General features: G+C 43.0%; 2 protein-coding genes across 2 annotated transcripts in view; one reads left to right on the top strand and one right to left on the bottom strand.

Annotated features, from left to right (window-relative positions):
* Window positions 1–10,491: 10,491 nt before the first annotated feature.
* Window positions 10,492–60,685, top strand: drd4b (dopamine receptor D4b). The gene is made up of 4 exons (XM_061765009.1): window positions 10,492–10,899; window positions 11,440–11,552; window positions 33,629–34,221; window positions 57,152–60,685. Exons 1-4 carry the CDS (start codon window positions 10,651–10,653, stop codon window positions 57,367–57,369), a joined length of 1,173 nt encoding a protein of 390 aa, XP_061620993.1. The 5' UTR covers window positions 10,492–10,650; the 3' UTR covers window positions 57,370–60,685.
* A 6,301-nt stretch (window positions 60,686–66,986) lies between these two features.
* The window catches only part of sirt3 (sirtuin 3), a 41,518-nt gene continuing 40,302 nt past the window's right edge, over window positions 66,987–68,202 (bottom strand). The window contains exon 11 of the transcript XR_009787042.1: window positions 66,987–68,202. This exon is cut by the window's right edge and continues 711 nt beyond it. The gene's annotated coding sequence lies outside the window, so the exon portion shown is untranslated.

Genomic DNA, 68,202 nt, shown 5'->3' on the forward strand with positions numbered 1-68,202 from the left:
TAGTCATGTATTTCACTAAAACAAATAGAGTATCACCTGACCCCGACATACTTGTTAATGGAGAAAAAATGCAAATTGTCAGCCAATACAAATATTTTGGGTTAACAATAGATTCACAGCTTTCCTTTAAAGCCCATATTGACAAATTGTGTAAAAATATCAAATTATTTTCGTGCAATTCGAAATGAAATGTCAACTGAAGCTGCAAAAATTTACTTGCATTCAATGATTCTTAGTCACTTTAACTATTGCATAACCAGTTTGTCCCAGGCTGGTCAGAATGCAAAAAAACCATTGGAGGTTTTGTACAAACAAGTAATTAAAGTGATGGATAAAAAACCAAGGCACTATCATCACTGTGCAATTTAAAAAAAATACAGTCTTTTAAACTGGGACAGTCTTCACATATTTGCAGATTTAAATTTGATTTATAAAGTACCGCATGATTTGGCTCCTGCTCCTCTGGCTGAGTTCATCAGCCAAAGAAACAGCTCTGAGCATGTCACTCGAGGCTCTGTCAGAGGTGACTGTCTCATTCCTCTGCGCAGGAGCACTTTCAGTAAGTCAGCCTGGTCAGTGAGGAGCGCTGGTGAGTGGAACTCAATACCTGAGGAGGTTAAACTGCTTACAACATACAAGGACTTCACAAAAAAACTGAAAATGTGGCTAGTTAACACCTATAGCTGGCAACACTAAAAGACAAGTATGTTATGATGTTTTTTTTTTGTTATGATCAAATAATTTGTGGTTTTATTCTCTCTTAATAGTATAGTAAGTCTTTGATTATGTATCCTGTATTATATTGTCTTGTAGATGTATTTTACTGCTTTTTTACATCATGGCCAGGGGACTACAGATGAAAGCTAGCCTTCTGGCTAATTCTGGCTTTTTTAACCATGTGTTTTATGAAATTGCATTGTCCCCTTTCAAATAAACTGATTTAAAAAAAAAAAATAATAATAATAATTTTAAAAAAGTATGAGACTTCCTGCAGGCCTCCTAATCCACTGCTGTCAACACATTGAGGGACAGACTGACCTCTAAAAACTGTGATCAAATTGCAAGAATGCTCTTAATAAAGAAGCTTCTGTCTGGGTGATAAAGTCCCATTCTTTGTTCACCGATTCTGTGTTTCATTTGAAGTAGTTTGAACTTGAATTAAAGTTGTTAAAAAAATTGTGTGACGTGAAGCATGGTCATGGGACAATTTCGGACTGCTACCCCAATGTCAATTGAGAAGCCATGGACAAGGGAATGATTTGATTAAAAAAGCTGCAAAGCCTAAGCTGTCAACTGCTGTTGTTGTCACATCTGTCCGAATTATATCTGAAATTAAATGGAAAAAAAGGTGTAAATTAATTGTTGCCCCGAAAACCCTAGCTCCTAAAGCCACCTGTTTAGGCTTTCTGAAAATGTGCACCCCTGCTTGATTAACCCCATGTTCGATCAGGCCATATTTTTTGATTAACACATTCAAACCGTAACCTTTTCCTGCACAAATATGTTTTTTTTTAATAGCAAACTCCCCTTGACTTTTCTTTTTAGCAAACTCCCCTTAAACTCCCCTGCATTTTTAATAGCAAACTCCCCTTAACTTTTTTTTTTAATAGCAAACTCCCCTTGACTTATCCCATTACATTTAAATGTGCCTGAAATGAACCGTCAGAAGAAATCAATTAAGGACAATTTTTTTATTCCAATTTTTGGACAATTCATTGGGAGAATTCTACCAATTAGTGCTTGTTGTCAACATATGCTCCACAAAACACACACAGCACGCACAATACTCAAATAACTCCTGACGTCGTGACTCTTGCAATTCTCTCTTCACCTGTCTCAACAATATTACTACTTAGACCATCTCCAGAGAGCAGAATGCTGCCACTAGGCTTTTGTTTAGATCCTGTTCCGCCTCAGCCACATCACTCTGATTCTGGCTCCGTGGTAATTTCAGGATTCCATACATAATTTTAACAGTAACTTTCAGAGCCCTCAATTTTCAGGTTCACCCAAACTGTAATTGAAAGAGAGGTGCATTTTTCCCATTATCCTCATTGTAATGAAAAATGTTATGTGAATGCTCATGTGTGAACGCTGAAGGTATTCACACATACTGCATGTTATTCTATACCCAAAAACTATTATTCTCCCCACTTTTTTTTTTGGGCACTTAACGACTTCCATATTTCTCAACCAATTCTAACCATGCCAACTTCAAAATATTTGAAAAATTGCCACCCATGGATTTATTTTTCTCGTTCCTAAATTTCACACATATGACAACGCAGATAAGTGAATGTTCCAAAAATTTAAGTCTAAATTATAAAGATGAAACGGTTCAAAAGTCGATGATGTGTTGAGACATTCCACATCTTTGCGATTCCAAATTCATTGTGTTCAGCTCATAATCACCTTAGAAACTATTTTCATCATTCCAAGAATTGTGACATTCCTCAAATACCACAGTTTTCACATTAAAATTCCCAATTAGACATTTAGACCCCCTGCTCCTTCAACATTTCCTGACTGATTCAAACCATTCCAGGCACAAAATATGTTCCACATTCCAAAAATTACCACTGTTCCCTAATTCCACATTTTCCAAATTGAAATTCCCCCAGTAAGACGTATTTACATTATCCCCTCCTCCTTTAACATTTTTGGACTGATTCAACCCATTCCAACTACAAATGAATATTTATATGAACAAACGTTCCTACGTGATCAAAATTCCAATTTCATGCTATATCATTCAAAATTTGATTGCGCAGGATTTGAGTCACCATTCAGCTTTTCAACATTCATACGCAATTTCTACAGAAATTGCATTGTCTTGCATTTGCATTACATTCCTTTTACTCAATCACAAGGTTCGTCGCAATATTTGTATATCTTCCAATACAATGTTTTCTTAACTGTCAGTGTTCCGTTGGAGAGATTTTTGCAGAACTTGTGTGTAACAAATGTTTATGCACTCTACCAGGCGTGTCAGAAAGGTTCCAGGACTGATATCACATCGGATATATTTCAAATGCCAAGTGCCCGAGCACAGTGATGTTCTGCATGGCCGGTAACTGTTAGGTGCTCTCTGCTCTTCCCACAACCTACGCCTCTCCTCGCTCAATGAACGAAAGCAAACACCGGAGGATCTCACTATCTGTCAAACGCCAGACTGCCTATGCGGAACAGCCTGCTGGAGCACCTCAGGGTTGCAGAGGACGTTCGTGTTTTTAAGAATCGGCTCAAGACCCACCTTTGTAATTTAGCCTTTAACTATATTGAATTCACCTTTTGACTTACATTTAACTTTATTTCCTTTTTAGCTTTTATTTTCAGTGTTTTAGTATTATTTATTGGATTTGATCTCTATTTTTATGCTGTCTTTTACAGTCTTAGATCTTCATTTTAGTTTGAGAATTTACTTGTGGTGGTGGGCAGAGCGGTGCAAGGGTGGCGCCGTGGTGTTTGATAAGCGCATTCAAAATAATCTAGTCAAACCAAGGTTTATGAACTCTGCTTATGTATTGCACATACATACACAACAATATCATTTCCAGTTGGCTATTTACAAAGTTGTATTCTGGGAAGTTTGAAGTAAATCTGACGATTCGCTTGCTCTTGGTGTGGAGATGAGATGAGATGGCCCGAGCGAACGCCGCCATTAAAAAAATCTGAAAGTGGCCTGTTTCAACATCACATTTTGAACTAATAAGACTAACATACGGGCATTTTTCTACCAAAGAGTCAAGGTTTCTGTCACAAATTTGCTAATGAATTACATTGATTCCTGGACAAGTGAATTTGTGCTGATTTGCTACATAAAAAGTGGCATAAAATCCTTAATCGTTATCCGATTCTTACAAACTAGGGCTCATTTTGTTTGTGTTTCAATATTTTGCATTATTATTATTATTTTTATTATTGTAGTATTTTGATATACAGTTGGTTCGAAATTTTTAGTGACATAGCTCTTTTCTTGCATGCTATTGATATTATACTGTATATTTATATTTCCTATATCCACTATTGCTGCTAAAAAGATACAAATTTCGTCAGTGTGGGACTAATAAAGGTTATCGTATCTTACTGTATGTTACAAATATTGATTAACAATATACAGTCATGCTCAAAAACATTGGCACAGGGGTGTCAATGTTTGTCTGTATGAGCGTGCGTTTTTTTTTTTTTTTTCATCTTCTCGGGGGCTGTTAATACACTGTACTTGGGCGGCCCAAAACACTGGTATATTCATGATTATCTTTCAGTGTTTACTTAACGGGAGCCCACTGCACTCTGAGCTGTAATGGACTGTGGCCATGGTCCTGCCTCATGGGGTCCTCTGTCGCCATAGGCTCCTCATAGGCCACACTGGGGCTCCATGCCGGTGTCCTGTGCCCACGGTCTGTTGTCTCCTCTTGGTGCAGATGGTTCCCTGGGATGGTGTTTCCTCACTTGGATTCGCTGTGCACAGCCATAGGCCATTACATTATTATTATTTTTATTTTTTTATCTGCATGTGTGTGTGTGCATATGTGTCTATGTGGATAAGTATGGGGAGTGGATTGATTTTAACTACGTAAAGCACTTTGAGTTTCATGTTATTGTATGAAAAGTGCTCTATCAATAAAGTTTGATTGATTGATTGCCTTATCAGATTATAAAGATTATCATTAGGTCTGAGGTGTGTTCAGAGTAGATTTGTCCCGATTGTAGGGCGCAAAATGGGTTGGGGCGGACAAGTTTCAATATTAACCGTGTTCAATATTTCCATCCATTTTCAACACCGCTTATCCTGGTTAGGGTTGCGGGACGCTGGAGCCTATCCCAGCTGACTTCGGGCGAAAGGCGGACTACACCCTGAACTGGTCGCCAGTCGGTCGCAGGGCACATATAGACACGGACAACCATTCGCACTCACATTCACACCGTCACTGAGTGGGAACTGAACCCACGCTGCCTGCACCAAAGTCAGGTGAGTGTACCACTACACCATCAGTGACCTGTTCAATATTTACGACCAAAAATCTTTTGTGTATGGGGAAAGCTGATGTCTCCCTGAGTCATGACGTCACAAATTGTGACATTGAACAGAATGCAGCCAATCAAGAAACGCCTTGACTCAGGCAAAAGGAAACGGCCGTAAAGCAAAACAAACGTCTTACCCAATGTCGGTTTCCAAAGCAAGTCTTTTTGATGATATCTTGAATACCTAAAGCATAATTAGGTCTGGCATGACTGAGCACACCAGGATTTACTCACTGCAAAATTCACAAATTAACAGCAATTATAAGTTCATGGTATTACCTCATTTGTGATTTTATTTCATAATCTAAATGTGATCCAAGAAGATTGTGTGGGTAGACATGCCAGTGAAAGTAAAATGCTGCCATGTTTTTACTTATTTCCTCTTGATGACATGTCTTCTCTCCCCACTGGAGCATCAGACATGCTGACTTTGATGAAAAGTTGCGGGGAACTTTTAATTATGTCTCATTAAGGACTGTTTTGTGAATGTGAACCTTAATTAAAGTGAAGTAGGTTTTTGTTATCTTTGGTGTGAGAGACTTTTATTTGCGCCACCAGATGGTGTTCAGATATGAAGGATTTATTAGTTTTCCAGATGGTAATTTGGTGATGAATAAATGACTGACAAGACATATTTCCACCTCCATCATGTGCAGTGAGCCAGAAGAACTACTAACAGAAGAGAAATATTAATGCTCAACAAATGTGATAGTATGCACTGTATTTTTGATACTATGTATCCTGTTTAGGGTCACAGGGAACTGCAGCCCAGTAGCAATTGGACCTGAACAATAGAAATGACAAAAAAAAAACAACAACACAGTTTTAGTATGTAGTGTTGGTATTTCAAATTACATGACTGATGGCATTTAAAATAACGTTTTGAAACGAATTAAGAGTGACCGGCACGATGTCTGCAGAATAAAAAACCCAAAATAGAATTGGTAGTAATTTTAGGCTTGTTTTATGATGACTTATTTGATTTTTGTCCGCACACATTTAAATCGAAACCTGCATGAGCCTGCTGACGTCAGGGGCGGAAGGCGAGCACATTTCCTCTTTGAACTAGTATGTGTTGTGCACCAATATTGTTGTCTATACGGAAAGCCTCCATGTTTTTTTCAGACAATATGTGAAAATAGTGAGGTTAGAAATATTTAAGTAGGCTTCTTTTGTAAAAAATAAAATTGATCGCTGGAATGCTTTGTTGCAGAAGTATGAGTATGCATGAGGTATGTGCTGTAGATTTATTTCCACCTATATAAATGGGTTTAGTCAGCTCATTGCTTTATTCATCCATCCATCCATTTTCTACCGCTTATCCGAGGTCGCGGGGGCAGTAGCTTTAGCAGGGACATCCAGACTTCCCTCTCCCCAGCCACTTCATCCAGCTCTTCCGGGTGGATCTCGAGGCGTTCCCAGGCCAGCCGAAGGACGTAGTCTCTCCAGTGTGTCCTGGGTCATCCCCGGTGGGACGTGCCCGGAACACCTCACCAGGGAGGCGTCCGGGAGGCATCCGAATCAGATGCCCCAGCCACCTCATCTGACTCCTCTCGATGTGGAGGAGCAGCGACTCTACTCTGAGATCCTCCCGGATGACCGAGCTTCTCACCCTATCTCTAAGGGAGAGCCCGGACACCCTACGGAGGAAACTCATTTCGGCCGCTTGTATCTTGTTCTTTTGGTCACAATCCACAGGTGAGGGTAGGAACGTAAATCGACCGGTAAATTGAGAGCTTCACCTTTCGATTAGTGGAAAGGATATCTTGGGGTCTTTTTCACGAGTGAGGGAAGAATGGTGCATTCTCCATGCATCCATCCATCCATTTTCTGAGCCGCTTCTCCTCACTTGGGTCGCGGGCGTGCTGGAGCTACCATCGGGCAGGAGGCGGGGTACACCCTGAACTGGTTGCCAGCCAATCGCAGGGCACATGCAATCAAACAACCATTCGCACTCACATTCACACCTACCGGAGAAAACCCACGCAGGCATGGGGAGAACATGCAAACTCCATACAGGCGGTGCCGGGGATTGAACCCCGCATGTCAGAACTGTGAGGCTGACGCTCTAACCAGTCGTCCACCGTGCCGCTGGTGCATTCTCATTCATGAGAATTATTTAAAAGTGAAGGGCATGTTTTTTCTCTATAGCATGGTAGGAAATGAGCACTTAGAAACTCAACATATTTTGCACAGGTTAATTTGACAGTTTAGGGCACCCTAAAGGAATCACTCCATATTAATCCCTCCCAAAGCGTCACTCCGTCACCTACTTGTCTTGTTGGGACCATCCTGAACACCATTATTCTGGGCCATGCAGAATATTGCGGCATTTATCAGTCATCAAACATTTGAGTCTTCATGTATTTCGGAGCTCACTACAAATGTTTCTCCTGAGGTGACTAATAAATACAACTTCATGCATGGATGCAATCCTTTAGAGGATCCTGGATCAAGATTTTCTTGGGCCTCTAAGAGACACCAGCAATTTCAAATACCCGCTTGTTGATCAGTGGCCTTTTAAGGGGTGCTCTCTTAATAAAATGCATTAGTCTGACAGAGACTTTCCTTAATACGCCTTCATATGAATGGCCCTATTTGCTCTCTGAATCACCATTTACGGGCAACAGAGTGTCCCGATCGGAGGTTTATCATCTACGGGGTGGAGTGGGGAGTGCCACATCTCCCGGACAAAAAACAAACAGACAAAAATAAATGAACTTTTTTTCAGCCTATCTGTGTGGTCTGATACCAAATGAACAAAGACTTGATGATTGACTTGGCCAGTCTAAGACCTTTCACTTTTCCCCCCTGATGAAGTCCCTTGTTGTGTTGGCAATGTGTTTTGGGTCATTGTCTTGTTGCATGAAGAAGCGTCTCCCGATTAGTTAGGATGCATTTTTCTTTAAATTGCCAGACAAAATGGTTTGCCAACCTCCACAGGGCAGGGGTGTGTCATGGTCTGTGTTTTGGTTTGGGTTGTGTTTAGTTTTGTTCCATGTTTTCCTGTGTTCCATGTTTGTCGTGTGCTCATTAGGTTGACCAATCAGCTCTCTCCAGCCACTCGTGTCTTGTCCAGGTGTTCCTCGTTGTCTCGTCAATTTGTTTGTATTTAGTTCCCTGGTTTCTTTCATTTCTTGTCGGTTCATTGTCGTTGTCACATGTCTTTGCCATGTCATAGTCGTCAGTTGTCTTTATCATTGTGGTATGTCATTGTCAGGTGTCATTTTTCCTATCTATTTCAAGTCTTACTCACAGGTCATAGTTTGTTTCCAGTTTTAGATATTCAAGTCTTTCTTTGTTACTTTGGTTTGATTATCTGTTGTGGGACTTCGTTCAGTTTTGCTTTTCCCTTTTTGAAGATTAAATATTATTATTTTGAGACTCCCGCACTCCTGCCTTGCCTCCCTGCTTTCCTGCCTTTGGGTCCAGCATGTTCTTGCCTTGCGTTACTCTCCTTCGCCCTAACCACGTACGTGACAGGGTGAAGGTATCCCAATCCACTGTTTGAAGAAAGAAAGATAGTGGCCATACCACAAGATGCAAACCATTCATCAGCAAAAAGAATCAGAAGGCCAGGTTGGATTTTGAAAAGAAGTACAGAGATTAGCCACAAAGGTTTTGGAACAAAGTTTTCTGGACTGATGAGACCAAGATTAACCTCTACCAAAGTGATGGAAAAGCCAAAGTATGGAGAAAGAAAGGATCTGCTTCCAAAACACACAAGGTGTTCATCGTCTGTGATCCATGGTGGAGGTCATGTCATGGCTTGGGCTTGCATGGCTGCTTCTGGAAAGGGCTCACTAGTCTTTATTGATGATGTACCTCATGATGTTCGCAGCAGCAGAATGAATTCTGGTCTACAAAGCCATTTTGTCTGGCAGTTTACAGAAAAATGCAGCCAAACTAATCGTCAGTATACAACATAAACAAAGGAATTGACCTTGCTGTTCCAATACCTTTGGTGGGGACTGTACTGTATTCTGTGGCCATTTGATTTGCGGCTTTGATTTGTGTGCACACAAACACACACACACACACACGTGCAAACAAATTGATTTATTCATGGTATTTATTCATTGTATTTGTTAATTGTATTTTTTAGAGTGCCACTAAACAGACCCAATAAAATGCGATGTAAATTCGACACACCACGGAGAAGAGTAATGTTATCAAGCCAGACAAAGAATGAATGAATAAAAAGATTATGTGAAATCAGGCTTTAAAATGGTCAAGAACTGAGACATTCTAGTCACTGTGGGCGTGCCATTGGCTGCTCTGAAAATCCCGCCTCCCCGATACTTTCAGCAATCAATCAATACTTCCTTCTATCACGTGATCACGGCTCCTCTGCGGAGAGAGGAGCGATGCACATTGCATAAATTTTCACGGGCCGCGGAGAGTCATTCTGGCCCTTTTTTGCGTTGAAATTCAGCGGGTTGTATATCGACTCGTCAGCCGCGCGCGGGGGCATACGGCAGAGACGTTGTAGCCCAAATAACACAAAACACGTTACACTTTAGGGAAGATGCTTTTTTTTTTTTCGAGTTGTGGGCATACTTTGATGGCTAACTGCACGCTATAGTGGTAGAACTGGGTCCATTATGTATGAGGATGGCTACTGTGTGGAATAAGGGTGCTTGGGGTTTATAGTGGGGGATAGAGAGTATACGCCCAAACCTCTTGATGTCGCGAGGATAGTATTTAGCCCTGCCCAGAAATTCATTAAAATGTAGGTGTAAAAGAGGTTTAAGCCATAGCTCAACAATTCAGTACTATATTGTTCTCAGTCTTTGCACATGTTTTCAGCACTTCAAACCTATTTCATGTATTTAGAAACAAAACAAGCATGTACGTTTTGGGGGACTTTAATTGTATTCAGTGCAGTATTCTTTCATTGTATTCTAATGAATACTAATGCTAGCTAGAAGCACGCAATCAACTCTTATCTTACATTAAAGCCTGGTCTGACAGGCTGCTGTCATAATTGATGGCTAACAACAATTTTTGACCAAAAGTATTCCTTTATAGTTCATAGTTTTTATTTCTTGGTTGTGGCACAGAGTGGTTCAGGCACAGTTAAGAGGGCACTGCCCCCCCCCTCCATGCCCCCCCCCCCCCCCCCCCCGCCCCTTCCCTTAGGACCGCCACTGGGCTTTACAGAAACAGCAACATTTTGGCTTCAATGTGAAAAAAAAAAATACAACAATATTTGTCAATTTCTTTTCCTTTTCTCTATCTGCCGATATTCTGCAAATAGCCTACAATACATATTTCCTACTGCTGGGTATTACTTTAAAAACAGTGAAGATCAACAAAATGACTCACATAGCAAATGAGATTATTTATTCAATCCAAATGATTGTCTGCCGCCCCAGTGTGCAGGCAAGATCCGTTAGTCACGAGACACTGGGTATAACAGTCGTCAGTATTCGCAGCATCTAGTCTCGGGTGTTGTGGCTCTGGTGTGGCGTGAGTTGCGCCGCGTCGTGTACGCGCAGTGCTTTCCGAGTGCAGTCAGCGTCGCTTCATTCGTGCAGCAGAATTTCCCTTTACGCCGACTGGATACGACACCTAAATGAAAACGACACCGGAGCAACTCGTTCTTTTTACGCGCTCACCATCATGTTGGACAACTGCTCGGATTTTAGCAACCTTACGCAGCTGGTGGTTCCGGTGGTCCACTACAACTTCCCAGCGCTTGTTTTCGGGATCTTACTGATCATGGCCGTCACCTTCGGCAACGTTCTCGTGTGCCTCAGTGTTTACTCGGAGAAAGCTTTAAAAACCACAACCAACTATTTCATCGTCAGTTTGGCGTTTGCAGACCTGCTGCTGGCGGTTCTGGTTCTGCCACTCTTTGTTTACGCAGAGGTAAAACTTAAATTAAACTTCAATTAAGTGAGGCTGTCATCATTCAATCAATCGAAGTCTTCCTGCTCGTTGATCTGAGTTGACAATGATTTTGAAGTATGACTCATATGTGTTCAGAAGTTTAAAGGTTGTGCGCGTGTAACTACGGCGCTCGCATTAAGTGTAAAAGTCACCTGTCTGCCTTTCCAAATGTATGTATGACTCAGACACCGCCGATGAGACGTCTTTAATTGGCTGCAACTCTGATCTTGTTATTGTTGCTCAGCGCACCAGCTCTTCTGCAGGCAGCAGACTTTAATACTGGTGGCCTGTCAGCATGCATTCACCAGCTTAGACAATGGAAGGGGAATTAATTATTTAGGAAAAATGAAAGAAGGTGTGAATATACTGTAGGTAGGTGTGTCTTATGGGAACAATGTTGCCTTGAGTGAGGGTTGTAGTGATGCAAGACCAAAGAGGATTATAGATATTTATGTGGTGGTTCAGAGTTGGAGCAGCTAATGAGTGTGTGTGTGTGTGTGTGTGTGTGTGTGTGTGTAGTTCCAGGGTGGAGTCTGGTCATTGAATATGCTTGTGTGTGATGGCCTGATGACCATGGATGTGATGCTGTGCACTGCATCCATCTTCAACCTCTGTGCCATCAGTGTGGACAGGTAAGGGTGTGCCCCTCTGCTCAAGAGTCAAGACACACTGAAATACATTCACCAGCCACTTCATTAGGTACACTTATAGAATCTGATGAGATCCAATACAAGAGCTGGATGATATTTTTTCCAATTTACTATTTATTGTTGTTTTCAAAAGACAACAGAAATACAAAATATAATAGCACAAACAGCAGGGGCTCGATTACTCAACTGACATTTAGTCCACACATACGTCAACATGCTCAACTGACCATATTAATTATCTTCTTTGCGATAAGGTCTAAAGATAAGCCGCCCTCCCGGGGGCACCCTGTATCGCAGATTTTTAAGGACTCATTTTTTTAATTGTGTTTTACAATACTGTATACAGGCAAGTCTGAATTTAGAGTTGTGTGCCTTCACTGTAGTATCACACAACATGCTGGGCAGCATATTTAAAGGACCCATAACGCGAGCATTTATCAACTTATTTCATAGTTATGGACTTAAAAATGATCCCCGCCCAAAATAGTAAGTAAGTAGTAATTTTAGGCTTGTTTTCTTATGACCTATTTGATTTTCAGCCAGATTTTGGCCCATCCACCTTTAGGTCGAAATCTGCGTGAGCCTGCAAACATCAGCGACAGAAGATGGACACATTTCCTTATAGTGGTATCACAGTACCAGAATTTTGACTTCGATACTATACCAACATAAAGTACCTTGATACCGGTACCGAAACGATTCCACGGCAAAAATTGAAAACATCAGTAAAAGTTGCACCTGGCATTAAAAATGAACAAGAAACTGAAGAAGCAAGGGGTCTAATATTGTTTCCATGAGTATATTATTTTCCATTTCTGTATTTATATATGCTTTACACATACTTAATACTGTGTATTTCAACCTTTCTAGCTTTTTATTAAAGTTTTTAGTGTGCAGTATTCTTGTATTTTACTGCATTTGATTTCTCCCAATGTAAACAATACATTGTGCAGTGCTGTTTTTCATTGCGCACAGAGCACCCTTTTGCTCCACTTGGATAATAAGTGTTTTTCCTTTTACATTCTGGTGGATTTTTATTCTTCTCGAACGCCCCGAATTTCAGAGTGGTCTCCGACGAGGAGTGACAGGACGAGTGTTGTGCGGCTTTTCGGGAAGAAGTGAGACAGGCTCTCGGTAGACAGGAGGAGCTTCCAGAAGACTGGACCACTACAGCCAAGGTGATCAGAGAGACAGGCAGGAGAGTACTTGGTGGATTTTCTGGCAAAGGAGAGAAGGAGACTTGGTGGTGGAACCTCACAGTACATTAAATCATACAAGGAAAAAGGTTAGCTAAGAAGAAGTGGGACACTGAGAGGACCGAGGAGAGGCGAAATGAATACATTGAGATGCGACGTAGGGCAAAGGTAGAGGTGGCAAAGGCCAACCTGCAGGCATATGATGACATGTATGCCAGGTTGGACACTAAAGAAGGAGAAAAGTATCTATACTCCTGCGCCATACAGAGGGATAGAGATTGGAAGGATGTGCAGCAGGTTAGGATAGAGATGGAAATGTGTTGACTGGTGCCAGTAGTGTGCTGGATAGGTGGAACGAATACTTTGAGGAGTTGATGAATGAGGAAAATGAGAGAGAAGGAAGAGTAGAAGTGTGCTGGTGCCAATTTTTAAGAACAAGGGTGATGTACAGAGCTGTGGGAACTATAGCGGAATCAAGTCGTGGAGGCTAGACTCAGGACAGAAGTGAGTATTTGGGAGCAACAGTATGGTTTTATGCCTAGAAAGAATACCACAGATGCATTATTTGCCTTGAGGATGTTGATGGAAAAGTACAGATAAGGTCAGAAGGAGCAACATTGTGTCTTTGCGGATCTAGAGAAAGCCTATGACAGAGTACCAAGAGAGGAACTGTGGTATTGCATCCGGAGGTCTTGAGTGGCAGAGAAGTATGTTAGAATAGTACAGGACATGTATGAGGGCAGCAGAACAGTGGTGAAGTGTGCTGTAGGTGTGATAGAATAGTTTAAGATGACAGATGAGGTTAGACTGTAGTCCCCGTGGACCATGATGTTTTCAGATGACATTGTGATCTGCAGTGAAAGCAGGGACCAGGTGGAGGAACAGTTAGGTGGACGCTTGCACTGGAAAGGAGAGGAATAAAGATGAGCCGAAGTAAGACAGAATATATGTGCATGAGTGAGAGGGGCGGAAGGGGAAGAATGAGGCTACAGGGAGAAGAGACAGCGAGTGTGGAGGACTTTAAATACTTGGGGTCAACAGTCCAGAGCAATGGTGAATGTGGTAAGGAAGTGAAGAAACGGGTCCAAGCAGGTTGGAACGGGTGGAGGAAGGTGTCAGGTGTGTTGTGTGACAGAAGAGTCTCTGCTACGATGAAGGCCAAACTTTATAAAACAGTGGTGAGGCCAGCCATGATGTACGGATTAGAGACAGTGGCACTGAAGAGACAACAGGAAGCAGAGCTGGAGGTGGCGTAAATGAAGATGTTGAGGTTCGCTATCGGGGTGACCAGGTTGGATAAAATTAGAAATGAGCTCATCAGAGTGACAGCCAAGGTTAGATGTTTTGGAGACAAAGTTAGAGAGAGCAGACTTCGATGGTTGGAGGAGAGATAGGGATAGTGAGTATATTGGTAGAAGGATGACGAGGATGGAGCTGCCAGGCAAGAGAGCTAGAGGAAGACCAAAGAGAAGGTTGATGGATGTCGTGAGGGAAGACATGAGGGCAGTTGGTGTTAGAGAGGAGGATGCAGGAGATCGGCTTACATGGAAAAGGATGGCATGCTGTGGCGAGCCCTAACGGGACAAGCCGAAAGGAAAAGACGATGGTACTGGTTTTGGTACTTGGTGCAACACAATTTTTCTTTTTATGTCCTGTCCTGTTCAGTTGTTTGGTCAAGCAGAAAGGAGGATCTGTATCCTTTTTATGTTGGAACAGTTTTACTGTGTCACAGTGGACCTTTTAAGATGCCATGTGGTTTCTTTGTTGTCTGATGGATATTTATTGAGAATTACAGACGTTCAGTCAAACAGAACAATGTTTTTAAATGGGAGTGACAGAAAAAAGGAGAGAGAGTGAAAAGGTTACTAAATAATATAGGAAAAGAAAACAACAAAGAAAGCAATAGCTGTAAACAAGATGAGGAAAGTAAAGCATTATATACCTCGTTCAATGACAATGACACATTGGATTCAAGTGTTGTATGGGTCAGTGGTGCGACACCCTGCGAGGAAAGGACGGAACAATATAGGACAGGACTGTAAAGGACAGGGATTGGACGGGAAGCATGCAGGACAGGGGTCGTGGACCCGGCTGTACAACCGACAACCGACAACCCGGCTGTACAACCGACGTGTGGTAGGAGTGGGTATGTAAATAATAAACATCTGTAGGACCAGATTGTAAGTGAGGGGATACCAAAGAAAGTTATTTGTCGCAATGAGTGAGTGACCCCACACCCAGCGAATAAGTCCCAGGGGTGTGTGTCTGTGGACACATGCAAGTGAATTGACACTGTTTCGCATGCACACTAGCATGCACTCAGAGATGTCCTGTAATTGCTGTGCCTGCACCGCGGGGGCTGAGGATGCCACCCCACCCATTCGAGAGGCAGGGTTGGGCCCAGGAGTCCACCTGAGAGTATCCCGGTGGACGAGACACCTCCGACACCAAGGGATCCAGGGTGGCCCACCGTCGCCACCAAAGCGCCCTGAAAACCGGCCACCGAAGGAGGCCACAGAGACCCAACATCACTCCCCAGCCAATCCCTTCCTTTGTGGGAGAAATTCACTATTTGCTTAACAAACTCCGGTGGTTCAAGGGTGCCCTGAAGTGTTGGTATTCTTTTTCTTGTATTATTACTGGTTTAATTTATTGTATTGATGGAAGTTTCTGCCTGTTATTTGAAATTCTTTGAAATAATTTGAGGTAAGGTTTTAATTTCGATTGTGGCTATTCTTCCCAGTAGTGATACAGGCAAGTTATTCCAGCGTATTAATTTAGCTGAGATTTTTTTTCCCAGAAGTGGTGTATAATTTAGATTGGTTAGCTCTGTGAGTTTTGACGAAATGTTAATACCTAAATACTTAATGTTTCCTATAGGAATAGGGTAATCTTGGATTTAATCTGCAGGATTCCATGAGTTTGCTGTTATTGGGAGTATTGTTGATTTTGTTCAGCTGATAGATTAGTCTGATAATTGTTAAAATGTTTAATGAACTTGAAGACTGCTTGAAGTGATGATTTGGGTTTCTGTAAATAAAGAATATCATCCGCATAGAAATTGATTTTGTGTTCTGTCACTGGCGAGCAGATATCTTTAATCAGAATCAGAATCAGAATCAGAATCATCTTTATTTGCCAAGTATGTCCAAAACACACAAGGAATTTGTCTCCGGTAGTTGGAGCCGCTCTAGTACAACAGACAGTCAATTTACAGAACACTTTGGAGACAAAGACATTGACAAAAAACAACAACAAACAACAATTGTGCAAAAAGATGCAGAGTCCTCAGTTCGAATGGCTAATATCGCAATAGTCCGGTGCAATGACCATTGTGCAAAGGGCACTGAGACTTCAAGGAGTGTATGCGGTTTAAAGTGACGAGTAGTGCGATAATCTGGGACAATGGTTGTGCAAATGTTACAGATACTCCTCAATCAGTGTGCAAATGGAGCAGATGCTACTCTGGCATGAGTGGCCACTATATGCAAATAGTGCAGCACGGCGAGACAACTACAGTGAGTGCACGAGTAATACATAATACAGAAATGTGACAACGAACTCAAGTCAAAAAATTGCCAGCTTGTTGTAATGGAATTGTAAGTTAGCTGTTTAAGAAGTTGATTGCAAGAGGGAAGAAGCTGTTGGAATGTCTACTAGTTCTAGTTTGCATTGATCGGTAGCGCCTACCTGAGGGAAGGAGCTGGAAGAGCTGGTGACTGGGGTGGGGAGGGTCCGAGAGGATTTTGCACGCCCTTGTCTTAGTTCAGGCACCGTGCAAGTCCTCAAGGGTGGGTAGGGGGGTACCGACAATCCTTTCAGCAGTTTTGATTGTCCGTTGCAGTCGGAGTTTGTCCTTTTTTGTAGCAGCACCAAACCAGACTGTGATGGAAGAACACAGGACTGATTCGATGACCGCTGTGTAGAACTGTCTCAGCAGCTCCGGTGGCAGGCCATGCTTTCTCAGAAGCCGCAGGAAGTACATCCTCTGCTGGGCCTTTTTGAGGACGGAGTTGATGTTGGTCGCCCACTTCAGGTCCTGGGAGATTGTAATTCCCAGGAACTTGAAGGTCTCGACGGTTGACACGAGGCAGCTGGACAACGTGAGGGGCAGCTGTGGCGAAGGATGCCTCCTGAAGTCCACGATCATCTCTACAGTCTTGAGCGTGTTCAGCTCCAGGTTGTGTCGGCCGCACCACAGCTCCAGCCGCTCCGCTTCCTGTCGATATGCAGACTCGTCACCGTCCTTGATGAGGCCGATGACAGTGGTGTCATCTGCAAACTTCAGGAGTTTGACAGTCGGGTTCGCTGAGGTGCAGTCGTTCGTGTAGAGAGAGAAGAGCAGCGGAGAGAGGACACAACCTTGGGGCGCCCCAGTGCTGATGCTGCGTGTGGATGAGGTGGCCTCCCCCAGCCTGACCTGCTGTGTCCTGCCCGTCAGAAAGCTGTAAATCCACTGGCAGATGGCAGGTGAGACGCTGAGCTGGAGAAGCTTGGATGAAAGGAGTTCAGGGATGATGGTGTTGAACGCTGAGCTGAAGTCCACGAACAGGATCCTCGCGTAGGTCCCTGCACTGTCGAGGTGTTCTAGGATGAAGTGCAGTCCCATGTTGACTGCATCATCCGCAGATCTGTTCGCTTGGTAGGCAAACTGCAGGGGGTCCAGCAGGGGACCTGTGACACTCTTGAGGTGGTCCAGCACAAGACGTTCAAAGGACTTCATGACCACAGATGTCAAAGCGACAGGCCTGTAGTCATTCAGACCCGAGATTGCAGGTTTCTTGGGGACTGGGATGATGGTGGAGCGTTTGAAACAGGATGGAACTTCGCACATTTCCAGTGATCTGTTGAAGATCTGAGTGAAGACTGGCGCGAGCTGGTCCGCGCAGACTTTGAGGCAAGGATGGGGACACGTGGTCCGGGCCTGCCGCTTTGTTAATCTTTTGTTGTTTGAAGATGCGTCTCACATCCTGTTCATGGATGGTTAACGCAGAGGTCAGAGGTGTGATTGTGGTCGCGGGTGCGGCCGGGTTGGTGTGTGGTGTGAAACTGTCCTTTTCAAATCTGCAGTAGAAGGTATTCAAGTCGTGTGCTATTGTTCTCAGCTTGGGGGGATCGTCGCTTGTAATTAGTCAGCGACTGGAATGCATGCCAGACTGATTTAGAGTCGTTTGCGCTAAACTGTTTTTCCAACTTTGCTGTATAGATCCTCTTTGCAATGTTAATTTCTTTAGTCAGCTGGTTTCTAGCTCGATTATACAGGGCCCTGTCCCCGCTCTGATATGCGTCCTCCTTAGCTTGGCGAAGCTGCTTAAGTTTAGCAGTGAACCACGGCTTATTGTTGTTGAATGTGCGAAATGATTTTGTTGGTACACAGACCTCTTCACAGAAACTGATATAGGATGTGACAGTGTCCGTATATTCATCCAGGCTGCCAGCTGAATTTTCAAAGACACTCCAGTCTGTGCAGTCTAAGCAGCTTTGAAGTTCCATCTTGGCTTCATTTGTCCACTTTTTGACTGTTTTCACTGTAGGCTTCGCACATTTAAGTTCTTGCCTGTACGTCGGTATTAAGTGAATTAAGCAGTGATCAGACGAGCCCAAGGATATTAGCATTATGGCGTATAGCGGCAGCAAGAGGTTCGATGAATATTGCAAATAGCATTGGTGAGAATGGACATCCTTGTCTGGTTCCTCTATGTAATGTAAAACTTTGTGAAGTAATCCTATTTGTGTTGACTGTCGCTTTCGGCGAATTGTATAATGTTGCTATCCAATGTATGAGTCTCCGAAGCCCCATCGAGGCGCACTGAAAGCCGGCACCCCGGAGAAGGCAAAAGGGACCCAACGCCAACCCCCCAAGCGCGTATCTGTTGGATTAATTCCAGATTATTTTGTGAGATGTGCCACGAACGGCTGGAGACTGCACCCAAGAGCAGATGGAGGCTGAGAGGTTGTGATGAACAGTTTATTGAAAAAGGGAAATGATAATGTTCCTTGTGGTGCGCTGGCGGGTTGTGGAGGCAGGGAATGCGTGGCAGGTGGTGATGAGGGCAGGCGGCTGGCTTGGCGGTAGGAATTCACTTGGCGAGGAACACAGAAGGAACACTGAGGACAAGGGGAGAGACGGAGGTCAGAAAGGAGACGAGGAATTGTGTAGCTTATGTGGAGACTGGGGAGCCGTTGTACCGCTGTAGAAGCTGCAATATTCTGGCGAGGATTTCCGGGATCAGGCAGGCTTAAATGCAGGTGATAACAAGGGCTGATTGATGACAGGTGCGCGGCCGTGGAAGGTGCTGGAAAGAGAGAGGGGAGGGGAGAGACAGAGGGCGAGAGTCCTCTTTAGCCTGCTGAAGTTTCTTAAGTTTGACAGTGAACCGAAGCTTGTTGTTATTGAATGTGTGAAATTACTTTGTTGGTACACACACCTCTTCACAGAAACTGATATAGGATGTGACAGTGTGTGTATATTCATCCAGGCTGCCAGCTGAATTTTCAAAGACACTCCAGTCTGTGCAGTCTAAACAGTTTTGAAGTTCTATCTTTGCTTCATTGATCCACCTTTTCACTGTTTTCACTGTAGGCTTCACGCATTTAAGTTCTTGTCTGAATGTCGGTATTAAGTTTATTAAGCAGTGATCAGACAAGCCCAGGGCTGCACGAAGTATGGCACGGTATGCGTTATTTAGCGTAGTATAGCAGTGGTCTAAAATGTTATTTTCCCTGGTAGGACAGTCGATGTGCTGCTTGTATTTAGGGACTTCGTGGTTAAGTTTAGCTTTGTTAAAGTCCCCGAGAATAATGAGGGGTGAGTCCGGGTGGTTTTTATCAATTTCGTTGACTTGTTCGGCGAGTATTGTTGTAGTGAGCAGTGCGGTGTTCGGGTTAGCTTGAGGCAGAATGTAGACACCGGCGAGAATGAATGATGCAAACTCACGAGGCGAGTAAAATGGCTTACAGTTCAAAAACAGCGACTCTAAATGCGGGCTGGAGTGTGTGCTGAGCTCCGTGAGCTCTGTACACCATTTTTCGTTGATATAGAAGCATATCCCGCCGCCTTTTGTTTTCCCTGAACATGTCACGGTCTCCCCGGCGAAGTTGGAAGCATGACGGCGCCATCGGGTACAACCTCACAAAACCAAGTCTCCGTAAAGCACATGGCGGTGGAACGTCCGAAGTCTTTACTGGTCTTTATCAGAAGATGAAGCTCGTCCATTTTGTTGGGTAGGGAGCCTAGATTTGTGAGGTGCATCGACGGAAATGGCAATCTGTATCCTCTCTTGCGGAACTTCACTTGGATGTCGGCTCGCTCCGTCCGTCATGCCCCAAAGACCGCGGTCGCTGCTTCGGTGAGTAACTCAGGGAAAAAACTGAGCGAATTTGCGAAAGTTGGTGAGGTGGATTTTTGCGCCTGTGGTTCCGAGTCGGAGGTCACCCGGGAGACCTGCGGCTTTCCGTTGGGCAGGGATGAATGAAGACTTCGAGACACTTGGCGTTTGGGCTAATTCGATCGATTGAACAAGCCTTAGTGTCATAACAGCTACTTACATTGCTAGAACAACGAAAAATCCCCCGAAAACCCCTGGATCTCAGTTTATGAAGGTTTAATTCTCTTGGCGGGGAATTAGCCCCTCCCTGGGTGCACCCGGAAGATGGCCGTTCCTCATGACCATATTTGGAATCACCCCCGCCTGCTGGCTCCTCACATTGTAGCTACACGCACACCCGGTACCCTTATCTTATAAGATGCAAAACAATCCTCTTTGCAGACCGAGACGCCTGTTGTGAACCCAAGACATGTTACTCTCTGGGCGGAGAAAGAAAACCCTAATAAACGTACAAATGGTTTAAGGAAGTCCTTTGACGTAGAACTTCAAAGAAAAGATGGTTGGCTTGAATACAGATCTCCAAACATTTGGCCCTTGCAAAGGAACTCTGATTGTGGTACTATTGAAATATACTACATTGGTGAAAGAAAGTCTGGAGTAGCCTCCTTTATGGTTAGCAAGTCTCCCCTTGTGTAAGTGAGTCGCGTAATGTCTCCAAAGACGAACGAAAAACACAAAAACAAATACAATACTAGAGAGCGCGTAACCGAGGCGACCACACGGGTAGGCGTCATCTTGACTCACAGTCTCCTGCGTTGTCACAGCATGCTTGCATTCTATTTCCTTATACTAGTACGTTTTGGTTGCTTCACGAATCGATACTATTGGTCTATTCCCATTTCGTCTGTTATTTTTATGCAACATTAACCAATTTAAAGGGGTGAAAATAGCTTGAGAACAAAATTATAAACGCTCTTGAATGCTCAAAATGTCAGAGAAGTGTTGTAAAAGTCTATCTAGTTCCTCGTTCTGTGGAAGCATACGGTGTAATTGTCACCTATATTGAAAGTCTGGATGGGTTTAATCAGCTCATTGTTGCATTGATTTCAGCACTCACCGCGGCAGACTTTGATGGGTACGGCTGGCACCCAAGCGCCACGTTCATACTATTTTAATTAATGAGATAAATTTGTTAAATTAATAAATTTGTGAGTTTTAAATAAAAAAAAAAAATCAGATTAAATAAGTGACTGGGCATAAATTAGGGGTGCTGTTATGTTGATGCGAGTGTGCAATGGTACATGATGGCAATAAGGTATAATACCAACTTGAACAAAGTGGTTTCTGGAAACTCAAGCAAGATGGTGTCAGGTGTAAAATGTAAATAAAAACAGAAAAGAATTATTTGCAAATCCTTTTCAACCTATATTCGATTGAATACACTACAAAGACAAGATATTTATATTCAAACTGATGAATTATAATTATTATTTTATTGCAAATTTCATTTTGAATTTGATGACTACAACACGTTCCAAAAAAGCTTGGACAAGGGCAACAAAAGACTTGGAAACTTGAAGAATACTCAAAAACACCTGCTTGGTACATTTCACAGGTGAACAGGTTAATTGGTTCACAAGGTTCACAAGGATAGGGCAAGGGTCATAACTTTGTGAACAACTGTGTGAGCAAATATTTTAACAGTTTTAGAAAAACATTTCACAATGTACAATTACAAGGAATTTAGAAATTTCATCATCTACGGTCCATAATATCATCAAAACATTACGAAAATATGTAGAAATTTCTGCTTGTAAGCAGCAAGGCCGGAAAAACAACAACATTGAATGCCCGTGACCTTCGATCCCTCTGGTGGCACTGCATTAAAACCGGCATCATTGTGTAAAGGATATTGCCATGTGGGTTCAGGAACACTTGATAAAACCATTGTCAGTTTACATAGTTTGCTGCTCCATCGACAATGCAAGTTAAAACTCTACTATGCAAAGCGAAAGCCATCTATCAGCAACACCCAGAAACGCCACCGGCTTCTCTGGGCCGTAGCTCATCTGAGATGGATTGACGCAAAGTAGAAAAGTGTGCTGTGGTCTGATGAGTCCACATTTCAAATTGTTTTTGGAAATGACAGCTGTTGCGTCCTCCGAGCCAAAGAGGAAAAGACCAGCTGGATTGTTATCAGCGCAAACTTCAAAAGGCAGCATCTGTGATGGTATAGGGGTGTGTTAGTGCCCAGGGATCGCGTTTGATGTGCGGTTTAAGACCCACCCTACGTATGTCTATGTGCGTGTGTGTGTGTGTGTGTGTGTTGCTGAAGAGCTTCCACACATAGTGAATCAAAAGTATGAATCCTTGGTGCTAGCCAATCAGAGGCAGAGTGGGACGAGTTATCGTTCCATGCAATGGACACAGGAGGTTTTTCTGGACTCGATACATTTTCATTGTGATAACACCCGCCGGGCCACTCACGACGCAGCAAGCCGCTGGCAGAACGGTGTTTGCAACACAACCACAACTGGGACACTTAAGGTAAAGTTAACTGTTTATTACATTCGCTACCCTGCAAGCTAACGACCAAGCAAGCTAAGGGCTGAAGCTAAAAAGCTCACTCGACCGAACGTCAGCGCTCAAAGTTGTGTGACTGTGTTCCCCACATAACACACACACACACACATACACATACACGCATACACATGAAAGTTAACTGCTTATAAACCATAAGCACAGCGGCACACGTTATCAATATTCAGGCAGGAGTTGACTGGATAAAATCCATTTTCAGCATCATTTGATTGGAAGGTGAAGGTCTCACATAACAGTCCAGCAGCTCAAGGGTAGCCTTATTTTATATTTTATCCTATATTTAACCAGGTAAAAGCTTATATAGTGATAAAATCTCTCTTTCAAATGCTAAGAGGCAGCAGAAATTATACAGGCAGCAAAACCTATACTGTATAGTACAAAACTTGACAATATTCATACAATAAATAAAAACAAAGACTAAAACATAACAGTGATATTAAAATGTATGGCATCTGATTAAAAAACAGTGACAAAGCCCAAATGATTTTGAGTACATACATGGTGGTTTTTTAGTTCATTCAAATTTGGCAGGCTTTAAGACATTTATTTATTTATTTTAGTGGGTTAATGACTCTATACCTAGGTGCCAAATGTTTAATATGTAAGTGCAATTTTTGTGAACAGCGGTTCAGTCAGATTTATTCATATTGTTAATTTATCTAAGATACTTTATTTATAGTTCTACATTACAATGTCAATGTTCAATGTTCTTTAGAATTTAAAGTTAATTGTTCTTAAAAAGGATGTACATGAATGATTATGAACAATATTATATCAGTTGGATAAAAAAAATAACGATACTATTGTTTATTGTGACAGTTTTTGGGAAAATATATTGTCCTAAAAAAATTTGGGACCATGCAAGGCTGAAACATGATATATTGAGAGAGAATAAGAGCAATGGATAACACAAAAATACTGCACAAATGTACAAATAAAAATCTGCAATATAGCAGGACTGCAAAGCAACAATTGTCATATAGCGGAAGATTACTGGATATGTACTCCGTAATCAGTGATGTTGCAAAGTAACGCATTAAATCGCCATTATGAGTCACGAGCGAAGTAACGCGGTACTTTTCCCGGGAAAATAATTAGACTACAGTTGCTTCTTAGAACTAACAATAGTTACTTTTGCATCATCAATGTCTCTCACCAATGTCATGGAGGGTAAGGACTGACTCACTGAAGGACTTACAATACTTAGCTTAAATAATATTAACAATGAAAAGTGAGAACTCTCAACTTGCTCCCTTGCACGGCTGACGTCACGTAGTAAGAAAAAAAGTTTTCTCGCTCTTTGCATCAAAATTACTGTGGTGGGAGCAATGGTGTGTGTGTGTGGGTCACTCACTTTCATGTTTACGTACGCGCACACACAAAGGTACGCGCACACACAGTTGCTTTCATTGACCATTGTTTCATGTTGATGACATCATTCTGTAACTTGTGTGGCATTAACATTAACAAGTAATGGGCACGGTTAAGTGAATGTTTTTTTTTGTACTGTGGATAAGTGATATTGCATGTTCTCCTCGTGCCTGCGTGGGTTTTCTCCGGACACTCCGGTTTCCTCCCACATCCCAAAAACATGCATGGTAGGTTAATTGACAACTCTAAATTGCCCGTCGGTGTGAATGTGAGTGCGAATGGTTGTTTGTTTGTATGTGCCCTGCGATTGGCTGGCAACCAGTGCAGGGTGTACCCCGCCTCCTGCCCGATGATAGCTGGGATAGGCTCCAGCACGCCCGCGACCCTAGTGAGGAGAAGCGGCTCAGAAAATGGATGGATGGATAGTTACTTTTGAAATCAAGTCATCAGCAAAGTGACTTAGTTACTTTTAAGCTCAAGTAACCAGTAAAGTAACTAAGTTACTTTTTCAAGGTAACTCTGGCAACACTGTCCGTGACGATGTTGCAGTGACTCATTGTTCCAGGGTTGGGATTTATTTTTTCCAGACATGTGCATCCTGGGACTCACATAGTCTCAAGTGTAAAATGATCTATGAGTGCCCATGGAGTGGGTAACTTGCACATCTGCAAAGGCAACATTAATGCTGAACGGTACAGGTTTTGGAGCAGCATATGCTGCCATCCAAGCAACGTCTTTTTTCAGGGATGTTCCTGCTTATTTCAGCGTGACAACGCCAAGCCACATTCTGCACGTTACAGCAGCGTGGTTTTGTAGTATGAGAGTACGAGTACTAGACTGGTCTGCCAGCAGTCCAGACCTGTCTCCCATTGAAAACGCACAAAATACGCTAACCAAGACCCCGGACTGTTGAGCAACTGAAGAATAGAAAGAATGGGAAAGAATTGCACCTACGAAATTTCAACAATTCCTCAGTTCCCAAATGCTTATTGAGTGTTATTAAAAGAAAATGTGATGTAACGCAATGGTAAACATCCCAGCTTTATTCTTTCATTCAACATGAGTAAATATTTGAAGAAGAAAAAAAAGCATGAGTTTAAACATTAAATATCTTGTTTTTGTAGTGTATTCTATTGAATAAAAGTTGAAAAGGATTTGCAAATCATTGTATTCAGTTTTTATTCAGTTTTACACAACGTCCCAACTTCATTGGAATTGGGGTTTGTAGTTATCCTGTTCAACTCAAATGAAAATATTTACTTTAGAGAGGGGAAGTAAAAGTAAATAATTGAGAGAAGGTGGTTGCACAAGTGTACACATCCTCTTTTACATGGGGATGTGGCCGTGTTCAGAATTACACAATGTCCCAACTGAGGTGTGTACATAAAGAATTGCTAATGGTCAGATAGGTCAGATAGCGGAGCACAGAGTCCAACGCAACCATGGTGAAGCAGCATTTCGCTGTTATGCTGCACGCAAATAGAATAAGTTGCCAACAGAAGTGAAATCCGCCCCAAGTCTGAATGTTTTTAAGTCCAGGTTAAAATCCATTCTTTTTTTTCTCATGCGTATGATTGAACATTTTGGAGAATCTCTATTAAAAAAAAAAATATTTCTTTTATATGTTGTCTTTTATTTTTCTGTACTTTTTTGAATGTCTTTTGATTTTTGTTTTTAAATGCACATTAAGGTACCTTGTGTATCAAATGCGCTATATAAATAAATTTGCCTTGCCTTGCCGATGTCCACACCAGCTATGTAGCGAATTTCGTCTCTAGTTCTGTCGCTGATGTCACATCACGACATGGTGGCGTATCGCTTTTGCCGATGTAAAAGGGACGGTCCCAGGGCAATTAGTTATTTACCAGTTGCTCCAAAATGTATTGATTTTATTGGAAATTTTGAGCAAATGCATCCAGAGACATTGTCAGTGAAATATAGGTCCGCCGCCGTTAACCTACAGGGCGCTGGTGGAGATTCAGCTACTGTGGGTCGAAGACGAAGGAGAGGTGGAAAGCGGGTTCTTCGGCAGAAAGAGAAGAGAAAGCACAGAGCCTAGAACTGAATGTAGGGACTTTGAATGTTGGGACAATGAAAGGAAAATCTCGGGAGTTGTTTGACATGATGATTAGGAGAAAGGTTGATATATTGTGTGTCCAGGAGACCAGGTGGAAAGGCAGTAAGGCTAGAAGTTTAGGGGCAGGGTTCAAATTATTTTATTAGGGTGTAGATGGGAAGAGAAATTGAGTCGGGTGATTTTAAAGGAAGAATTAGCTAAGAATATCTTGGAGGTGATAAGAGTGCCAGATGGAGTGATGAGGCTGAAACTTGAAATTGAGGGTGGTACGTATAATCACCTAGAGGTGAAAGAGAAATTCTGGAAGAAGTTGGATGTAGTTCGGAGCATCCCAGATAGAGAGAGAGTCATGATTGGTGCAGATATTAATGGACATGTTGGTGAAGGAAATGGGGGTGATGAAGAAGTGATGGGTAAGTTCGGCATCCAGGAAAGTAACTTGGAGGGACAGATGGTAGTAGACTTTAAATTTTGTGCAGACGATGTAATCTGAAGGAGGCTACTGACGGAAAGGTAGTGGTAGGGAAGAGTGTGGCTAGACAGCATAGGATGGTGGTGTGTACAATGACTCTGATGGTGGAGAGGAAGATTAAGAAGACAAAAGCAGAGCAGCGAACCATGTGGTGGAGGCTGAGAAAGGAAGAGTGCTATGCAGCTTTTCGGGAAAATGTTCTTGGTTGACAGGAGTAGCTTCCAGAAAACTGGACCACTACAGCCAAGGTGATCAGAGAGACAGGCAGTAGAGTACTTGGTATATCTTCTGGTAGGAAAATGGAGTAGGAGACTTGGTGGTGGAATCTTAAAGTACAGGAAATCATACAAGGAAAGAGGTTAGCTAAGAAGAAGTGGGACACTGAGAGGACTGAGGAGAAAGGAATACATGGAGATGCGACGTAGGACGAAGATAGAGGTGGCAAAGGCAAAACGAGGCATATGATGACACGTATGACAGGTTGGACACTAAAGAAGGAGAAAAGATCTATACAGGTTGGCCAGACAGGGATATCTCAGGGATAGAGATGGGAAGGATATGCAGCAGGTTAGGGTGATTCAGGATAGAGATGGTGATTCAGGAAAGAGATGGAAGTGTATTGACTGGTGCCAGTAGTGTGTTGGATAGATGGAAAGAATACTTTGAGGAGTTGATGAATAAGGAAAATGAGAGAGAAGGAAGAGTAGTAGAGGCAAGTGTGGTGGACCAGGAATTACGGCGTAATTGTCGCCTATATTGAAAGTCTGGATGGGTTTATTCAGCTCATTGTTGTATTGATTTCAGCACTCACCGCATCAATGATTAGTAAGGGGGAAGTTAGAAAGGCATTAAAGAGGATGAAAAATGGAAAGGCAGTTGGTCCTGATGACATACCTGTGGAGGTATGGAAACATTTAGGAGAGGTGGTTGTGGAGTTTTTGAACAGGTTGTTTAATAGAATTCTAGCGGGTGAGAAGATGCCTGAGGAATGGAGAAAAAGTGTGCAGGTGCCCATTTTTAAGAACAAGTGATATGCAGAGCTGTGGGAACTATAGAGGAATAAAGTTGATGAGACACACAATGCAGTTATGGGAAAGAGTAGTGGAGGCTAGACGCAGGACAGAAGTGAGTATTTGCGAGCAACAGCATGGTTTCATGCCTAGAAAGAGTATCACAGACGCATTATTTGCCTTGAGGGTATTGATGGAGATGTACAGAGAAGGTCAGAAGGAGCTATATTTTGTCTTTGTCGATCTAGAGAAAGCCTATGACAGAGTACCCGGAGAGGAACTATGGTACTGCATGCGGAAGTCTGGAGTGGCAAAGAAGTATGTTAGAATAAAAATTGGTTGAATTTTAACACGTCGTTAAAATTGTAGCTCTTTCACGAAAACAAACACTCATGGAACCTCGAGAGTAATAGGTGATTATAAAATTCAGGTTCCTACAGTATCAATAGTGGTAGAAATTTACTTCAATCCGTAGCCAAGAGGGGACATCTGGTGGTGGTGTGGAGATGCTAGACTATTTGATAAATTGCAAAAGAATGTAACAGGTCTCTGTGCTCTAGTGACCTTATTGTTACCGGTATCAGAACATCCCATGTCTGTACAAGAATTAACAGCTAGTCTATCTACTGTCATGCCAGAACATTGGTGACGTCAGAAAAGAATAGCAGACTGGCAGGGCCAAAATGATCCAACATAATTTGACGCCGTTGGTGTTCCCCATGGTGTTTCATATTAATTCCCAACAACACAGCTGTGGATGGCAGTCTCACCAAGGCCATAGAGGGACTCCGAACCCTGAATGGTAAAATGGTGTTGACACCTCCATGTGGAACTCCTGTTGTGATAATTATCACTATTATAACAATTATCACTCCTTATCACATGACAAATTTGAACGTTGTGGAATCAAATTAGGCGGCATGGTGGCCGACTGGTTAGAGCGTCAGCCTCACAGTTCTGAGGACCCGGGTTCAATCCCCGGCCCCGCCTGTGTGGAGTTTGCATGTTCTCCCCGTGCCTGCGTGGGTTTTCTCCGGGCACTCCAGTTTCCTCCCACATCCCAAAAAAATGCATTAATTGGAGACTCTAAATTTCCCATAGGTGTGACTGTGAGTGCGAATGGTTGTTTGTTTGTCTGTGTCCTGCGATTGGCTGGCAACCAGTTCAGGGTGTACCCCGCCTCCTGCCCGATGACAGCTGGGATAGGCTCCAGCACGCCCGCGTCCCTAGTGAGGAGAAGTGGCTCAGAAAATGGATGGATGGATGGATGAGGGCAGCAGAACAGTGGTGAGGTGTGCTGTAAGTGTGACAGACAAATTTAAGGTGGAGGTGGGACTGCATCAGGGATGCCCCTTCCTGTTTGCAGTGGCGATGGATAAGCTGACAGATGAGGTTAGACTGGAATCCCTGTGGACCATGATATTCGCAGATGACATTGTGATCTGCTGTGAAAGCAGGGAGCAGGTGGAGGAACAGTTAGGTGGACGCATGCACTGAAAAGGTGAGCAATGAAGATTAACCGAAGTAAGACAGAATATATGTGCATGAATGAGAGAGGTGGAAGGGGGAAGAGTGAGGCAACAGGGAGAACAGACAGCGAGTGTGGAGGACTTTAAATACTTGGGGTCAACAGTCCAGAGCAATGGTGAATGTGGTAAGGAAGTGAAGAAACGGGTCCAAGCAGGTTGGAACGGGTGGAGGAAGGTGTCAGGTGTGTTATGTGACAGAAGAGTCTCTGCTAGGATGAAGGGCAAAGTTTATAAGGCCAGCCATGATGTATGGATTAGAGACAGTGGCACTGAACAGACAACAGGAAGCAGAGCTGGAGGTGGCGGAAATTAAGATGTTGAGGTTCGCTCTCGGAGTGACCAGCTTGGATAAAATTAGAAATGAGCTCATCAGAGGGACAGCCAAGGTTCGATGTTTTGGAGACAAAGTTAGAGAGAGCAGACTTCGATGGTTTAGACACATCCAGAGGAGAGATAGTGAGTATATTGCTAGAAGGGTGATGAGGATAAAGCTGCCAGGGCAGAGACCTAGATGAAGACCAAAGAGAAGGTTGATGGATGTAGTGAGGGAAGACATCAGTTAAGTTGGTGTGGTAGAGAGGAGGATGCAGGAGATAGGCTTACATGGAAAAGGATGACACACTGTGGTGACCCCTAACGGGACAAGCCGAAATGGAAAGAACAAGTATTAAGTGAAATATAGGTCATCCGGATGCTATAAGTCCTTTAAGAGAAGCGAAAGTCCCCTACTGAGCAGAGAACATATTCCTGTGAGCAATGTTGTCCTGTATCGTTTGGTTAAAAACATGTTTATATTGTTTCTCTATTTAGCATTTTTTTTTTAAATCTATTGGTCTGGGTGTGGAAAGTATCACCCGCGATAAACAGGGCTTTCACTCTAGTTCACTGTTCATAACCTCAAATCACTCTATGTTGGACTATGAGCAGAGGTGGGTGCAGTAGCCAAATATTGTACTCAAGTAAGAGTTCTGTTACTTTAGAAAAATATGACTCAAGTAAAAGTAATAAGTAGTCATCCAAATATTTACTTAAGAGTAAGAAAGTACTCAATGAAAACAATACTTAAGTAAAGAGTAATTATTTATTATAATAGTTATTGTTATTATTTATTTTATTATTATTATTATTATTTATTTATTTTTTAAATCAGAGCATGAATATCATCCATCCATCCATCCCTTTTCTGTACCACTTATCCTTACTAGGGTCGCGGGCATGCTGGAGCATATCCCAGCTAACTGCGGGCAGGAGACGGGGTCCACCCTGCACTGGTCGCCAGCCAATCGCACCATAAATATCAAATAAAATTTAAAAAATAATAATACATGGGAGTCGACACACACCTGCCACCATTTAAAAGTAAAAAATGGAGTCTAAAAATAGACGCGCGCATGAACGGATAAATACAAGTTGTGAACGGCATGTCGATCATTGTAACAGAGTACAAAAAGTATCGATCCTTCACATAAATACTCAAGTTAAAAATATGGTGCATTTAAAGTACTCTGACAAGTACAGTTTATCAAAAATGTTACTTGAGTAAATGTAACAGAGTAAATGTAGCGTGTTACTACCCACATTTGACTGAGGTACAGTATATGATGACAATAATAGTCTTGCTGGGTGAAACTGTTCAGCTCCAGTCCTGTGGGTACCGATAATGTGCATTACAACTTGAGTACCAACCGCCACAAAGAACAATTCCTTTTTAATCATAATGGCATAAACTGGATCCCGTGGGTTACTGCCATATCTTCTTCTTCTTTTCCTTTCAGCTTGTCCCGTTAGGGGTCACCACAGCGCGTCATCCTTTTCCATGTAAGCCTATCTCCTGCATCCACCGAGAGCCTGTCTCACCTCTTCCCGAAAAGCTGCACAACACTTGTCCTGTCTCAGCTTCCACCACATGGTTCTCTGCTCTGCCTTTGTCTTTCTAATTTTTCTCCCCACCACCAGAGTCATCTTACACACCACCATCCTATGCTGTCGAGCCACACTCTCCCCTACCACTACCTTACAGTTGGTAACCTCCTTCAGATTACATCGTCTGCACAAGATGTAATCCACCTGCGTGCTTCTACCTCCGCTCTTGTAGGTCACCCTATGTCCGTGCCTCTTCTGGAAAAAAGTGTTCACTACAGCCATTTGCATCCTTGTTGCAAAGTCTACCACTATCTGTCCCTCCAAGTTCCTTTCCTGGATGCCGTACTTACCCATCACTTCTTCATCACCCCTATTACCTTCACCAACATGTCCATTACAATCTGCACCAATTACGACTCTCTCTCTGTCTGGGATGCTCAGAACTACTTTGTCTAGCTCCTTCCAGAATTTCTCTTTCAGCTCTAGGTCACATCCTACCTGTGGGGCATAGCCACTAATCACATTACACATAACACCCTCAATTTCAAATTTCAGCCTCATCAGTCGATCTGATACTCTTTTCACCTCCAAGACATTCTTAGCCAACTCTTCTTTTAAAATAACCCTGACAACATTTCTCTTCCCATCTACACCATGGTAAAATAATTTAAACCCTGCCCCTAAACTTATAGCCTTACTGCCTTTCCACCTCGTCTCCTGTACACACAATATATCAACCTTTCTCCTAATCATCATGTCAACCAACTCCCGAGATTTTCCTGTCATAGTCCCAACATTCAAAGTCCCCACATTCAGTTCTAGGCTCTGTGCTTTCCTCTTCTCTTTCTTCCGAAGAACCTGCTTTCCACCTCTTCTTCTTCTTTGACTTCGACCCACAGTAGCTGAATTTACAACGGCGCTCCGCAGGTTGACGGCGCCGGTGGCGGACATTGTTAACCCGGGCCACGACCGATCCGGTATGGAATTCTTAGGATGAACGCTCATATTTGTTTGGCAAGGTTTTAAGCCGGATGCCCTTCCTGACGCAACCCTCTGCATTTATCCGGGCTTGGGACCGGCCTACAGTTTGCACTGACTTGTGCCCCCCATAGGGCTGCATTGGTTACTGCCATATACTGTACAGTAACTAACTTGATGTCAAGAACTATATGACTAACTTAGTTTCCATCCATTTTATATACCACATATCCTTGGTTGTGGGAACTTCAGGTGAATGACAAATTATACACTGGACTACCGGTTGCAGCCATTCAGTCACAGGAAAACAAGGATATGTTATTTTAGTCTGTTAGCTGGCAAATCTCTGTCATCAATGCTTTGGAGCATCTGATTATATACTGTATCTGTTTAACGTTTAGGATAGTTTCCTGTGCTTTATGTCTGTAATTCGATTTTAGGAGTCATGTTACACTTGACAATCCTTCATACTGTATCTTTTTATTTCTTTGATTAATTTTTTTGAATGATTAATAATAAAACGCCCTTAAATTTAAACCTCTTGAAGCAGTGAACAATGACACATGCATACTCTGAACATTAGTCATTTTTTATATATAGTACAGTATTAATCATTTAAGTTGCTGGAAACAGAGAATAATTTGTCTTTGGTGGCCCATGCTGCAGTAGTCGACTTTTCTTACCAGTGGTAAAAAAAAATAATGATAATAATATATATGTTTTTAAATGTTCAGAGATTATATTTTCATATTGGTAAAAAAAAAAAAAACAAAAAAAAAAAAAGTCCTCATCAGTGCTTTGTGCAGTTTCCAACTAAGTATCATCTTGCTTTCAAAGATGGCAGCTGAGGTAAAAGGTCAGTACACATTCACCACAAAAAACAACATCCATTTTCTGGGTCATGGACAAGGTGACCAAGGTCGGGAGATTGGGTAGAATAAAACAGAATATAATACTGTTGGTCGCTAGTATGCATTGTGATTGTCTGGCAACCAGTCCAGGGTGTACCCTGCCGCTCACCCAGTGTCTGGCAGCTAGTATAGGTTCCATTGCTCATGAGGAAAAGCGCCATAGGCTAGACGTAGGTCTAGAACACAGGATACACTATAGAATCATCAGTTTTGAATTGCAGGTCCTTTTCTGTTTGGACATTGACTAAGAATTAAACTATAGCTTTCATTCTTGTCTAACAGGAAGCTACAGTATGTGGACCACAACACTATCAATAATGTCATCTTCAATATTACATTATTTCTCTTTCTGTCAGAGAAAGCGCCCTGCTGCTGATAACCAGTCTAATATCCTCCACTTTGCTGAGTTCAAAGGGAGAGGCCACAAACTATAGGATGGAACACTTTTATAGTTGTTACAGTATTCATTCTAGAAATTGAGGGAGAAAAAAAATAACAGTTGCCATTAGAAAATAGTTGATACAGAAATAGACAGGATTTTCCATTCATCCATCCAATGTCTATAATGCTTGTCCTCATTAGGGTCGTGGGTGAACTAGAGTGTATCCCAGTTGACTTCAAACCCCACCTTGAACGCTTTCTGCGAGAGGCGGGATACATGCTGGACTGGTCACCATCCAGGTGTAACTTTAACAGTTACAATTTCTTCTTTTGTTTTGTAGGTTCATTGCAGTTGCCATTCCTCTAAATTATAACCGCAAGCATGTGGACCATCGTCAACTCATCCTGCTATTAGGCACCTGGCTGCTCGCCCTAGCTGTGGCCTCACCTGTTCTCTTTGGAATTAACAATGTACCCGACCGTGACCCCAGCAAGTGCAAACTCGAGGACAATAACTATGTAGTTTATTCCTCCATCTGCTCCTTCTTTATTCCATGCCCCATCATGGTCCTGCTATCCTTTGGAGTCTTTCGTGGCCTACGGCACTGGGAGGTGTCCCGTAAGGCTAAACTGCGCGGCAGCATTGAAGCTTGCAGGAAGCTGCAGCATGTGGCCATCACCACCGCCCTCCCCCCACTGGTGGGCGCCATGCCTGGGTCTTTGCCGATGACTCTACCCAGGATCATTGAAAGGGACTTAGCTCAGTCACGCCTTGATATGGATGACTACATGAAACAAGAGATTCCTTATCCCATTCAGTACAGAGAGAAAGCCATACCCACAGTGACTGACAGCCAAGAACAACAGAGCAAGAAAGGAGCCAAGATCAACAGCAGGGAGAGGAAAGCTATGAGGGTGTTGCCAGTTGTAGTAGGTGAGTGTCTCTCTTTCACTTCATTTATATCTTGTACATATACAACATATTGATCTTTGGGAAAAATTAACAGACCACTGACAGATGATCAGTATATAAATACACTATACAGTGGTACCACAAGTTACAAGGGACCCGACTTACGAGTTTTTCGAGATACGAGCCGTTGATTGGCCGAGGTTTTTTGGTTTGACTTGCAAGTCCAAACTTGCGAAATGAGCGATGTGTGCTGGCAGGGGGCTCCACTCACTTGGGAACAAGTAGCACTTTGGCTGATAAAATTCATAAATATTCTTCAAGGCTTCAAACTGTACATTGCCATTACCAGTTGGAGTTGACTTGAAAATTAACCATAAAAAAGAAAAAGAAAATGACACGTTGTGTATTTGAAATAAGCACAGAGACCATCAAACATACGATAGAAAACATCATGGACACACGGGCTAACGATGTACATAATACAAAAATAAATTGCAATTTCATGCTGTGGACAAGAGATCAACAGAGAAGTTACAGAGATAAGGTCTCTCTTCTTCTTCTAGTTGATAAATCACTTAATGGTTTTAGTTCCTGAATACATTAAATAAATGCTAAAGGAATATAAACCTCGTAGGGCTCTCAGATCTACAAGTTTAGGTCAAATGATGGAACACAGAACATAAACAAACATGGTGAAGCAGCAGGTGACAGTACCGTGAAAAAGTATCGGCCCCCTTCTCAAATTCTTATATTTTTGCATAGTTTCCCCACTTTAATTTTGAAGATCATCAAACAGACATAAATATCAGACAAATGAACTTAAAAGGCTGTTTTTAAAGTTTAAATTTTTTTTTAAAGTTACCTGGCTCTGTGTGAAAAAGTAATTACCCCCTTGTTAAATCATGAATTAACTGCGGATAATCACAATTTTTGGTTAATTTTCACTTATCACACCCAACCCTGATTACCTACAGACCTGTTCCATGAACAAATCACTTAAAAATAATCTGTCAGAAAATCGAGTCAGACAAAAGATCTAAGAAAAGCTACAACAAAATGACACAATCCAAAGAAATTCCACAACACTCGAGAATTAAAGTAATTGACATAAATCTGGAAAGGCATTTCTAAAGCTTTAGGATTCCAGTGACTCATAGGGGGAGCCATTATCCTCACATGGAGAAAACATGGAAAAGTGGTGAATGTAGGGTAGGGTAGGGTAGAACGTAGAAATTGAGAGCTTCGCTTTTTGGCTTAGCTCCTTCTTTACCACAACAGACCGATACAAAGTCCGCATCAGTGTAGACGCTGCACCGATCCGCCTGTCGATCTCCCATTCCATTCTTCCCTCACTCGTGAACAAAACCCCAAGACACTTGAACTCCTCCACTTGGGGAACGATCTCATCCCGACCTGGAGAGGACACGCCACCCTTTTCCGACTGAGAACCAAGGTCTCAGATTTGGCAGTGCTGATTCTCATCCCAGCCGCTTCACACTCGGCTGCGAACCGCTCCAGTGAAAGTTGGAGATCACGGCCTGATAAAGCCAACAGAACCACATCATCTGCAAAAAGCACAAATGCAATATTGAGGCCACCAAACCAGACCCCCTCTACACCTCGGCTGCGCCTAGAAATTCTGTCCATAAAAATTATGAACAGAATCGGTGACAAAGGGCAGCCTTGGCGGAGTCCAACCCTAACCAGAAACCAGACCGACTTACTGCCGGCAATGCGGACCAAACTCTGACACTGGTCGTACTGGGACCGAACAGCCCGTATGAGGGGGTTCAGTACCCCATACTCCCGAAGCACCCCCCACAGGACTCCCCGAGGAACACGGTCGAACGCCTTCTCCAAGTCCACAAAAAAACATGTAGACTGGTTGGGCGAACTCCCATGCACCCTCGAGGATCCTGCCGGGGGTGAAGAGCTGGTCAACTGTTCCATGGCCAGGACGAAAACCACACTGCTCCTCCTGAATCTGAGATTCGACTTCACGATGGATCCTTCTCTCCAGCACCCCTGAATAGACCTTACCAGGGAGGCTGTGGAGTGTGATTCCCCCTGTAGTTGGAACACACCCTCCAGTGTTAAGAAGGGGGACCACCACCCCAGTCTGCCAATCCAGAGGCACTGTCCCCGATGTCCATGGGATGTTGCAGAGGCGTGTCAACCAGGACAGCACCACAACATTCACAGCCTTGAGGAACTCTGGGCGAACCTCATCCACCCCGGGGCCTTGCCACCGAGGAGCTTTTTAACCACTACGGTGACCTCAACCCCAGAGATAGGAGAGCCCGCCTCATAGAACCGAGACTCTGCTTGCTCATGGGAAAGCGTGTTGGTGGAATTGAGGAGGTTTTCGAAGTATTCTCCCCACTGACTCACAACGTCCCGAGTCGAGGTCATCAGCGCCCCATCCCCACTATAGACAGTGTTGATGGTGCACTGCTTTCCCCTCCTGAGACGTTGGATGTTGGACCAGAATTTCCTCAAAGCCGTCCGGAAGTCTTTCTCCATGGCCTCACCAAACTCCTCCCATGGCCGAGTTTTTGCTTCAGCGACCACCAAAGCTGCATTCCGCTTGGCCAGCCGGTACCCATCAGCTGCCTCAGGAGTCCCACAGGCCAAAAAGGCCCGATAGGACTCCTTCTTCAGCTTGACGGCATCCCTCACCATTGGTGTCCACCAACGGGTTTGGAGATTGCCGCCACGACAGGCACTGACCACCTTACGCCCACAGCTCCGGTCGGCCGCCTCAGCAATGGAGGCGCAGAATATGGTCCACTCGGACTCGATGTCCCCCGCCTCCCCCAGAACATGAGCAAAGTTCTGTCGGAGGTGGGTGTTGAAACTCCCTCTGACAGGGGATTCCGCCAGACATTCCCAGCAGACCCTCACAATACGTTTGGGCCTGCCACGTCGGACCGGCAGCTTCCCCCACCATCGGAGCCAACTCACCACCAGGTGGTGATCAGTTGACAGCTCCGCCGCTCTCTTTACCCGAGTGTCCAAGACATGCGGCCGCAAGTCCGATGACACGACCACAAAGTCGATCATCGAACTGCGACCTCGGGTGTCCTGGTGCCAAGTGCACGTGTGGACACCCTTATGCTTGAACATGTTGTTCGTTATGGACAATTCGTGACGAGCACAGAAGTCCAATAACAGAACACCGCTCGGGTTCTGATCGGGGGGGCCTTTCCTCCCAATCACGCCCTTCCAGGTCTCACTGTCATTGCCCACGTGAACATTGAAGTCCCCCAGCAGAACGATGGAGTCCCCAGCGGGAGCACTCTCCAGCACCCCCTCCAAGGACTCCAAAAAGGGTGGGTACTCTGAACTGGTGTTTGGTGCATAGGCACAAATAACAGTCAGGACCCGCCCCCCCCACCTGAAGGTGGAGGGAGGCTACCCTCTAGCCCACCGGGGTGAACCCCAACGTACAGGCGCCGAGCCGGGGAGCAATAAGTATACCCACACCTGCTCGGCGCCTCTCACTGTGGGCAACTCCAGAGTGGAAGAGAGTCCAACCCCTCTCGAGAGGACTGGTACCAGAGCCCAAGCTGTGCGTGGAGGCGAGTCCGACTATATCTAGTCGGAACTTCTCGACCTCACACACCGGGCTCCTTCCCTGCCAGAGAGGTGAGATTTAAAAAATGATTAATGTAATTAAGGAATTAGCCCATTCTTCAGTCATTTTCTGAAGAAACAATTAGATCGATGACTGCATTGTATTATTAATTTCTTTTCTATAAAGAAAATTATGGAAAATGGCGAGATAGCTGCTCTTAAACAGTTATTATAGTTATATAACAGTTATGCCCTTTTCATCATTATATTTGTCTCAACAAATGTACCTAACTTGTACCAGGCATGAAAAATGAACAAGAAACTAATGAAACAAGGTGGTCTATTTTTCTCTCTCCCCATGACTATATTAATTTATACATTACTTAGCTTTTAGTATGCAGTATTTTTGTATTTGACTGCATTTGATTTCTTCCATTGTAAACAATAAATTTGCTTGTTTTGAACTAGTTTATTGAAATTTCCAACATTTGTTTCAAATCAAAAGGACAGTTTTTGAATTAAATGTATCGAGAGGGCGGCATGGTGTACGACTGGTCACAGTTCTGAGGAGCGGAGTTCAATCCCTGGCCCCGCCTGTGTGGAGTTTGCATGTTGTCCCTGTGACTGCGTGGGTTTTCTCCGGGCACTCCGGTTTCCTCCCACATCCCAAAAACATGCACGTTAATTGAAAACTCTAAATTGCCCGTAGGTGTGAATGTGAGTGCAAATGGTTGTTTGTTTGTATGTGCCCTGCGATTGGCTGGCAACCAGTTCAGGGTCTACCCCGGCACCTGCCCGATGATAGCTGGGATAGGCTCCAGCACGCCCGCGACCCTACTGAGGAGAAGCGGTTCAGAAAATGGATGGATGGATGGAAGTAACGAGAGTAGCTTTCCCTGCTTCATTTTTTGCTGTGCATACTTACAAGTTAGAACCACATAAAACAAAAACATCCATCCATCCATTTTTCTGACCTCTTATCCTCACTTGGGTCGCGGGCGTGCTGGCGCCTATCTCATCTAACTCTGGGTGAAAGGCGGGGTTGATCAATCAATCATTCACACTCACGTTCATAACTATGGGCACTTTAGAGTCTTCAAATAAACTGGAATACCCGGAGAAAACCCACGCAGGCAAAAGGAGAACATGCAAACTCCACACAGGTGAGGCGAGATTTGAACCCCGGTCGTCAGAACTGTGAGGCAGATGTGCTAACCATCCCCCACCATGGCACTCAAAACAAACCAGTACCTTGTAAAGATGATAATAAAATAAAATCTGATAAATCACTCATCTTCAATCAACCAGATACAGTGCTGTATTTGGGTGTCAATGATGGTGTACATTGGGTACGGAAAGTATTCAGACCCCCTTAAATATTTCCCTCTTTGTTATATTGCAGCCATTTACTAAAATCATTTAAGTTCATTGTTTTTTCCTCATTAATGTACACACAGCACCCCATATTGACAGAAAAAAAACGGAATTGTTGAAATTTTTGCAGATTTATTAAAAATGAAAAACTGAAATATCACACAGCCATAAGTATTCAGCCCCTTTTCTGTGACACTCATATATTTAACTCTGGTGCTGTCCATTTCATTATTAAAATGGTTTTACATCTTCATTGGAGTCCAGCTGTATTTGATTATACGGATTGGACTTGATTAGGAAAGCCACACCCCTGTCTATATAACACCTTACAGCTCACAGTGCATGTCAGAGCAAATGAGAGTCATGAGGTCAAAGGAACTGCCCGAAAAGCTCAGAGACAGAATTGTGGCAAGGCACAGATCTGGCCAAGGTATCAAAAAAAATTATGCTGCACTTAAGGTTCCTAAGAGCACAGTGGCTACCATAATCCTTAAATGGAAGACATTTGGGACGACCAGAACCCTTCATAGAGCTGGCCGTCCAGCCAAACTGAGCAATCGGGGGAGAGAGGTAAAGAAGAAGCCAAAGATCACTGTGGGTAAGCTCCAGAGATGCAGTCGGGAGATGGGAGAAAGTTCTAGAAAGTCAACCATCACTGCAGCCCTCCATCAGTCGGGGCTTTATGGAAGAGTGGCCCGATGTAAGCCTCTCCTCAGTGCAAGACATATGAAAGCCTGCATGAAGTTTACTAAAAAAAACACCTGAATGACTCCAATATGGTGAGAAATAAGATTCTCTGGTCTGATGAGACCAAGATAGAACTTTTTAGCCTTAATTTTAAATGGTATGTGTTGTAGAAAACTAGGCACTGCTCATCACCTGTCCAATACAGTCCCAACAGTCAAGCATGGTGGTGGCAGCAGGTGTTGTTGTTACGGTTACGATGACGAACTGCAGTCAGGTCGAGACCCCGATGAGGATGATGAGCATGCAGATGAGCTTCCCTGAGATGGTTTCTGACAGTTTGTACAGAAATTCTTTGGTTATGCAATCCGATTGTTGCAGCAGCTGTCCAGGTGGCCGGTCTCAGACGTTCTTGGAGATGAACATGCTGGATGTGGAGGTTCTGGGCTGCTGTGGTTACACATGGTCTGCGGTTGTGAGGCCGGTTGGCTGGACAGTCAAATTGTTTGAAAGGCCTTTGGAAACTACTTATGGTAGAGAAAAGAACATTCAATTCACAGGCAACAGCTCTGGTGGGCATTCCTGCAGTCAGCATGCCAATTGCACGCTCCTTTAGAACTTGCGACATCTGTGGCATTGTGCTGTGTGATAAAACTGCACATTGTGCCTTTTATTGTAGCGAGCCTAAGGCGCACCGCAATAATCATGCTGTCTAATCAGCATCTTGATATGCCACACCTGTGAGGTGGGATGGATTATCTCGACAAAGGAGAAATGCTCACTAACACAGATTTAGACAGATTTGTGGACAATATTTGAGGGAAATGGCCTTTTGTGTATGTAGTAAAAGTTTTAGATCTTGGGAGTCCAGCTCACGAAAAATGGGAGCAAAAAAAAAAGTGTTGCGTTGATATTTTTGTTCAGTATAATATTCTAATTTCTAGAATGGTGAATTTGGGGTTTTGGTTTGCTGTAAACTATAATCGTCAAAATTATACATAAATTAATAATTTCATTCTGTGTGTGTCGTGCATCTCTATATTATGAGTTTCACTTTTTGAATTGAACTACCGAACTTAATTAAGCTTTTGACACTACTCTAATTTATTAAGAATGATGCCAGGAATATAGATAATGCTGCCACGGTTGCTAAGCTAGCATTTATTTCCATAATTCTATTCAAAAAGTTAAACTTTCATAGACTTAAAACTTGTTCCATCATTCCTCAAAAGATTCATAGCTGTATTAGCTCAAAAGGGTGCTTCTACTAAACACTGAGCAAAGGGTCTGAATACTTATGGCTGTGTGATATTTCAGTTTTTCTTTTTTAATAAATCTGCAAGAATTTCAACGATTCAGTTTTTTTTCCTGTCAATATGGGGTGCTGTGTGTACATTCATGAGGGGAAAATGATTTTAAATGATTTTAGCAAATGGCTACAATATAACGGATTGAAAAATTTAAGGGGGTCTGAGTAATTTCTGTACTCACTGTACTTTCTATTATTGGCATAATATAATAAAAGAAAAACACCTAATCCCTGACATGAAAACAATTTTAGAGCCATCCCTTCCATGGTGTACAATTCTTGAGGAATATTTAAAAAATAATAATTGAAAAATATAATAACAAACAAAAGGATAGCATTATAAGTGGAAGGTTAAGCGATGGTCTTTCCACCTTCACCTAAATGGCCTCTCTCACTCTTCTTTCAAACTATCTGTCTTTCCTTTCCAGAATATACACATTTTTGTCCTCAAAAGAGTGCTGTTTACACCAAAACAGCCTAGTGAGTCCTAACTAAGCCTTGTTTCATGAACTGATGAAGCCCTCTCGGATGAGAGGCGAAATGTCAAGTAGTCTAGTTACGATCGATTCAGTGTCCTGAGAATGAAATGACCTGGAAGGATGAGAATATGCACAGTTCCTGTGTGTCTTAACATGTTAGTGGGATGCTTTGTCAGAAAAACTTCTGGCCACCCATCATGGCGTCAACCCATGGCTTCATCAGCTGTTGCCGGAAGTGCTGTTGTTGCCGGGAGTTATGTTGTCAGAAACCGGATGTGCCGTCATGGGTTGCTGCTGGACATATTGTCTGATATGACGTTACCGGATGTGGCGCCACCGGTTGTCGCTGGAAGTGCAGAAGAAGGGAAATGGTGTGACCGGAAATGGGGTGTGGAAAATGTCGGCAGAAATCAGAAAAGATGTCATCATCTTTAGAACATGTCCAGCCATGTTCTATTATTATACATGTTTAGAACCACTTCTAGACGTGTCTTGACCCACCAGAGACCCCCTCCATAAATGCCACAACCCTCTTCCACCAGCAGAGGGCCTGTCTTTTTTTCTCCCGATAAAACAAACAACACCCTCTGAAGACATGCCCCGGCCATGTCCAAAGCGGCGACATAAAAAAAAAAAAACACGATTCAAAACTTACTAGGAGAACTGTTGCACAACTATGATCAGCGAGACGTGTCAGTATCATCCGAGGAGCTGCTCCAGATACAACCTGTAAAACTCAGTTATTTTTGCATAGGGTTCAACAACCTCCAACAGAACCACTTCAACATGAATGGTCTGGCGAGAGTAAATCTACATGTGGGTACAGATTCTATCACAAAACAGCGGAACATCGTCTGTACATGAAGAATCAAGGCAGTGAAAATGCATTACTGGTAAATATAGGGACATTGAATTCCAATGATTGGGCTGTATTGAACTATGTCATGCCAGAAGTCATCATGAAAACTATACATTCATCAGAGGCGTGGCCAAATCTATCTATGGTATGGAAATCTAGATATTCAGCATGCGGGGATTGGTTTTTCAATGTTAAAATAAAATTAATCAGGATAAGGAGGAAGGTGAATGTGTGAAGCAGTCTGATTTTGAGTTTTCATTATCATCCTTCAAAAGTGAATGCAGAGTGTTTTTCAGCATCTTCGTCTTACTGTTGAGTAATGCAGCCCTATGGAGGGCACAAGCCAGTCCAAACTGGAGGCCGGTCCCAAGCCTGGGTAAATGCAGAGGGTTGTGTCAGGAAGGGCACGGGCTTAAAATTTCGTCTGCCCACGACGCCATTAACCTGCAGGGCGCCGGTGGAAATTCAGCTACTGTGGGTCGAAGACGAAGGAGAGGTGGAAAGCGGGTTCTTAGGCAGAAAGAGAAGAGGCTTGAATTGAATGTGGGGACTTTGAATGTTGGGACATTGACAGGAAAATCTCGGTAGGTGGTTGACATGATGATTAGGAGAAAGGTTACTATATTGTGTGTACAGTAGAGCAGGTGGAAAGGCAGTAAGGCTAGAAGTTTAGGGGCAGGGTTTAAAATATTTTACCATGGTGAAGATGGGAAGAGAAATGGAGTAGTGGTTATTCGAAAGGAAGAGTTAACTAAGAACGTCTTGGAGGTGAAAACAGTATCAGATCGAGTGATGAGGCTGAAACTTGTAACTGAGCATGTTATGTATAATGTGATTAGCGGCTATGCCCTACAGGTAGGATGTGACCTAGAGGTGAAAAAGAAATTCTGGAAGGAGCTAGACGGAAGTAGTTCTGAGCATCCCAGAGAGAGGGAGAGAGTCGTGATTGGTACTGATTGTAATGTACATGTTGGTGAAGGAAACCGGGGTGATGAAGAAGTAATGGCTAACTATGGTATCCAGGAAAGAAACTTGAGGGACAGATGGTGGTACACTTTGCAAAAAGGATGGAAATTGCTGTAGTGAGCACTTTTTTCCAGAAGAAGCAGGAACATAAAGTGACTTACAAGAGTGGAGGTAGAAGCACACAGATGGATTACATCTTGTGCAGATGATGTAATCTGAATGAGGTTACTGACTGTAAGGCAGTGGTAGGGGAGACTGTGGCAAGACAGCATAGAATGGGGGTGTGTAAGATGACTCTGGTGGTGGGGAGGAAAATTAGGAAGACAAAGGCAGAGCAGAGAACCATGTGGTGGAAGCTGAGACAGTGTTGTGCAGCTTTTCGGGAAGAGGTGAGACAGGCTCTCGGTGGATGCAGGAGATAGGCTTACATGGAAAAGGATGACGCGCTTCCAGAGGAGGAGCTTCCAGAGGATTGGACCACTACAGCCAAGGTGATCAGAGAAACAGGCAGGAGAGTACTTGACGTATCTTCTGGCAGGAAAGGAGAGAAGGAGACTTGGTGGTGGAACCTCAAAGTACACAAAATCATACAAGGAAAGAGGTTAGCTAAGAAGAAGTGGGACACTGAGAGGACCGAGGAGAGGAGAAAGGAATACATGAAGATGCGACGTAGGGCAAAGATTAAGGTGGCAAAGGATAAACATATGAGGACAAGAAGCATATGAGGACATGTACGACAGGTTGGACACTAAAGAAGGAGAAAATGATCTATACAGGTTGGCCAGACAGGGATAGAGATAGGAAGGATGTACAGCAGATTAGGGTGATTAAGGATAGAGATGGAAATGTGTTGACTGGTGGTAGTAGTGTGGTGGACAGATGGAAAGAATACTTTGAAGAGTTGATGAATCAGGAAAAGGAGAGAGAAGGAAAATATAAAAGGCAATTGTGGTGGACCAGGAAGTGGCAATGATTAGTAAGGGGGAAGTTAAAAAGGCATTAAAGAGGATGAAAAATGGAAAGGCAGTTGGTCCTGATGACATTCCTGTGGAGGTATGGAAGCATCTCGGAGAGGTGGCTGCGGAGTTTTTGACCAACTTGTTCAATAGAGTTCTAATGCGTGAGAAGATGCCTGAGGAATGGAGGAAAAGTGCACTGGTGCCCATTTTTAAGAACAAAGGTGATGTGCAGAGCTGTGGCAACTATAGAGGAATAAAGTTGATGAGCCACACAATGAAGTTATGGGAAAGAGTAGTGGAGGCTAGACTCAGGACAGAAGTGAGTATTTGCGAGCAACAGTATGGTTTCATGCCTAGAAAGAGTACCATCGATGCATTATTTGCCTTGAGGATGTTGATTGAGAAGAACAGAGAAGGTCAGAAGGAGCTACATTTTGTCGATCTAGAGAAAGCCTATGACAGAGTACCCAGAGAGGAACTGTGGTACTGCATGCGGAGGTCTCGGGTGGTAGAGAAGTATGCTAGAATAATACAGGACATGTACGAGGGCAGCAGAACAGTCGTGAGGTGTGCTGTAGGTGTGACAGACGAATTTAAGGTGGAGGTGGGACTGCATCTGTGACCTGAGCCGCTTCCTGTTTGCAGTGGTGATGGATAGGCTGACCAATGAAGTTAGACTTGAATCCCCGTGGACCATGATGTTTGCAGATGACATTGTGATCTGCAGTGGAAGCAGGGAGCAGGTGGTGAAACAATTAGAAAGGTGGAGGGATGCACTGGAAGGGAGAGGAATAAAGATAAGTAAGACAGAATCTATGTGCATGAATGAGAGGGGTGGAGGGTGGAGACTGAGGCTACAGGGAGAAGAAATAGCAAGGGTGGAAGACTTCACATACATGGGCACAACAGTCCAGAACAACGGTGAGTGTGGTGAGGAAGTGAAGAAACGGATCCAAGCAGTTTGAAACGGGTGGAGGAAGGTGTCAGATATGTTATGTGACAGAAAAGTCTCTGCTAGGATGAAGGGCAAAGTTGAGAGAGAGCAGACTTCGATGGTTTGGACACGTGCAGAGGAGAGTTAGTCAGTATATTGGTTGATGGATGATGAGGATGGAGCTGCCAGGCAAGAGAGCGAGAGGAAGACCAAAGAGAAGGTTGATGGATGGCGTGAGGGAAAACATGAGGGTTAGTGTTCGAGAGGAGGATGGAGGAGAAAAGCTTACATGGAAAAGGATGACACGCTTTCGCAACCCCTAAAGGGACAAGCCGAAAGAAAAAGAAGAAGTCTTACCATTGAGTGAATGGTCTGAAAAAGTAGCCCTCGTTTCCAAAGACATTTCATCCCAAGAACATCATGTGCAGCAAAAGAGCATTATATTATTTTTAGCAAGCCAAGATGCTTACACCTTGCATAAACCAGCCAGAATTAATTTCACTAGAAATAGAGTTTTTGTTTCCAGACCTCTTAATCAACTCCAAACTGATCTGTGACATGCAAGCTCCAGCAGAGCACAATGACGGATTTAAATATCTACTGACGTCATAGATGTGTTTTCAAAAAAGGCCTTTGTTCGCGTGTTGACGGATAAGATGGTTCTGGAAGTCGTAAAAGCGTTGAATTTTAACTAGTGGTACACCCAAAAAGCTGGAAACGGATGGGGAAAACGAATTATTTAACAGACATTTTCAGAATTTCATGAAAAAACACACCATTATTCATTTTGCTACAGGGAGTGATCTGAAACCCTCGGTGGTAGAAAGGATGAGCAGGACTCTGAAAACTAGAATGTGGAGATATTTCACAGCTAAAAACACACAACGTTATATCGATATTGCACAAGATCTAGTCAATAGTTATAGCGCGAGCTTTCATAAAAGTATCAAACTGAAACCCAATCAAGTGAATACGGTGAATACTTTAAGTATTTCAAAACCTGTATGGTAACTTCCCCGTAGGTGTTAATGAGAGATTCAAAATAAAATTTAAAAAAGGGATATTCTAAGAATATCCAAATTGAGAGGTGTTTTTGACAAATATGAGCAGAGCTTTACAGATTTACAATTGCGGAATGCATACCACATTTTCCTCCTGTTTACAAACTGATTATGACGGGGAGCCCATAAAGGTTAGTTTTTATGCCCCTGAACTCCAGATAGTTGAGATATTAAAAGATAACCATTTGACGTTGAGAAGATTGTTAAGAGACGCACCAAAGGCGGACACAAGTAATTTCTTACACGCTGGAAGGGGTGGCCCGAGAAATTTGACAGCTGGGTACCAGCTTCACAAGTTGTGGATCTATAAAATCAACTGCGAGTACGACTCTCATCAGATATCAGTATAAACCCCAATCTCGCAGGAGGGTTTTATGTGACTTTACCATCCAATTCAAGCTCAGATGTGTTTATCGAAAATACAATCCCCAAATACCAAGTGAATTTTTCCTATCATGTACTCTCGCTCTCGAGGGAAGCTGGGAGGTGGCCCTGACTGAAATCTCATACCCACACACATGGTTCAATGTCCCCGAAGACCATGTGTCCTTTGACATTGTAGACACATGGAACCCCACCCCTCCAAAACAAGATGAAGACCAGCCTTGGGATGTTGGCGAAAACAAATAATAAAGTCGAGACTCTTCACTTACCTACGGGGTATTATGCAGATATTGTAAAAATTGAAAATGATGTGGAGGGCCCTTTAAAGAAAAAACATCTGGAAGCCAAAAGTGTCATCTCAACTCTCGGGGCGATTTTATTTTATTTTATTTATATTTTTTTTTGGGGGGGGGGGGGGGGGGGGGGAGTGGGAGTTACCGAGTACATTTTAAACCACCCCTATCTTACATATTTGGTATGATACATGACGATTGATGAGTGGTTTCGTTGTGGGCCTAATTGGATGATTTCCCCACACCTGGCTGATATAAAAGCGGGTCTGTATCATCTATATGTCTACACAGACGTGTAAAAGGTCTACACAGAAAAGGTTTTAACATAGCGAGACCGGATCTTCAAATGGCGGCTAAAAACATTGCAACAGATGTGACAGGGCGTGTGCTGGACAGACTAGATCCCAGTTATTTCAAGGTTCCAACCTGTTCCATATGATAGGACTTCTGCATGCGGATATATTTTTTTTTGCGAAAGACATCTCTTAAATAATCAAAGCCAATGACGGCTTCTGTTTTATGAGCTTGGAAACTTACTCCATTCCTCAAGACTCTAGAACGTGTCATCAAGATAATCTTTTCCTGGGACAAACGCCTCGCTACGTGGTCGTAGGACGTATGAATCATAACGCATTTGTCGGAAGGAAAGATCTAAACCCTTTCAATTTCACCCATCATAACTTGGAATATTTAGCTCTATGTGAAGAGGGATGACAAATTCCAGCCAAACCATTCCAACCTCAATTCAACACAGGCCATGCTGTTCGCGAGTATCACAACCTTTTTTTTTAATATCTGCACGATAAGCCTCTCTGTATTGATCGTGAAGACTTTCAACAAGGCTTTGCTCTTTAATTTGAACCCTAATGATGACACTGGGGCTCTATCCCCCGTTTCCAACGGTAGTTTAAGGTTAGAGATGAGATTCAGAATTCCCCTCCCCCACTCTCATCGTGTACGCTTGGCTATGACGTTATTCTCGAAATCAATTCAAAGACAGGTGTTGGTGGTTTATTACTGAAAGAATAAACGGGCGTGAGCTTGAACCCCTTATGAAACATCTGCAAGGCAGATTATTCCGTGGCGTGTATCCTTCTGATGAGTTACAATTTTTACAGCCTACATGCCCAATATTCGACATTGTCAATACTGATCCGAGAAACCTCCCGGGAGAACACTGGCTGGCTCTCACCTTAGAAAAAGACGGGATAGGTACTTTTTTCGACACATTCGGTTTTCCCCCTGAATTTGAATATTACCCACAGACTAAACAAATTATTCTTGGAAAACCATTCCGAGCGTATATTACATATTAACCGTCATCTTCAACATGAGCTGTTAGTCACTTGTGGTCAACATTGTGTTTATTACTTAACCAGTAGAGGCTGTGGTTTGTCTTATCAAGATGCGTTTGCTTGTTATACCGATGATGTAATTAAAAATAATGCTATGGTATCTAAGTTTGTTAGACGTCATCAGCTTTAGTCATCCCCACCATGCGGCGGTCAGATGTAATGTTCTTTTCAAAAATTAAAAAATGCCATTGTCTGTAACCATTTTGTTGTTTTTCTAACATTTCTATTCAATAAAAAGACAAGGAAATGTAAAATACGTTGTTTCTCATTATTTAATAATAATCTTCATTAAGGGGAAAAACCTATCCACTTTACTGTAGCGGCGGATCTTTTCCTTCGCCTCTTTCTCTTTTTACAAACCGTGGTATCATTCTGATGAGCTACAATACCATCAAGTGTCAGTTGTCTAAATTGATGACGTGCTTGCGGGTTTGAAATAGATGTTCAGCTCATAGAGGGTGTGTAGGAACTCACTCCATCCTTTAGGGGCACGATCTGTAGTTTTTTTTTACTCGTGGCAGCTCAATGTTTGAGTAAATCGGTCATATGTGAGCCTTTTACAGGTTGACCTTTAAAGATAAATTGGGACCAACCTTTTCTGTCATCCATTATTTTCTCAAAACATAATCTGCAGTTTTTGGATACCGTGAGGGAATAGTTTGTACGTCTTGCCACGGCTCTGTTGTTACTTCCGGGTATGTTGTTGTTGTTGTTGTTGTTAAAGGGCTTTGTAATTCCTCTGGAGGTAGCGTCATCTTTCATTCTCACCTTGTTTAAGGAGCATTAAATTGCGTTGCATCAAAGCTTCATACTTTAAAAAATGTTCTTACTGATTCATTGTTCGGTCCTAAACTTCTTTCAAATCCAAATCCTGCTCGGCCGTCTGTCGAATAGTTGGTTCAGGTCTGCTTAATCGATCCATTTGTTGGGGGTTGATAAGAAACATTTTCTGAGTGCTTCTCACACTTATTTTTTTGCTTTAATTGGTGTTCAGTCTCTCCTGATTATTCCGCCTAGGACACTCCCCAGAACAGGTGCTAGTCCTGGCAGCAACGGGAATACAAAACCGCCCGTTTCTTTTTCAGGCTATTTTTTTTTTTTTTTTTAAATCAGACAACAGTCAAATAATTATATTTTTTCATGTCTTGTACTGTGAAGGTGAAAGTATTATTTGACCTTTCAAAAGATTCAAAGCGATTTCACAGAAAGCCTTAATCAGATCCGGTGGACTGTGTGATAATATCTCTTTACGCCTCTTTGGTATGGTGTGACAGAGAGCTTTGAGAATCGACGCCTTTCTTTTTAAAAGCGTTGACATGCTAGCGTTTAGCAATGTAGACAATAGGCCACTGACCTGGGAGCACATTCCTCAGATGGAATTGTTCTAGACAGGTAGGGGTTAAATCTACTATTAAATACCCATGGGCCTCTCAGTCTTCTTACGTCTCTAAAAAGTATTTTTTCTTTGTAGGAAAAATATGATGAGCCAAAACAGCGGTTTGTAATTTATCAGTAGGATATTTAAACAGTATCATATAATTACAATTTCAGCTGATGGTCCGGCTGTACTTGCCTTGATGGAATATATTTTGTGCCAACATTATAACACACGTTCTTATGATGCCTATACGGTGTGAATATTTCTACCACCTCCGGATGTTCTGAGGCTTGAAAGATGTCATCGAGGATGATCAGATGGCTTTGTTGAGCTGGAAACAAGTTTTCATCCTCGAAAGAAGCAGGCAGACCTTCAATGAATTTGATCTTTTTACTACATTTTTGAAGTTCATTGTACATGGGTTGAAAAGAAGTATAAATCCACACAATGTTGTCAGGTTCATTTTTTAATACATGAATACAATTTTCCAATACACTTTGTACAAAATATGTTTTCCCACATCCGCTTGGTCCTGATATCAGATAAAAAAGGAGGCTGTAACCTAGGGTCAAAGTCAATTTCATGCAAACAAAACAAAAAAGCCTAATAGCCAAATGGCAGACATTTTCCATCCGGCAGAAGCCGTCTTTTGTCATACACGACTTATAACTTTTTCTGGAATGTTGTGTTCCTCAGCTGGAAGCCTTTTTCATCACATACAATGACGTGTGAGGTGTTTTTGATGCATCACTATCTCTAGTGTCAATGTAACATTCAACCAAGTCTTTGATGCTGTTGAAAATGAACATCCATCCATCCATTTTCTTCCGCTTATCCGAGGTCGGGTAGCTGGGGCAGTAGCTTTAGCAGGGTGGCCCAGTCTTCCCTTTCCCCAGCCACTCCGTCCAGCTCTGCCGAGGGGATCCCAAGGCATTCCCGGGCCACCCGAGAGACGTAGCCTCTGTAGCGTGTCTTGGGTCATCCCCAGGGTCTCCTCCAGGTGGGACGTGCCCGGAACACCTTACCGGGGAGGCGTCCAGGAGGGGTCCTAATCAGATGCCCCAGCCACCTCATCTGGCTCCTCTCAATGCGGAGGAGCAGCGGCTCTATTCTGAGCCCCTCTCGGATGACCGAGCTTCTCACCCTATCTCTAAGGGAGAGCCCGGACACCCTCCGGAGCAAACTCATTTCGGCCGCTTGTAACCGGGATCTTGTTCTTTCGGTCACTACCCACATCACATCAGTGTAAAGAACTCGGTCCTGTAGCCGTTCTAGATAAGTGTACATGATCATATGAGCCTTCACTGTAGTTAGGCATTCTACAACGATATTAGAGGCGGCTGATGGCGGTACAATGTTATTGTCACGATGGTTGTAATGTACCACGACCATGTTTTCATTCACAAAGTTGAATTTGCTGTTTTCGTATACCCCTGAAAACAATTTGAAAAATGTTTCCGTTTTAGTCACAAGTCTGCTTCAAATTGGTTCTTTGTGCTGTCTTCCCCCAAATCTTGTTCAGACATATTTTAGCAGTTTGTCTCCTTCCTGGATTGACTTTAATTCTAGATGGGTCTAATTGAATACCTTGATGAATCAAATAGTCATGAATGTATTTGTCCAGCCTGGTCCACGACATTAGGTGGGTAGCCTGATGCTTCTTGTTTCGCTTTAAGCAATGTGGTCATGTGTTGTGTAAAGACATTTGTGCGTACTGTATCAAAATGCCACACCTCTGTAATCTCTCCTAGCCGATAGCCCAACTCGCCTTACTGAATTCAAAAGTGAGCCACACTCCGGTCAATGCTCTAGCCTCATCATCATGCTCACACGGCCCTTCTTGGTTGTTAAATTCACTGCAGGTGCGACAGAGTGTGAATAGTAATTTACCTTTGGCTGTTTTATGAGTAAAAGCACTAGAAAAAAAGAGGCCACGAGGTTGGTAAACTTTGGCTCGGATTAGACCAAAGTACTTTTGAGGCTCATCAAAATTGGCATGTATGAGGGTGGGGTGACCGATCGGATACGGACAGGTGCTATTAACAAAGGGGTACAAAATGAAGTGACATCTACATACAATACCCTTTCATGTCCCGCGGTGTAGCGTAACGTGAACGTGCTTGTTCGCCCTCCGAAAAGAACCTGTCGGGGAGAAAGAGGTTGAGGGAAGTCAAATTTACACAAAAACTCTTCTCACACCCGGGTGTGACTTCTTCATCTCATTCCATTCATGGTCACGCATCTCTATGAGATGCACACCTGCTTCAGCTTTTAACATTCGCACTTTTGTTTGTGTATTGTCAACTCTTGGAAGGGACGGCCTGATAAGGCATACATTGCAGATAGATTGAAACATTCGGGACAGCCGTGTAAGAAACACCCTTGGAACTCCCATACATACCTCACATCTTCTATCTCGCCATACCCATCAACAATTTCTCAACGCAATCATCTCCGTACCAGTGTTGTTCGAGCCCTTGGAGCGTCTTTGTATAGACTAGGAAGGGAATATGTTTATTGTTTGAATCCACATAGGTTTCGAAATCATAAAATATTATTTTTTCACAAGGCTGTTGGGGTTCAAGAGGTTGTATGTAGCATAGATGTCTATTGTTTATGTCGTGGTCATCCAAGCGCACGCCAGATATTTGACATTTAACGACAGGACATACGTTTTTGCGTTTATATAGCATATCTGACCACATTCATTAATTTTTTTGTATGTATCGCGTTTGCTGATCGAGTTTTGGCTACCTGCTATCTTTCTGCGTTCTCTATGTCATGCATAGCAGTGTTCATTCAGACATGTTTTATTTCAATCCATGCAATAGATGGGTGTTAGCCCTGACTGCATGGATGTTGGGTCGGCACAGACATAAATGGGCAATTGATGTAGGGAAACATAGATTACTGTCTTTGTTAAGGGGTATGTCAAGATTTTTTTTTTTTCTTTTTGAGTATTTGACAATCCAACATTTCTGACAATTTGCCCCAACCCCACGTTGATTGGACACAATCTGTTCCTACAAAGTCTAGGTTTTCGTCGGCCATGATTTCTGAATTAAATTGTACCACGCGATCGAGTAATTTTTTTTATTTTTCAGGGATGTCCGAGTCCATTCTTAGCGAATGTCTTTGCGCTATATTATTGAAACGTTCAGGCCTTACTGTTACCCCACCGCTCTAAATATTGGGATTAGATGTTATCTCCTCAGACCTCTGTGTTTCTAACCGGTTGAAACAAGTCTTGGACGGCGTTTTGTTGAACATTTTCATTAGGTAACTGAAAGGTTTTGTTCGGCAATGTTGAGCGATTGTTAATATCATCTTTATTTTGTGTCGGTAGATTATCTAACAGGAGACTATTATCTAATTCTGAATCCCCTGAGTTTTCCAATTTTAAATGCAAAATAAAAAGTTGAATAGTATAATGTTGAATATAAAACTGGATGAGTATAAAAGAGAAAAAGCTATAACGAGTTTTCAGCTCCTTGGAGACGTTATAGGTCTCAGCGCCCGAAGGTCTCCACAGCTCAGGGGATGTGATGCTCACAGCATGTTCATGGTCAAATCTTGAGGCAGGCAGTGGGTTCTCCTTTCGAATATGTGATTAGAATGAGCTTAATACATTACATGATACTGTTGTATTTAAAGAAAATAACATTACCGTATAAAAAAGAATCTGTCATCCAGATAGATTTTAGTCCACAGCTTGTATAAAGGCGTCAATTCGTCGGCGTTGTAAATCCACCATATTCACTCTGCTTTGAGATGGCCTTCTTTGCGTACGGCTCGCTTCATGGTTGTGCAAAGGATGTGGTCTGATGATTCGTGTACGATGTGGCGCATATGTTTGTGCACCTATGTCCCTGTTAGGCTTGGTTGGGCTTCTGTCAAAGAAAATATTAAAACAACAATTTTATTAAACATTTTCATTAAAAATATAGCGAGAAAAAACAGTTAGTACATTGATTCTTTGCTAAAGAGGATTCAATATCAGTAGTTCTAATTAGCCAGTAGATGGGGCCCTTGTATCAGCTAAGAGGTGCTCACGCGCATAAGGAAATATTAAAACAACCATATTATTAAACATTTTCATTAAAAAATATAGCTAGAAAAACACATGCATGCGCTCACGTACACAAAGTGAGGGGTGATGTGTTAGACCAGGGGTGTCAAACTCATTTTTCCCGTGGGCCACATTGTTGGTCCGGTTTCCCTCAGAGGGCCGTTATGACTGTGAAACTGTAAATGTTTTGTTTCGCCTCATCATAGTATTCAGTGGCTGTTTGTCAATAAAGGATGCAGCCCCACTGCTGCTAAGTCACCTTGAAAGGGATATGAAATAATGAAAATGAACATATTATAATGAAAACATTATATGTATATCTATTTTCACATGACTAGAATGAGTAGTATACATTTAGTGATGTATAAAGTTGCTTTGTTTATCTCGTTTCATTTTATGACCCAACTTCCGATTTAGGGTGCACTGATGTTTACTCGTTAAATGTTTGATGTGCAATTGGTTCTCGTGACATACAAAAGATGTTGTGAGATAGAGCATTGGATTCCATCGCCCTGTAACGTTAAACAGGGTTACTGTTAAATCCTCCCACCCCTATCAATTTACTGTAAAAGGGGTTTGGTAACGAAAAAAAATGCTTGTAATATCACAGACGTCATTATTTATTACATATGACTATTTCAAATTTTGGTAGAGATTTTAGCGAGAATCATGGAAGTTGATGCAAATAATTTGTTTTCGCGGGCCACATAAAATGATCTGGTGGGCCGGATTTGGCCCCCGGGCCTTGAGTTTGACACCTGTGTGTTAGCCGGTTTATCGAAATTAATATGAAAAAATAATTATACTTGACCTACAATGATGATCATCAAAATATGTTTTCACACTGATGAAACTCCAGAATCTGAAAGAATATTATATCAGTCTGGTAAATATACATAACGACTGGAGATTGATAGAATATAATTAATTACTCACCAGCCATTGTACGTCTGTCTAAATTGTTGAAAGTGTGATGTTGAGTCGTCGAAGCACAGTCTTTTTAAAAGCTCAGTAGTTGTGTGATATATTTACGACCGCGTAAACCAACACCATGTGTGTGATGTGGATTTTGAAAGCCAATGGTACACATTGTCGCTGGTAAATCTGTAGGTGATGTTGATCTAACAGAACATATACGCTGGCCGGAGGTGACATATTTATTAACCACAACTGGTGCAGGCTTCGAAAGCTTGTTTTTGTTACCCCTGGAATGTCAGAGTGGTTCCACAGAAAAGAAAAAAAGTGCCTGCCTGTGTGAAGATTGTGTGAATTTATGCCGTGTTTTTTTGTGAAATGGAGTAGCTGACTTCCTGTAAACATAATGAAATGAAACCCAAAGGGTTATATGCCCAGTTTTCTGTGTTCAATTTATGATTGCTTAAAAGAGCATACATGTTTATAAGCATAAACAGACCACCTGAGGTTGGTGTGATAAAAAGGACACTTCACACAAGGCTATAATTAATCTTTCTGACTTTAATGAAACCTAAAGGTCTCTAGAGAATTTGAGGTGAAATATTTATACTTGCTTGTAAGAATGCATGTTTTTTTTTTTTTGCCATAACCAGACCATCATGTGATGTGAGAAAAAGGACTTCAGACAAGAATATAATTGATCTTTCTGATCAAAATGAATTATTTAGGTCTCCAGAGAAATTGAGCTGTTATATTTATGGTGGCTTCTAAGAAGATACATGTTTTTTTTTTTTTGGTCATAAACACAGCCTGTGATGTTGTGAGAAAAAAAAGGACTTCACTTCATATAATTAATCTTTCTGACACAAATCCTTCAGATCTGTGGTGGGACCTGTGTGGGGATGTGATTGGGAGTGAGATAAGGTACACGTTCCAGGTTAAAGAGGGAAAATATCTATTTTATGCTGTATGGGTGGGCCTGTTTCTTTGTCTATGTTTCTTTTATATGTGAATATCTAGAAGACTTAGGCTGCACTGTGACCGAATGGTTAGCGTATCTGCCTCACAGTTCTGAGGTCCGGGGTTCAAATCCCGGCCCCGCCTGTGTGGAGTTTGCAAGTTCTCCCGGTACTCTGATTTCCTCACACATCCCAAAAAATGCATGGTAGATTGATTGAAGACTCTAAATTGCCCCTAAGTGTGAACGCGAGAGCAAATGGCTGTTTGTTTGTATGTGCCCTGCGATTGGCTGGCAACCAGTTCAGGGTGTACCCCGCCTCTTGCCCGAAGATAGCTGGGATACGCTCCAGCACGCCAAGGGACTTGTCCTAAACATGTTTAGAACATGTCTGGACATGTTGAGACATAGTGACATCCTTTCTGATTGCCACCGTCATTTTCCACACCCCGTTTCCGGTCACAACATTTCCCGCCTTCCGCACTTCCAGCAGCAACCGGTGGCATCACACCCGGTAACGTCAGACCAGACAACAATATTTCCGGCAACAGCCCATGGTGTCACATCGGGTGATGTCACTTCCGGTTTACGGCAACTTCTAGCAACAACAGCACTTCTGACAACAGCCGGTGACGTCACGGTTAGTGACGTCACTTCCGGCCATCCATCATTTTGACATTTGCCGTATACTACTATTGTTTTTTCAGATTATCCAAAGGATCAAGAATTATAGACATACTTTTACAGCATATTTCTTTCCATGATGAAATGACCTTGATTTGGGGAAAATCTGTCTCATGCAGTGAGCCAGCTCTCATCCTGCCTCAAATAGTGCTGGTCCAGTGGTGAGCCCATCTTTTGTTAGAATGACAACCAGTTGGCTGGAACTCACTTTCCTGCCGGCTATTGGCTATCTCCTCTTCCACATCCCTTGGCAAGCTAGTGTTCGTGGCGGCCAGCTGCTCGCTTATACAAGAGGAAGCAGAGCCCAGAGTGTGGAAAACAAGTGAACGGCCATGATAATGAAAGCATTTTTGGACAGTTTCAAAAGTAGGCAGATTTTTTTTAAAAACATTTAGTTTCACACATAATTCGATACAAATCTCATCTCTTTTCCATAGTACCTCCCCTTTAAGTCACATGCTTTATTTATTATTCTTCCTGTTTCCAAGTGTTATTAATTAATTACTAATTGGAATTAATGGATGGAATTTCACCGACTCTGGTGTATATACTCATGCAAGCTGTAAAATATGTGGCATGATATTTTGTGCCATTAGTTCCACATGGTGATTGAGATCTCCACTTTTCATGCAGTTCTGTGATTGACAATTGATCATCAGACAAGAGTCTATGATAAATGATGACTAATAATACTGCTTTCATACCTTTATGCAGGCTGCTTCCTCTTCTCCTGGACTCCATTCTTTGTGGTCCATACCAGTAGAGCTTTGTGCTTGACATGTGAGATCCCTCCTGGACTTATGAGCACGGTGACCTGGCTGGGCTATGTCAACAGTGCCCTCAATCCCATAATCTACACTATCTTCAATGCAGAGTTCAAGAAATATTTCAAAAAATGCTTCCAGAGCTGCTGCTACACATGCTTGGTCTGATTAACACTATAACTGTTTGCACTGTAATATTCCATCAACTGGTTAGGATGTTGGTTGTAGAGATTTTTATTGTGTTGTGGTCATAATCTATCAACATACAGTAATGCATTAATCTGTTGTACCTCAACAGTCTCAGTTGGTAATTTATTTTTTTCCCCAGCCAGATTAACAGAACAGCACAATTAATTTTAGACAGTTACAAATCAGAGGTACAGTATACAGTTTGAAAGTTTGTATGAAGAAGCATTTTACCTTCTGTGAGTAAGTGTGAAAAAGGACGTCTGCCAGGAAAGAGGGATTCAAGCAGTGGTGATTCTGGGAAAGGCAGGGGGGGCAGTACCCCCCTAACACTGTGCCTGGATCCCCCTGTGGCACCCCCCATCCTTACAGTTTCTATGCAGTACTGTAGTAGACAACAGCATTAGCAGCTCTTGCACACCAACTACACGCTTGCTGCACAATTAAAATAAACAAGGAGTCAAGACATAGAGCACAACCTACACTTACAGTACAACAACGCAACAACCAACAGGTGAGTGACACACAGACAACTATTATGAGAAAACACAAAAAACGTGTAACACTGAGATTGACACGGAATTACCGCATGTACAACATGCTGCGAGGGATACCAGGAATTCTGTCAACCTCTCTTGGCGCTACAGTACTATACTATATACTACTATAAATGTTAAACTTGTGAAATAGCAAAGACGTGTGTGTGGGTGTTTATATACACATCTGTTCTGCATGTGCGCATGTGTGTGTGTGTTTTTAAAACTGCGCCTCTGACAAAATCTTGAGAACTTGAAGGTCTCAACGGTGGACACAAGGCAGCTGGACAGCATGAGGGGCAGCTGTGGCGAAGGATGCCTCCTGAAGTCCACGATCATCTCTACATCATTTTGAGCGTGTTCAGCTCCAGGTTGTGTCAGCCGCACCACAGCTCCAGCCTCTCCACTTCCTGTCGATATGCAGACTCATCACAGTCTTTGATTAGGCCGATGACAGTGGTCATCTGCAAACTTCAGGAGTTTGACAGCCAAGTGCGTTGAGGTGCAGTTGTTCATGTAGAGAGAGAAGAGCAGCGGAGAGAGGACACAACCTTGGGGCATCCCGGTGCTGATGGTGCGTGTAGATTAGGTGGCCTTCCCCAGCCTCACCTGGTGTGTCCTGCCCGTCAGAAAGATGTAAATCCACTGGCAGATGGCCGGCGAGACACTGAGTTAGAGAAGCTTAGAGGAAAGAAGTTCAGGGATGATGGTGTTGAACGCTGAGCTGAAGTCCACGAACAGGATCCTTGCGTAGGTCCCTGCGCTGTCGAGGTGTTCTAGGATGAAGTGCAGTCCCATGTTGACTGCATCATACGCAGACCTGATTGCTCGGTAGGCAAACTGCAGGGGGTCCAGCATGGGACCTATGACGCTCTTGAGGTGGTCCAGCACGAGACGTTCAAAGGATTTCATGACCACAGATGTCAAGGCGACTGGCCTGTAGTCATTCAGACCTGAGATTGCAGGTTTCTTGGGGACTGGGATGATGGGGGCGTGTTTGAAACAGGATGGTACTTCGCACAGTTCCAGAGATCTATTGAAGATCTGTGTGAAGACTGGAGCGAGCTGGTCCGCGCAGACTTTGAGGGAGGATGGGGACACATGGTCCGGGCCTGCCGCTTTGTTAATCTTTTGTTTTTTTAAGATGTGTCTCACATCCTGTTCGTGGATGGTTAACGCAGAAGTCAGAGGTGTTATTGTGGTCGGTGGTGCGGCCGGGTGGGTGTGGGGTGTGAAAGTGTCCTTTTCAATCTGCAGTAGTAGGTATTCAAGTCGTTTGCTAGTGTGCTATTGTTCTCAGCTTGGGGTCATCGTCGCTAATTGGTCAGCGATTGGAATGCATGCCAGACTGATTTAGAGTCGTTAGCGCTAAACAGTTTTTCCAACTTTACTGCATAGTTTCTCTTTGCAATGTTAATTTCTTTAGTCAGCTGATTTCTAGCTCGATTATACAGGGCCCTGTCCCCGCTTTGATATGCGTCCTCCTTAGCTTGGCGAAGTTGCTTAAGTTTGGCAGTGAACCACGGCTTGTTGTTATTGAATGTGCGAAATGACCTTGTTGCTACACACACCTCTTCACAGAAACTAATATAAGATGTGACAGTGTCCGTATATTTATCCAGGCTGCCAGCTGAATTTTCAAAGACACTCCAATATGTGCTGTCTAAACAGCTTTGAAGTTCTATCTTTGCTTCATTGGTCCACTTTTTCACTGTTTTCACTGTAGGCTTCACGCATTTAAGTTCTTGTCTGTATGTTGGTATTAAGTGAATGAAGCAGTGATCAGACGAGCCCAGGGCTGCACGAGGTATGGCACGGTATGTGTTATTTAGCATAGTATCGCAGTGGTCTAAAATGTTATTTTGCCTGGTAGGACAGTCGATGTGCTGCTTGTATTTAGGGAGTTCATGGTTGAGTTTAGCTTTGTTAAAGTCCCCGAGAATAATGAGGGGTGAGTGCGGGTGTTTTTTTTCAATTTCGTTTACTTGTTCAGGGTGTAACCGAGGCGTCCACACGGGTAGGCACCATCTTGGATTTTTCAGTCACCATCATTTTTTAACAGAGGGGTACCAACAATTTTGCCTACACGTCGATGTCATTCCTTTCATTGACTGATCATCAGTCCAGGTGTATACATCAGGGTAACTCAAAATGTAGCTTTTTAAATTTACAAAGAATGGGTAGCTATCACTTTAGGTAAATATGAAACCTGGATGTAGTTTTCAGAACTAAGTGGTGTCACTAATTACTGCAGTGTAGTCCTCAACATTAGAGTCAGTTCAAAACGACATCTTTCAGTAGGGTACAGAGCAGTTCTATACCACTGCAAACGACAAACACAATAATGACCATATAATGTTCCACTGACAATGTCAATCAAAACTGGGCATTAGCTCTTTAACGGCAACATTTTTGATACAACTCTTGTATTGATCTCATTCGATTGTGCAAGTGGTCATGTTGTGGGTGGTTGGTGTATTTTGCATGAGCTATATATTTTTTTCTTTACTAATACATTTTACCTCTGAAAACTGATCACTTATCCAAACACCCTTTCCACCAAAAGAATAAGAATATCATCTTATTTTCTAAAAGTAAAACATAATCCTAAAGTATGTATGTTGTTGGATGCTTTTTTATGTTCTGAAACTCAAAGAATCCATGTACTGAGCTATTACTTTGTGTTTATTGATTCATTACCGACTGTGCATACTGTAGCCACGTTTTATGTGGGAACATTGTTAATAAAATGTTGCATCTTTTTTGTGCTCACTTCCAGTCAGTGTTCTGGTGGGGTGAAATATGTATGAAGACCTGCATATCGTTTCCTCTGTAAGGAAGTTTTCGACTAATGCCCTCAACCAGATTAGTGCACAGTTGCTAGTGATCAAATTAGCCTGTGTTTCGCATTCGTTCTGGCCATGGCTCGCAGGAGTCCTAAATCCAAAGACCGTTGTGAGAGTCAACCCTCACATCAAAAGAAGAATGCCAGTAGAGAAGTAAGACACGGGCTGTATGCATCCAATGCATAGTTTCCTGAGTCCACTCAGCTTGCCATACACAAGACAGGATGGCTTAAAAGGCAACAAAACCCGTCAAAAAAGTACTGTTGTTGACAGTTGTTGAAAATGCAAATGCTTTCATATTGATATCTACAGTTGAGCTCAAAATTATTCATACCCTTGAATTAAGGCCTGGTTTAGTTTGGTGAATGGGATGTACCGGCATTACCAGATAACTATTAACCCTTTATTGCTCAGTGACTGTATTTTTTCAATGTCTTTATGTCTCAAAAGTGTTCTCTGTCAATTCACTGTCTGTTGTCGTACTAGAGCTGCTCCAACTACCGGAGACAAATTCCTTGTGTGTTTTTTGGACATACTTGGCAAATAAAGATGATTCTGATTCTGATATACTGTATTCTGGCTAAAAATGACATAAGAACGTGACGAGATTTTAAAATGTATTAATTAATATTCATTACAAATATCTACAATGTTCTCTCTTTCTCTAAGCCTTTCTCGAGACAGGCAAATTCAGTGTTATAACAGTAAATGTATAGTTGTTTCGAATACTCCAGGTTATTAAGATTGTTTAGAGTGGTACAAATATAGTTTCCTCAAAATTGTGCAAGATAATTATTATACAAAAGGTATAAAAAAAAACAACAACAAATAAAGCTTAATATTTGTAACAACTTAGTCTTTTAATATGTATTGGACCTGATCTACTAAAAGTTTGCACATAGAAAATTGGCGCAACTAAATTGCTCATGCAAAAAGTTGTGGAAGCTGATGTAAGAACTGGACGCAACCCCAGGATTACATCTGCCAAACATACAAAATGCCCACACAATTAATTTTATGCATTTTGGGAGAAATATAGGAAATTAGATTATAGGTTATTGTCAGTTGCTGTGGCTCAATTATTAAAACTTGGATCCACTTGGTCGTCATCATCACATTTGAAGCACAGGAAGTTTTCTCCAAAAGTGTTAACACATTTACAGTATTTTCACACATTTCTCAGACCTTTTTCAAGGTTGTTACCTTGGTAGGTACTTTGTGGCAAACTTAACACCACTGTCAAATACATACGTATTCATAATAGATGAATACCATTACCATCCCAAGAACCACAACTACATCAGATTCACTCTGCTTTAAAAAAAAAAAGAAACATTCACTAACAGCCAGTTGGATTCACTTTGCGTAAAGATGGTTCGTCAAAGCTCATAAGTGAGACTCAGACTCAGAATGATTAAATTAGCAATAATTCCTCACCCAGCTATAACTGGTGCTCACCTCCTCATCATTTTTATCTGCCATCATGGAAGTAGGAGCCGAGAGACAAATTTTGAGAGGAAGAGGCCGATGGCTGAGGGGCCAGAGTCAGAATACGTGGTTGAGCAAGAGGTGTAGGAAGACAACCCATTTTGTGGAGACCAATATTTGTTTAGGGGGGCTAGGACAATGAACCTTCACCATTAACACATATTACCAAATATTTTTGAGGGGGCTTGAGAAGTTTTTAGGGCTTCAGTCCCTATAAAACAGGCCTAGCAACACCACTGATGTACAGTATATCACTGCGCTTAAGTTCGAAATGACCTCATGGCAAAAGTGATGCATTTACTGTACTGTGAGTGCCATATTATCTTTACAGTATTGCAGTTTGTTAGCTCTTGTAAAATACTGTATTCTTTGAAGAATGCAAAAAAAAAAAAATAATAATAATTTTATGTGCTTATGGGGATTGTTTTGGGTTGAAACAGCTATTGATAACACTTCCTTTTTTTGCAGTTTGTTATGGGGGCAAAACTGATATAATTTATGTAGACACCTCAGGGTACAAACTAACAACCTATCCAGCTTAAAAAAAAATAACCCCACAACATGTATTCTAGTCAGGTTGTCAGTTTAGGAAATTATTGTTTTGTTCATTTCGTGACCATTTTCTAAAAATGGTCAAAGCTTCCTTTTTCTTAGAAGCTCCTCCTGTAAGTTTGAGCAAATTTATAAGACAATTCATGTGCAAACATGACCTTTACAAAAATAATAATCAATAACCAAAGAAGTATTGCACTATAGGGGTGCTGTTTTGTCAGCACAGTTGTGGAATGAGGCACGAGACAACATTGGTCGTGAAGATGATCACAGCAGGCGTCAACAGTCTGTAACAACAAGCTTAAAACCCCAGCCACTGTAATGTGTATTCCTGGGGCCAGAGCACCCGACATTGAATCCAGCCTTAGGGAGCTGATCTGCAATAGGCCTAAACACCAGCGTGGGACTAACAACAGTAGCTACTCGGATATAGTGATACATCATGTTGGCTCCAATGATACAAGGATGAGGCAATCAGCAATTACAAAAAGGAGCATAACTACGACATGTAATCTCTCCAGAAAGATGTGTCTGCATTGAGTAATTGTCTCTGGTCCCTTGCCTGTGAGAGAAAATGATGAGAGGTTTAGCAGATTATTCTTGCTGAACCAGTGGCTGAATTGCTTCTGTAGCGAACAGGGACTGCAGTTTGTAGATAACTGGCCTTTGTTCGGAAGGACTGCCGGCGTGATGAGGGCGGACGGGCTTCACCCTAATGGGGTAGGTGCCATCATTCTTTCTAGAAATATAGATTACTGTTTGAGCTTTCCATGACGGTTCACACTAGAGCAAGCCGGGAGACAGGTGATTAGCAAACCTGTTAGAACGGGTGTGGAGTCTGTAAGGTTAAGGCTAACTAGCTCTATGTCGGAATCTAACAACACATGTTTAAGGACACCACACTGAGTTTTGACAAAAGCATCATTACGCAAAGTGAGTCAGCAAAATATCTCTGTTATATTTTACTCAACTCGCTCCTTTCAAAATCACATTAAGAATATTACCAAAACTGCGATTTTTCATCTTCACAATATCGCTAAGATACGGCCCATCCTATCAGCTAGTGACGCAGAGATCATAGTCCACACATTTGTTACATCTCGCATCGACTATTGTAACGTGCTTGCTTTCTGGTCTTCCCATTTATAGTATTAAAAGCCTGCAGTTAGTACAAAATGCTGCAGCAAGACTTTTGACGATGCAGTTCAATCATGTTACTCTGATACTGACCAACATGCATAGGGTCCCGGTCTACTTGAGATGTGATTTTAAGGTCCTTTTACTTACTCATAAAATATTACACGGGTTAGCACCCTCTCATCTCGCTGACTGAGTTGTACCGTATGTTCGTTCCGTCCCGAAACCTACGCTTGCAAAACGCTGGTCGTTTGGTGACTCCGAGAGCCAGAAGGAGGTCTGCAGGCTCTCGAGCATTTTCTAGTCAGGCTCCAGTACACTGGAATGCCCTACCAACGGATATTAGAGCTGCTACCTCAGTAGAAATGTTTAAATCCAGACTTAAAACTTATTTCTACTCTTTAGTATTGAGTTAGAGTACATGTAGGCCTGTTTTACGGCCGCTTTTCCTATCTCCTCCGCCCTCATCTCCTGCTAGGTGATGTTGACGGAATCTGAGGCGGTTGCTATTTGGGTTCTGCACCATCTGGGACAAGATCTGAGGCAGATGACTTCCCCCAGAGTCGTTGCCAGGGAGGATTCTGCTCCAACCGACCGGGCCAGGTCCTGAGGCAGAACCACTGAAGGAGTCTCCCTGCGGCATCTTTTCTCTTTAAATTGACTCTTATGCCATCATAATGAACATTGTATAGCATCTTGTCATTGTAATGAACATTGTACAGCACCAGACTTTGTGATAAATGTTGCCCCCTTGACATCAATTGGTCATTTTGGAAGGTGGATCACACCCATCTGCAGTCCCTTCTCAAGGTTTCCTTTTTTCCCCAAAATGGGGTTTTGAGTTTTTCCTTGCCCGATTGGAGGTTTAGATTGGGGTATGTCGTCGATCATTGCCAACTGTGGAGCCTTTTGAGACTCCTTTGTGATGAAGTCTACCTGTAGGAGAATGCACCGCAACCCCCCACGCCCCAGCAAATACAAATAAACTTGACTGTCTTGCATGCACAATAAACGTAAGAGGTGTCCTGAAATTGCTGTGCCAGGACAATGGGGCCTGAGGAGCCCACCCCACCCAGCCGAGAGGGGATGGCAGGCCCAGTAGCCCAACCGAGAGCAGCTGGGCAGAGAGGACACTACCCACACCAAGGGATCCAGGGCAGTGTACCAGCCCCACCCAAGCGAACGCTGGGACCCACTCTCTCCCCCCAGCAAAACAACAACCCCGCCCACCGCCCCACATGACCCGCCAACGCATATGTGGAGTGTGTGAGGCAATGTCCCCCCCGCCCCCGAATGGTGTAGCCCGTGTGGTGTCAGGCATTAAAATCTTTAGTGGCTTATGGGAATTGGACCCGAATCACACAGCTCTCCAGAAATTATTTTCAAATATCTGTGAATGCCTGATATTCTTCAGCTTCAAGGGGGTGCCTGATGGATCTGTACTGCTTGACATGCTGTTCTTGTTTGTAGACTTGGATGGTATCCTGGGGGCCAGCGCAGGTGCAGAGGAGCATCTGACAGAAATCCGGCTGCTGTGCGAGTAGCTCAGCGAGCTCGGCCTCATCGTCAACCTGGCCAAGTGCCAGTTTGGCCTGCCGTCCATTACGTTCGTTGGGCACCCAGTCACGCCACAGAGTACCATCCCCCTTCCCGCTATGGTGGACGCCGTTGCCAGTTTCCCATGACTGGTGACTGTGAAGTCACTGCAGGTGCAGGAGTTCTTGGGCAAGGTGAATTTTTATAACAGGGTCATTATCCACGCAGCTCACCTCATGCGGCCCTTGTACGAGGCCCTGCGGAGCAAAGTGCCCTAGGATGATGTAGTAACCAGGGATGGGCGAAGCTTTCGTCACTACCAAGACTGCTCAGTCTCCAACCCATCTCCCACCGCCCCGCTTGCCCTCACGGTAAATGTGGCTGACTACACAGTGAGGCAGTGGGTGGGAGGGGCCTGGCAATCACTGGCGTTCTTCAGCAGGTAGCTCCGTGAGTACGAGAGGAAGTACAGCACCTTGGACAGGGAGCTCTTAGACCTCTTACTCTTACACTTCAGATTCCTCTTGGAATCCTCCCAGATGCTGCAGCACCCTGGTCTGCTGCCTCTCATCAGGCTGTGTTCCGGGGGGTTACAGACGCCTTCATTCCCATGACGACATCTCACCACTGCCTCCCCAAGTACTGTCAGCCAAGTACATCTTCATCCCCCACGATGGCCATCGGACCCCGCTGCTAAGAACTTTGTGGACATAATGGGAGGTAAACCAGAGCGAAACACAGAGGACCGCCTCAAGCCTGCTCATGTGGACGATATGCCGCTGCAGCTGACCCTGCCCCCACGGCAGGCCCACTCCCCCCCTGCCATCTCCGGCTCAACCCTGGGTCTTGCCCGGGCTCGGGACTCACTCACTGACCCCCCAACCATCACCACCAGGTTGACTTCTTCTCTGGACACTGTTCATGATTAACTGTTTCGTTTTGCACTTTTGTTACGGTGAATACTGGGGGGGTTTAGTGACCTACAAGGAGAGACATTCACCATGGACCTGTACCTTTAAGAGAGAGATGGGAGTTGCATGGGTTAGCACATTTAAAGAGGTGGGCCATTTTTTGTTGTTGTACTGTCACTTAGTTGAGTTAGTGAAACACGACGCCCTTTCGTCTCGTCTGTATTTACCGTACCTCCACAATGCATATATTTCAAAATATTTAGTTTTAAAAATTTTCATTCAACATTTTCACTATTTATTTTTGCCTTATTCAGGGTAACTCAGCTGAGTCCTCTTTTGACAAGCCGCTACTTACTGCATGCTATGCAGGATGGACACACATCCAACAAAACATGGCTTTTATGAGGTTACGGACTTCCCTCAAAGGATCAGAGTGATCTATTTATTTTCTGTATGTCAGTAATGTTTTGTTGCCTCTTCCACTAACACAATCATATCACTTAATTTTGCTCTTGCAATTACACACATGGACAAAATTGATGGGACAGTTGTGCTTTTTGGAAAATCTCATTAGCTCGATACAGATGCAAAAATTAAGCATACAAAGATGATCCTTTATTGATACCCAGGGGAGAAATTCAAAAACAGAAAACAACACTACACCTAGTGTGAAACATGGAGGAGGCTTGGTAACATTCTGGGGTTGCTGTGCTATAGCCAGCACAGACTTTCTTGAATCTGTGCATGGTACAACAAAGGCACAAGACAATCAAGGCATTCTAGAGCGATATGTGCTGCAGGCAATTACCCAAAACACACAGTTGGAAACATGGTGATAGTTAAGGACAAAACACTGGACCAACAATTTTGTCCTTTTAATGGTCATGTTAATACAGCCCCAATTCCAATGAAGTTGGGACGTTGTGTTAAAAGGTGATGTAACACAGTGGTAAACATCAGAATCAGAATCATCTTTATTTGCCAAGTATGTCCAAAACACACAAGGAATTTGTCTCCGGTAGTTGGAGCCGCTCTAGTACAACAGACAGTCAATTTACAGAACACTTTGGAGACAGAGACATTGACAAAAAACAATTGTGCAAAAAGATGCAGAGTCCTCTAGCACTTAGAGCAGTTCGAATGACTAATATTGCAATAGACCAGTGCAATGACCATTGTGCAAGGGGCGCCGAGACTTCAAGGAGTGTATGCGGTTTTAAGTGGAGAGTAGTGCAATAATCTGGGACAATGTTGGTTGTGCAAATGTTACAGATACTCCTCAAACAGTGTGCAATGGAGCAGATGCTAGTCTGGCATGAGTGGCCAGTATATGCAAATAGTGCAGCCTGGCAAGACAACTACAGTGAGTGCACGAGTAATACATAATTGGCCCCACAGAAATGTGACAACAAATTCAAGTCAAAAAAATTGCCAGCTTGTTGTAATGGAATTATAGGTTAGGTTTATAAGAAGTTGATCGCAAGAGGGAAGAAGCTGTTGGAATGTCTACTAGTTCTAGTTTGCATTGATCGGTAGCGCCTACCTGAGGGAAGGAGGTGGAAGAGCTGGTGACCGGGGTGCGGAGGGTCAGAGAGGATTTTGCACGCCCTTGTCTTAGTTCTGGCAGCGTGCAAGTCCTCAATGGTGGGTAGGGGGGTACCGACAATCCTTTCAGCAGTTTTGATTGTCCGTTGCAGTCGGAGTTTGTCCTTTTTTGTAGCAGCACCAAACCAGACTGTGATGGAAGAACACAGGACTGATTCGACTACCGCTGTGTAGAACTGTCTCAGCAGCTCCGGTGGCAGGCCG

The sequence above is a fragment of the Phyllopteryx taeniolatus genome, unplaced genomic scaffold, assembly GCF_024500385.1.
Source record: "Phyllopteryx taeniolatus isolate TA_2022b unplaced genomic scaffold, UOR_Ptae_1.2 contig_24, whole genome shotgun sequence".
In the NCBI taxonomy this organism is placed as follows: domain Eukaryota; kingdom Metazoa; phylum Chordata; class Actinopteri; order Syngnathiformes; family Syngnathidae; genus Phyllopteryx; species Phyllopteryx taeniolatus.

What these genes read in the sequence shown, in the direction of transcription:
- drd4b (XM_061765009.1), top strand. Translation starts at nt 10,651, where the DNA reads ATGTTGGACAACTGCTCGGATTTTAGCAACCTTACGCAGCTGGTGGTT. An exon ending in CACTCTTTGTTTACGCAGAG is followed by an intron (nt 10,900 to 11,439) that starts GTAAAACTTAAA and finishes GTGTGTGTGTAG; the next exon opens with TTCCAGGGTGGAGTCTGGTC. An exon ending in TGTGCCATCAGTGTGGACAG is followed by an intron (nt 11,553 to 33,628) that starts GTAAGGGTGTGC and finishes TTTGTTTTGTAG; the next exon opens with GTTCATTGCAGTTGCCATTC.